Source organism: Gossypium hirsutum, chromosome A03 (assembly GCF_007990345.1).
Source record: "Gossypium hirsutum isolate 1008001.06 chromosome A03, Gossypium_hirsutum_v2.1, whole genome shotgun sequence".
Classification (NCBI taxonomy): Eukaryota; Viridiplantae; Streptophyta; class Magnoliopsida; order Malvales; family Malvaceae; genus Gossypium; species Gossypium hirsutum.
The window spans coordinates 14,858,399-14,930,487 of NC_053426.1; the positions used below are offsets into that span (position 1 = coordinate 14,858,399).

The 72,089-nt window shown below is 33.9% G+C and overlaps 4 protein-coding genes, 1 long non-coding RNA gene and 1 other non-coding gene across 7 annotated transcripts; 3 read left to right on the forward strand and 3 right to left on the reverse strand.

Moving 5' to 3' along the window:
• Window positions 1–4,589: 4,589 nt before the first annotated feature.
• LOC107947691 (F-box protein At5g07670) lies at window positions 4,590–6,570 on the reverse strand. Its single transcript, XM_016882263.2, has 2 exons — window positions 5,400–6,570; window positions 4,590–5,096 (listed from the first exon to the last, which is right to left on the reverse strand). The coding sequence occupies exons 1-2, from the start codon at window positions 6,563–6,565 to the stop codon at window positions 4,829–4,831; spliced, it is 1,434 nt and encodes a 477-aa protein (XP_016737752.1). The 5' UTR covers window positions 6,566–6,570; the 3' UTR covers window positions 4,590–4,828.
• An 11,764-nt stretch (window positions 6,571–18,334) lies between these two features.
• LOC107947345 (8-amino-7-oxononanoate synthase) lies at window positions 18,335–23,100 on the forward strand. The gene is made up of 11 exons (XM_016881983.2): window positions 18,335–18,682; window positions 18,882–19,024; window positions 19,112–19,219; window positions 19,548–19,786; window positions 19,888–19,929; window positions 20,259–20,346; window positions 20,679–20,812; window positions 21,393–21,481; window positions 22,112–22,262; window positions 22,444–22,512; window positions 22,771–23,100. Exons 1-11 carry the CDS (start codon window positions 18,433–18,435, stop codon window positions 22,895–22,897), a joined length of 1,440 nt encoding a protein of 479 aa, XP_016737472.1. The 5' UTR covers window positions 18,335–18,432; the 3' UTR covers window positions 22,898–23,100.
• A 2,006-nt stretch (window positions 23,101–25,106) lies between these two features.
• On the reverse strand, window positions 25,107–26,093 carry LOC107947343 (uncharacterized). Of its 2 annotated transcripts, XR_005922857.1 has the most exons (3): window positions 25,878–26,093; window positions 25,631–25,727; window positions 25,107–25,426 (listed from the first exon to the last, which is right to left on the reverse strand). It is a non-coding gene; the product is annotated as an uncharacterized lncRNA (long non-coding RNA). The 2 variants fall into 2 exon arrangements; XR_001697087.2 differs by having other exon boundaries at window positions 25,107–25,727; window positions 25,878–26,041.
• A 13,447-nt stretch (window positions 26,094–39,540) lies between these two features.
• LOC107947341 (hexose carrier protein HEX6) lies at window positions 39,541–42,504 on the forward strand. The gene is made up of 3 exons (XM_016881982.2): window positions 39,541–39,886; window positions 40,002–40,324; window positions 41,165–42,504. The coding sequence occupies exons 1-3, from the start codon at window positions 39,757–39,759 to the stop codon at window positions 42,239–42,241; spliced, it is 1,530 nt and encodes a 509-aa protein (XP_016737471.1). The 5' UTR covers window positions 39,541–39,756; the 3' UTR covers window positions 42,242–42,504.
• Window positions 42,505–42,731: 227 nt separating this feature from the next.
• Window positions 42,732–44,545, forward strand: LOC107947690 (transcription factor DUO1-like). The gene is made up of 2 exons (XM_016882262.2): window positions 42,732–43,811; window positions 43,895–44,545. Exons 1-2 carry the CDS (start codon window positions 43,584–43,586, stop codon window positions 44,336–44,338), a joined length of 672 nt encoding a protein of 223 aa, XP_016737751.1. The 5' UTR covers window positions 42,732–43,583; the 3' UTR covers window positions 44,339–44,545.
• A 5,791-nt stretch (window positions 44,546–50,336) lies between these two features.
• LOC121225649 (small nucleolar RNA R71) lies at window positions 50,337–50,443 on the reverse strand. Its single transcript, XR_005923510.1, has one exon. It is a non-coding gene; the product is annotated as a small nucleolar RNA R71 (small nucleolar RNA).
• Between the last annotated feature and the right edge of the window lie 21,646 nt (window positions 50,444–72,089).

Below are 72,089 nucleotides of genomic sequence, written 5' to 3' on the forward strand. Positions count from 1 at the left end.
TGGCACAAGCCTAAGCACCATCAACAACATATGTTAGTGCATTTCTACATAATTCAATTAAATATAGCATATGATAATTCATTTCCATGGAAACATACATCATTTGAGTCATTCCCATTTTCATAAACATAAGCACACTTCCATTGAAGCTTATCGTTTCAATCCTTTCCATAAATACATGATATAGTTCATTTGAACATTTACCGTTCCTTTCCTTTTCATGCCCATTGAACCATTTAGAATATCATTAGATACTCGGGAAAGCTTACATGAAGTGTGCTTAACATAAAATCGTAACATTTCCTTTACATCGTTGCTCACACGAGCTGTGAAATTGGTCTGCTCACACGAGCTGTGGGTTGGAATGTAAGCTACACAATGCTGCTCACGTGAGCTGTGGAGTATCCATAAAAAATGGGAGACCTCAGCCATCAGTAGGACATTCAAGACCAGTACCCAAAACATGAAAACCATAATGACATGTCATTTGTATCCTACGAATTCTTAAGTTTTAACCAGGGCTCAATAACCGTCATAGCATTGCCGGATATTTATCATTCAATTACATAGCAACTAACATATTAACATATAATTAAAAATAGCATTAAAAATGATATTTTTTATACAAACTTACCTCGACAATTAGAGCGTAGAAATGAAATCGACTAATCCGAAGCTTTAGCTTTTCCCCTATCTAAATCCGTTCTTGGTCTATCTTGATCTAAATAGACAAATTTAATTCATTTAATAAACATAGCATTCAATTTAGTCCACATTTCATATTTTTACAAAATTACTATTTTTCCCCTAACATTTTAACTTTTTCACAATTTAGTCCTTTAACACATAAATTGAAATCTAAGCATTTTCATCCTTTTCTCAAGCTAGAAGATTTATATAGGAGCCTATATCAATCCATAAAAATCATCATTTCACAAATTTACCATGAACTTTCATCAATTTTACAAATAAGTCCCTAAATGTCGTTTTCATTTAAAATCACCTTTCAAAACTAGTTTATTTATCAACAAGGACTCATAATCTTCCATTAAACATCAAGAATCATGTAAAAAAATTCATGGAAAAAATCGTAAATATTTAATAATTTTGCAAATAAATCCCTAGGCTAGCTAGATTAAGCTATAATGATCTCGAAAACATAAAAATCATTAAAAAGTGGACAAAATTACATACCATGCAAATGAACTAAGCTTGGCCAAACCCTAGCTATGTCTTCAATGTTGAATTCGGTTGAGAAATTGTAAAATGAAGAAGATGGATGCATTTTCTTTTAAGTTGTCTTAACTTTAATTACCATTTTATCCTTTAAAAACATTCATAATTTCTTCAAAACCAAGTCCATAAATATTCACTAACAACTCAATTAGTCTATTTACCATACAAGTGCCTTAGATTAAAATTTCATAGCTAATTGACATCTTTAGATGATAGAACTGTACTTTTGTACCTTTTTACTATTTAGTCCTTTTCACATAATTAATCATGCAAACGTCAAAATTTCTTAACAAAACTTTAACATGGCCCTAAGATAGTCCTGTAAGCATTAAAATAATAATAAAATAAAGATTTACTATTTAGTTTTGTGGTCTCGAAACTACTATTTCAATTTCACTGAAAACGGGCTGTTACAAACCCTGTTTAAGAGTAAATCTTGCGTAATTGAGCGGAGTTGCATGTAATCCTAAAAATAGGACAACATAAGTTTACCGGATTAGAGTCAAATCTAATAGGGGAATCCATAGCATGAGTTAAAGCGATAATAGAGGTTTTCATTAGAAAGAAATTTCAATTAATTAACCTAGAGTCAGTTGCCCTTATGCTTGAAAGAAATATTAGCATATTTTAGGGATTTCTATAGATCAAGATACTAAGTAAAGAAATTGTACAATTTAGCTTGATAGTGGCAAATGAAATCAAGATGGATTCTTTCCTGTGTATTGTTTCGCTTATTGGTTGTTACTCAATTATTTTTATGATTTATTCTTTTTTTGTGTTCGTTAGTTAATTAATTTAGCTAATATTAGGTTTAATCAATCACTCGAATTATTCAGTTAAATAATAGAAAGTTGGTAATTACTAGAACTTTTAATTTTCGTGGAAACGATATCTTTGCTCACTGTAGCTATACTATTAATTGATAGGTGTCTTAGTCAAATTTTTAGCCAGTTTCATGGACATCACTACTCATTTGATTCAACATGCAATTCATTTTTGGTTTCAACGAGCTAGTGGAGGGACTAATTGGACATATGCGGTTGAGGCTCAAATTATTTATAATTAAGTTCTATCTTTTCTCCTATTAATTATAAACTAATTTAGTCAAGAAGTCATTCCACTATAGTATCATGACTGAGCTCTTCCCAACAGCTTACCATTATGAAAGCAACTTGATCAATGCTCGTCCAATGACCTTGTTATAAAGGTGTTACCTTCATTGGATATCCTTAATCTTTTTGGGATAATATTCGTTCTCCTAATATGATCCTATTTTATCTCATGGTAACCATTACATATTTCTTCATGAAAAGTCAATTACTATCAAATAGTAATCAAGTCATTCATCACAAAGACGAACAACTCGTGGCCATGTTTACTTTTCATCAACCATGTAATTCCAATGAGAGGATATCATTTACCCATGTCTTGGGCTATGGATTCCACTGTTGCAAATGACGTTACATATTGCAACACGCCAGCTTTCGGTTCCTTATCTATTTGAACTCAGGTTTTTACTTACATCAAAGTGTACAAGTCACGCATACATAGTCCGCCATCCACTCAGGATTTAAGTGTGCCACACGATGAACGTCACAAATGGATAAATCCATAAATGGATTTAGGATCTATTTTTCTTGGGTTTAGCCCGAGTACTATCAGTCCAGTCACATCTATGTCTCTATCTTTTGGGAGTCATCCGCTCCGATGCCCAAAAGAAAACATCTCCTCAATTGGACTTGATAGACGACATACTAGTTTTTCAATCGGTTTGCTCATTTCCAATTAGACTAAAGATATGTTTAGGTTCATCTATTAATATAAGTTGTCTTTCTGTATTACGATCTGACTATGTAATACTACTTAGTATTAGTTTAAACAGTAGACAATTAATGAGCTAATTTTGCTTCTATGTTGCTTTTCATGCAAAAATCATATGAGGAAGATTATACAAAGTATATTATTATAATCCATGAATTATTTTACTTATCAATCTATTCGAAGAAATTACAAGTGTATATAGATGAAATACTTAGGAAACTAAATCCAACAGTTTTGGACCCTATCTGTATGAGCATCAAAGTCCCGAAACCTCGTCAAGACATTAAGTGGTCAACAGGGTTGCTAGGCTGAACCCAATGTAGGCCCCCAATTTGGCCTAGCAAGAGAGGGTTTTAAGGGCCACTCTTAGGCCTATGAAACTATCAAAGGCGTAAATGGGGCATCATTAGGCTCTTTCAGGACCATTATTTGCACCATATAAGTCCACAATTTGAACATGAAGCCCGCCTATTAAAAAGGCCTCTTTTAGCATATTATAGAAGTGCAAGGGATCACCACTTGCACCCTTAAACAATAAAAGGATGTGTGCATCTAAGTATAGACCTCTCCTCCATCTAATAAGGAAGAGATAGGTGGCCAACAACTTGCACAAATTGACAAGTTGCTTAGCCACAAATTGGAGTATAAATAGTGGGGACTCTCTCATTGGATAACATCATTTCATACATACATCTCATAAGACAATTCATTTAGCATATCCTCTCCTTACATCTCAAAGCTCGTCTTCCACATGTTGAGAGCACTTCTTTTTAAAAACTCTCTTTCTCTATACGATTCTAGGCCTCCATTGGAAAAAGCCACTATCAAATGCTTCAAGCATTATCTAAGGGCCTTATCATACTCACTACACAAGCACATCTTATATTCATTGTTCCATATATTAGTTTTCGTTTGCCTTATTTATTCTTGTCTGATAGACTGACTTAACCAACAAGTGTGCCCCGGAGGATAACCTCCAATGTCCTCTCATGAATGTTTCCTCTTTGCAAATGTTTGAAATTCAATCGACATAAAGGAAGGACATAACCTTTACCAACACTCTTTCAAAGGTCCTTCGGTCCTTCCATGACCATTGTTCACTCCCTTGAAACATTCTCGACGTTTATGCTTGTCTGAAGGTTTCACCGTGGATGTTGTTCATCCCTTAAGGCACTCATGGCATCTACACCCATCTGAGACACCGTCATGGTGAACAAAGGTCTCCCTCTACATCAAACATGGTCCCGAGTCTTCGTCCACTCCATCTCAACAATTACCAAAAATATTTTGCACTACTATTATACTTTTGATGCTATTATTATCAACAAAAAGCAGCACAATTACTCAAAATCATTTCCCTGAATCCGATAGTACTAATATAAAAGCATTCGGTCTGTTACTTTTCAATGTAACTTTGGTCACAGTCTACAAATTTAGCTTCCGTAATTTATGAAAGAATCCTACACATACAAGTAAGCTGATAAGTCTATTAATAATTAATGAAAAAATAATAATGAACGAAAGCCAAACTCTTGGAGTAATGTTAATGCATTGCTCTCTACAGTCCACACATCCAGATATCCATAATAAGGATATATAAAAAATCTTTTACATTATAAATTACATCAAAATTCTAATAATCCTTTCTCTGTTTGCTAACCTAGTTAGTCTTACAGAAAGGGAAGTGACGGATAAAATATTTCCATGTTAGAAGTACATCATTGCATCGGCAGCAAAGAACCGAATCCTTGATACCTGCAAATTCTGCGTCTCATGTCCTTTTGAAAAATTTCCCACCTTTTTTTCCCATGCCAGTTCCCATAAGACTCGACGAAAGCAAAGATTTGGCGTCTGGCCTCCACCGCAACTCTTTAAGATTACAGAATAAGGTTGCAAGTGCGGGAGATATGTCACTTTCCTTTATGTTCTTGCATGATACGACTACCAGAGTTTCGAGGTCCAACCACGAAAGAACCGTGGCTTCCAAACCTTCAGTTGTCAGTAATGAGCATCCTTCTAAAGATAAGAACTTCACTCTCCTGTGAGAAAAATAAATGACTTTTAGTTTCTCAACCAAAAACAATGTCGGTTGTCCAAATCCCGGTTCCCAGATTTCGTATTCTTCCATGTCACTGAATAAATCAATGCTCATCATATTGCTACCTAACAAACAATATGATCATAAATTTCCGCTAACAATCTAATAAAGCACATCTACCTGAGGTACATGACTCGATGGCAATTAACTAACCCTTTTTCTTTCTTTCATTCAGGCAAGCAAGCAAAGGTAATGAAAACAGGCTAAGAGATTCATAAAAGAACAAATAAGAACAATTAATTACCTGCAAACACTAGCAGAGGTGAACATGTCGTTGTCCAATCCCCAGCAGTCCAAAACAACCACCTCTCTCACAGCTTCACATACTCGAAACAAAGCTCTCAGACTCTTCTTACTCCACAATTGACACTTTTGCAAATACAATCGCTCGAGAGACGGACAAAACCCCAAGTACTCATCGGGACCGGGATCCAAGTCGATCCTCTTACAAGACAGCAACCTCAAAGTCTTCAAATTCTCACAATAAGACAATGCAGCCAACCATCCATCTTCCATTCTATGATCACAAATAGTTAATTCTTCTAGCATTAAACAGCATTGCCCAATGGCTTTAATCCCATCAAAACAATCTTCACAACCACTAAGTTCAAGCTTAACTAACCTCTTGCACCCTTGAGCTAAGATAGTTAACCCAACATCGGAAACCAATGAACAATAAAGACCGTCAACATTTCCGACGAGTTTCAGGATTTGCAAATTCTCACACGCCGCAATCCCTCGTAAAATGTTGTCGTTACATTTATGTAACTCAAGCTCTTGTAGTGTCAAACATTCTTCAGCCAAGGTTAACAACCCCAACTCACTGGCGTTAATTACCACAAGTCTTCGAAGATTGGGGCAGCCATTAGCAAGTGCTTGTAGACCTCCATCAACAACTTCAACAGGCAATAGGTTTTCTTCCAAAAGCTCCCAATTTGAACAATTCCCATACCTCATTTGCATCGAAACCATCCGATGAGTTAACAGAATCCCAGAATTACGGGGTGAAAACAAACAGCCATTGAGCAAATCCACGTGTGCTAAGTTAGGGAATCTAGTGATTAACCGACCTGAAACGAGAAAGTTCCAATCTAGGATCTTCAAGGACCGAACCAAACGGCCTTGGAGATTGAGCCACTGTTTGCAGACAAGGGAGTTAGGGTTCCTTTGAGAAAGGGGTAGCTTAGAGAGGATTTTTAGGAGGAGCTCGTCAGATAAGAGAAGAGTTCGGTCGATGTTAGCGAAATGGGGGATAAGGGTTTGGGATTTGGGGTCTTTAGAAGCTAAAGACTGAAGCTGCATAGCGAACACCACATGCTTCAATGGCTTTGTTTTCTTGAGCCAAATGTCTGACCACCGCGGCGGCCTCTTCTTCAACGGGGAATCTGGGTTTTCCTTCAAAACTGACATTGTTTTAATCTATTGGAACCCACCCATTGTTTGAAAAGTCAAAAAGGGTGGGCACCGAAAGTAGAAAGTAAAATTGGTTGGCAAGTTGGGTTAAAAGTTGGCATGGGATAATTGCAATTTTGGTCCCTAATTGTATAGGGACATTGCAAGTTGATCCTTGAACCTCAACTATAAATAGGCCTAACCATTTCTTACTTTCTTCATCCCACACTTGTCATTCTCTACTTAAGGCAATTGTTCTCTCTCCCTATTTGTAAACTTTCACTTGTATTTTTGGAGTGAAATATATTTGGTAGTGCCCGAGGACGTAGGCAAAATTTGCTGAACCTCGTTAAAATTCTAGTGTTCTTTATTTTTTGTTCTGCATATTTTACAAGTGTCATTGTAGTGATTTATTGTGCTATTAAATTACGATAGAGGGATATTCTGGCTAGGAAAGATCTGGTATGTAAGCGATCCTCGTGATCCACCTCTCTTTCCTGGGAATTGAACTTAGTGTGATTTTTCAGTACAATAATTTTACTCTTTCACACGCTTCCGCGCAACAATTGGTACCAGAGCCAGGTTCGTACTTGGGGAATACGACCGTTTACGGTACTATTCACGTATACGGCACTATTCACGTATATAGTACTATTCACGTATACGACACTATTCACGTATACGGTACTGTTCACGTATACAGTAGTTGGGATTGAGGAGAAAAATGGCAGCAGCATCGTCATCAGCAAGGACTACTGTGACAAATGCAAAATTTGAAGTAGAGAAATTTGACGGTACCAATAATTTTGGTATGTGGCAGTGTGAGATCCTGGATGTCTTATGTCAGCAAGAGCTGGATATAGCCCTTGAAGAAAAACCTGACAAGATGGATGACAAGGAGTGGGCCAAGATCAATAGACAGGTGTGTGGTACAATCCGCCTATGTTTGGCCAAAGAGCAGAAGTACTCCGTCATGAGGGAGACATCAGCGAAGAAGCTGTGGGATACATTGGCAGAAAAGTTTCTAACGAAAAGTCTTGAAAATAGGCTTTATATGAAAAAGAAACTTTTTCGGTTCACGTATGCACCCGGTATATCGATGAATGACCATGTGAACTCATTCAATAAAATTTTAGCAGACTTGCTAAATTTGGATGAGAAATTTGAAGATGAAGACAAGGCATTATTGTTGTTGAATTCCCTTCCTGATGAATATGATCATCTTACCACCACATTGCTTCATGGGAAAGATTCAATCACATTTGATGCAGTCTGTAGTGCGTTGTATAGATCTGAGACTCGAAAGAAAGATAAAAGAGATCACAGAGATACAACTGCAGAAGTCTTAACAGTAAGAGGTCGTTCACACAGCAGCAAACCTGGTAGAAGGGGTAAGTCCAAAGGGAGACCCGCCAAAGATGAATGTGCCTTTTGTCGTGAGAAGGGGCATTGGAAAAAGAATTGTCCTAAGTTACAAAAGGGCAAGTCTATTTCTAATGCATGTGTAGTGGAGCATGATGAGGAGTCAGACTTTAGCTTGGTTGGCATGGCAATGGCATGTCAAACGGATGAGTGGATATTGGATTCGAGATGTACTTACCATATGTGTCCTAATAAGGACTGGTTTTCTAGTCTTGAAGAACTAGAAGGTGGAGTTGTTTTTATGGGCAATGATAGTGCCTGTAAGACAATGGGTGTAGGTACAATCAAATTGAAGAACCATGACGGCTCAATCCAAGTTCTGACAGATGTTCGCTATGTACCCAGCTTGAAGAAAAATCTCATCTCATTAGGGGCCCTAGAATCTAAAGGGCTCACAATCACTTTGAGAGATGGATTACTAAAGGTAGTAGCTGGGGTATTGACGGTGATGAAAGGCACTAGAAGAAATAACTTGTACTATTTAAATGGAAGTACAGTTATTGGATCAACATCAACAGCTTCTGCGGAAGATGCAGATTCAGAGGCTACCAGGTTATGGCATAGGCGATTGGGACATGCTGGTGAAAAAGCTTTGCAGACTTTGGCGAAGCAAGGCTTGTTGAAAGGTGCAAATTCTTGCAAATTGGAATTCTGTGAACATTGTGTTCTGGGCAAGCAGACGAGGGTAAAATTTGGTTCAGCAATTCACAATACGAAAGGAATTCTGGACTATGTTCACAGTGATGTGTGGGGACCTACCAAAGTGGCTTCTTTGGGAGGTATGCACTATTTTGTCACTTTTCTTGATGATTATTCAAGAAAAGTATGGGTGTATCTAATGAAAAGAAAAAATGAAGTTTTGGATGCATTTCTGAAGTGGAAGAAGATGGTGGAGACTCAGACAGGTCGAAAGGTCAAACGACTTCGATCAGATAATGGTACTGAGTACAAAAATGATCTATTTCTACAAGTATGTCAAGATGAGGGCATTGTGCGACACTTCACTGTTCGAGATACACCACAGCAGAATGGGGTGGCAGAACGCATGAATCGGACTATACTGGAGAAAGTTCGATGTATGTTGTCCAATGCTGGATTGGGCAAGGAATTTTGGGCTGAGGCAGTTACATATGCGTGCCATCTAATTAACCGATTGCCATCAGCTGCAATAAATGGAAAAACTCCTATGGAGATGTGGACTGGTAAACCTGCTACTGATTATGATTCTTTACATGTTTTTGGTTCCACTGCATATTATCATGTAAAAGAATCTAAGTTAGACCCAAGAGCAAAGAAAGCATTATTCATGGGTATAACTGGTGGTGTAAAAGGATACCGTCTCTGGTGTCCTGATACAAGGAAGATTGTTTTCAGTAGAGATGTAACTTTTGATGAATCAACCATGATGAAGAACGAGGATTCACAAAAGGATGACAAAACCAGTAGTACTTTGCAGCAGGTGGAGTTTGAAAAGGTTAATGATGATCCAGCTAATATTGAAAGAACAAATGATGAAGAAGTTTCGACCCAAGAACTTCTACAGCAACAAGATTCAATTGCATATAGGAGGCCAAGAAGAGAGATTCGTAAGCCTGCTCGCTTTGACGATATGGTGGCCTATGCACTTCCAATTGCAGATGATGATGTTCCTTCCACTTACACAGAAGCAATAAGTAACTCTGATGGTGTAAAGTGGAAGCAAGCTATGAATGAAGAAATGCAGTCTCTTCATAAAAATAGGACTTGGGAGTTGGTGAGACTGCCCAAGGGAAAGAAGGAAATTGGATGCAAATGGGTATATGCAAAGAAGGAAGGATTTCCTGGTAAAAATGAAATTCGATACAAGGCTAGATTGGTAGCAAAGGGTTACGCTCAGAAAGAAGGAATAGACTACAATGAAGTGTTTTCTCCAGTTGTGAAGCATTCGTCTATTCGGATTTTGCTAGCCTTGGTTGCGCAATACGATCTTGAACTAGTTCAGCTTGATGTGAAGACAGCATTTTTACACGGTGATTTGGAAGAGGAAATCTATATGACTCAGCCTGATGGATTCAATGTTGCTGATAAAGAAAATTGGGTTTGCAAACTGACAAAGTCGCTTTATGGATTGAAACAATCTCCGAGGCAGTGGTACAAGCGATTTGATCAGTTCATGAAAGGGCAAAGGTACACAAGAAGTAAATTTGATCATTGCGTATATTTTCAGAAGCTACAAGAAGGAACTTTCATATACTTGCTCTTATATGTTGATGATATGCTGATAGCATCTAAGAGCAAAGTTGAGATTGAGAGATTGAAGACTCAACTCAATCTCGAGTTTGAGATGAAAGATCTAGGTGAAGCTAAGAAGATTCTTGGCATGGAAATATGTAGAGATAGAGCTCATGGCAGAGTTAGCTTGTCTCAGAAGCAGTATTTGAAGAAAGTACTACAGCAGTTTGGCATGAACGAGCAGACCAAACCTGTAAGTACCCCGTTGGCTTCTCATTTCAAGCTTTCTGCACAACTATCTCCTTCGACGAATACGGAACGAGAATACATGTTGCAAGTTCCGTATTCTAATGCAGTGGGTAGCTTGATGTATGCAATGGTGTGTACAAGACCCGACATTTCACAGGCAGTTAGTATAGTGAGCAGGTATATGCATAATCCTGGAAAAGGACATTGGCAAGCTGTGAAATGGATTCTACGGTATATTCAGAAGACCGTGGATGTTGGATTACTGTTCAAGCAGGATAATACACTTGGTAAAGGTGTTATTGGGTACGTTGATTCTGACTATGCCGGTGATTTGGACAAGCGAAGATCAACCACCGGTTATGTGTTTACACTTGCTGGAGGACCAATAAGTTGGAAGTCTACACTACAGTCTACAGTTGCATTGTCAACCACAGAAGCCGAGTACATGGCTGTAACAGAGGCTGTAAAGGAGGCTATTTGGTTACAAGGTATGGCTAAAACCTTGGGGTTGGTTCAGGAGCATATTAACGTGTATTGTGATAGTCAAAGTGCTATTCATTTAGCAAAGAATCAAGTCTATCATGCACGTACAAAACATATCGACGTACGATTCCATTTTGTGCGGGAAATTATTGAAGAGGGGAAAATTTGTCTTCAGAAGATCAAGACTGCAAATAATCCCGCAGATATGATGACCAAGGTGGTAACAGCAACCAAGTTCGAACATTGTTGGAACTTGATTAATATCATGCAAGTTTAACAGTTGAAGAAGGCACTATCAAGTATTGTTGTCAAAGGCAGAAAGAATTGTGTGAAGATAAGATTATCCTAATCAAATCTTCAAGGTGGAGATTATTGGAACCCACCCATTGTTTGAAAAGTCAAAAAGGGTGGGCACCGAAAGTAGAAAGTAAAATTGGTTGGCAAGTTGGGTTAAAAGTTGGCATGGGATAATTGCAATTTTGGTCCCTAATTGTATAGGGACATTGCAAGTTGATCCTTGAACCTCAACTATAAATAGGCCTAACCATTTCTTACTTTCTTCATCCCACACTTGCCATTCTCTACTTAAGGCAATTGTTCTCTCTCCCTATTTGTAAACTTTCACTTGTATTTTTGGAGTGAAATATATTTGGTAGTGCCCGAGGACGTAGGCAAAATTTGCTGAACCTCGTTAAAATTCTAGTGTTCTTTATTTTTTGTTCTGCATATTTTGCAAGTGTCATTGTAGTGATTTATTGTGCTATTAAATTACGATAGAGGGATATTCTGGCTAGGAAAGATCTGGTATGTAAGCGATCCTCGTGATCCACCTCTCTTTCCTGGGAATTGAACTTAGTGTGATTTTTCAGTACAATAATTTTACTCTTTCACACGCTTCCGCGCAACATAATCAATGCCTCCTCTGCTTCTGTCACTCACTCCTTGACCTCTTTCTTTGTTTTGCCACTACAGTAAGTTAGCATCTGTGAATTCCAGCAAAACGAATGGAATTTCGAATTTCTGCGAAATCTTGTGTTTTTGTTTTTAAGAAGAGACGCAGAGATGAGATGGGGAGTTGTTTTTCTTATGCTTCAGTTCAGTGATGCTGCTAACGGATTCCTTGAAGCGGTGGGGTCGGGATTTTGAATCCAAACCTGTTTTTTTTTTAATGACGCTTTTCTACTACTATTGCTTTTTGTTTTTATGTCAGATTTTGAATATTTTAGTTGCTTTTTCTAATTATATATATATTTATATATTTATATATATATATTTACCTAATTTTAAAAAATGATTATTTTAGTAAAAAATTGTCACTAAACTAAATAAAATTATAAAATGTTTATTTGATTTTTTATTTTTTAGTCACTTAATTATTTTAAATTTTTGGTGATTAAATAGTTAGATAATTATTTTTATTTTTTTATTATTGAATGATCTAAATTTATTTTATTAATAATTAAATACTAAAACATTTACTAATGTTTCATATTAGGCTCGAGTTCTTCCTTCAATAGGAATTTGGATTTGAATCAACACCATCGTTTTATATTATAGAGTTATTCAATGACAATAATATAAATTGTAATAAGAGTAAAAAATAACATAAAAAATCTAAAATATTTTGAACTAAGAAAATGAAAATTGAAGAAAAAAAACACTTGCACTATAAAAATAATTGTAAAACTTGGAAGTGAAATGTGTACTAAAATTTGAAAATAATAATTGAACGTGAATGATTAATTACTAAATTTGCTTTAATGATTACTTTAGAAAATACAAAAAAGAAAATAAAAATAATATTTTTAAAGAACGTTTGTTTTGAAAGAAAAATTAAAAGATGTGTATCAAATTGCAAAAGATGATATTTATATGAATTATAAAAGAAAGACTTTGAACCTAACCTCGTCAACTATGGGTGGGGAGGCTAAGGTAACATGAAACCATTATTAATAAATGATATTATGAAATTTTTAATTTGACCTCAAGATTCGTAAGTGTTGAAGTTAAAATAAATTTTTTTATGTAATAAAATTATTAATATTTATGTATTTTAATTGAAAAGAATTTAAACAAACAAAATGTATATTAATATTATTTTAAATTGAAGACTTTTTTTTTAAGAAATTTGTGTAAATACGAGTGATTGAAAGAAAAAATAGTAATGAAATTTGTTGAGGCGAACAAGAAAATTTAGAAAGGAGAGATAGGGGTTTGGTAACGTCTCTTGTAAATTGTAATAATGTGGCATTGCCTTTTGCCTCTTCATAATAGCCGTTGGATAATTTCAATGTCTCTTTTTTCCTTTCGGCCGTTGGGACTTGGGCCACCAACTCGCCAAGTATACCAAAGCTGAAAATACCAACTTCATCCATTTCACAAAAGATAAAAAAAAATGGTTAATCCTATATATCTATCTACCTATACTTAGATATATTATTTTATGTTATGGATTTTACTAATTACATTATTTATAGTTTATTTTTAATTATTTAATGATATTTTGATAATATTTTTCATGTTATTTATACATAATTTAAGGTTTAAAGTTTATGATTCAAGATTCGGGATTTGGAGTTCAAGGTTCATAGTAAAAAAGTCATCAAAATTATATATTAATGACATGAAAAAAATTATTGAAATGTCATTAAATAATTATAAAGAAACCAGTGATGAGAAGCACAGACTGATACAAGGGGCAGGTGTAGGCTACTGCCCTCTAACTTTTTAAAAATTTACATAGCATCCCTTTAAGATGAACTTTATTATATTAACCCCTTAAAAATTTAAATTTTACCCCAAATCCTAAAAAATACCAACTAAATTGATAATACTAATATAAGTTTACCTCCTAAATCGTAGATTCAACAGCTAATAAAAATGATCCATAAATTATACTTTTTTATTTATATATATAGTTTAATTGAAACATAGATTGTGAAAGTACAAATAAGCATTAAATCCTAAACATTTAAATTTTTTTTTAATAAAAGTGTTAAAAGGAAGTTTTCAAATTCGATAATCAATATATATAAGTGTCATCTTCAAATTAATTATTACAACTGAATCACGTAAATACTTTTTAATTTTTAAAATAAAAATTATTTGTATTTAGAATTAAATTAATGAATATTTAAATAGAGTTCACGTAATATTAATAAAACTTAAATATGAAATTTTAATTAATTCATTTAAATTTCAAATTATAAAAAAGTTTTAATTTAATTTAATTGAAACATAGTTCATTAACCTCATTAAATTCTAAACCTTTAAATTGATTTTTTATAAAATTTATCCAGAATTTTTTAAAATTTGGTAATTTATGGATAAAATTATATTAAATAATAAGATTTTTTTTATTTTTAATAACAGTTTTTTTTAAGAAATAAGTATTATTAAACATTTAAGTTTTAAATATAACTTCACCAATTATTAAAAGAAATATTGTACAAGGTAGCATTAAATAATAGTAAACTTCATAATTACGATGGTATAAATTACATATACTATTAATAAAAAATAAATAACTTATATATCAACAAATATTAAATTTTTCATATAACTAAGTTTAAACCTCTTGAATAATTGATTACATGTGTAATTTATTAATAACATTTAATAAACTTTATAACTATAAATATAATTATAAATAATAATATATGATTAATTGTTATATCCCTATCTCAGCTTGGACACGTGGCAGCACGAGAAACGACTTAATAGCGCCCATGAATGGTCCTCTACCTCATACCTCAATGATGACTACCTGCTTTTGGCCACTTGTTTTTTTTTTTGGTGGAATTAGCCACTTGTTTTTATCCCCTAAGGAGGATGTGGCGCCCCAAACTCGACTAGGATTGACAGACCCAAATCCAGAACGTCACATTAGTAACTTGTATGACCTCCTTACCAACCACCAACCACCAATCACACCACAAACCACCATTCATACCACACAAATACATGCATAATAATTGATCCTCAAATAAAAATAAACATACAAATCCTTAGATTCATGCTTCTCTAGTAAAATAATCAATATAACAAGTAGGGGTAAAATCGTCATTTGACCTACATTATATGAAATAATCATAAACATAGATTAAGCATGCATTAAGTATATATAGAATTATTTAAAACAATATTTGAAAGAATCGACTAAATCGATAAGTAAAACTCAAGTAATTTAAAACAAATGTTTAAGGATTAAATTGTAAATTTGGTAAAATATCCGGAAAAATATTTTTGAAAAATTAAAATTAAAATTATGAAATTATACATATACTACTTAATCATGCAAAATTTCAAGGCATTTTATAGTATTTAAAGACTCTAATTGCATTGCATAAAAATCAAGACTCAATTGCAAAAATAACAAAACATGCCAAAAACACTTAGAGAGTTTGTCGTAACAAAATGACTTACCTCATCGCAACATGATTCGGAAAACCTCTCTCATCACGATGATGCAAAAAATGGTGTCCCAACAACAATCCTCGTCGTGACGTCACACGAATATCTTCGCGATGTCACCTGCAATTTCTGCAAAAACATCCTGGAAACCTACATTTGACACTTTGTACCTAAATTAAACATGCCATTTCGTGTTTTCAAGCTAGTTTCTCTATTCTAATTCAAGCTAGTTTCTCTATTCTAACATGTCATATAGCATACAAAGATCATTCACAATATGCTCAATTACCTTAAAACATACAATATCAAAGTTTGACACCCTAAGTAATTAACTAGGCTAGCATCCATTTCCAAGTTAACATATTAAAATACTCAACATGCCAATTAGGCATCTCATGCATTTCCAAGTGCATTTTAGGTTCAGTTTATACCATTTGGTCATTTTAAACTTGTCTCAATGTCCAACTTGCTATTCTAACACTCCTATCAAATTTCAACCATCCACACACCATTCAATCAACTAGACCTCAACCATCTTGTACCATGCATTTCAATCATTGTTCCTAGTCAATCAAACCATCACAAACCAATTATAAAAGTCCTTAAACAGTCCATAAAATGTCCATTTAAAAACCAAAGAAATGTTAAAGTTTAATCCCTTTAGTATGGTCCCACATTGCCATCATTTTCATAGTTGGAAGCCACATCACATATTCAATAAGATAGCCTTATTTGGATCACTTGGCTTGCTCACCTCTCCTCCTTGCTATTACTATTTTTTTTTTTGCAAAATAAACATATAAGAGTGTGGGCTTAAACAAGCTCAGTGAGTGCCCAAAAATTAATAGAAAGCATACTAAGCACAATATCACATATAATCATCAATCCTTAATTTATGATGATACATTGGTGTCTTGTGATTATGAAATATGCACGGAAATACAGCACATCAGATACACAGATCTCCATCACACCAATGACTCATAGAGTCTAACATGTCCCAAATAAGTGTAGTAATAAGCTGACACTCTCCAACAAACCAAACATGTCCCAATGAATGTAGCTTGGCTCAATATTCCCTTATCTCTCCAATATATCCTGAGGCCTCAACGCCCATACACAAAACACATATGCGAGTACTCGAATCTTATGACATGCAACTATATCCAATTATTTCAAGAGATCACAAGGCCAACATATCTATTTTACACATTTATCTTTCTGGTTTATGCATACTTTCACATGTCATGTTCACCATTATTACATCATTATCTTATCCACTTTTTCTTCACTCTCAAGTCTATCACAATGTTCATGGAGCTATATACACTATAATCTCATATGTGTGCAATAAACCAGCAGATCACAAGTCATATTCTGAAATAATCACATCTCATATAATCACATTAGCACATCTTATACACATCACATCATATTTTAGCTTTATTTGCAAAGTATCTTAAGTTTAAATAGAAACACTTACACTTGGAAATTAGGATAGGTGATTATGATACCTAAGCTCCCATTTTAGCACATTGAATTGTGCCTAAAAGCAGCAATTCCAAATCACTCACTGATTTAGCTTTTACTTCAATGTCGAAAGCTCAAACAAACTTTTCTTTCCCCTTCACTTTGCTCGTAGAAGCTCTTGAGGGATCTGACACTTTGCATACACATTAAACATAGTATAAACACATCATGAAAAATTGCAAACACAATCAAATCACATTAAAAATGCAGATCTATGCTCTCCTTTCTCAATACCGAAATCTAGCTAAATTTATCGATATAAGAGACTTGCTCAATTTTCGATCCAAATCCCCAAACATGTTTCTAAACATCCTAATTATTATATTATAATGGATCAAAGCCATCAATTTAACCTAATAGCAAATTTAACCTAATAAGTATCTATATATTTTTTATTCAACACTTTCACATTAAATAAAAATTGAATACGATTATTAAACATATTCAAAATATTAATTGTCTTGACTTGTATAAAGGAGTAATTAAAGCTCTTATTAGACGCACGTTTGGCACAAGTTCAAACTATGTTATCCCGATTCCCTAGTCCTTAGGCTAATATTGTATAAAAAAATAAAACACACTTGTTTATTAACTACTAGAAACTCCCACGGCTAATACTGTATAGAAAAATAAAACAACTTTGTTTATTAACCACTAGAAATTCTATCACACGTATATGCGTATAAAAACCACATATTTAGAACACATATGCTTATTTAAAAAAAACATACAATAAATAATGAGATACGTAATTTGAAATTAATTAATAATAATACATGGAATATGTATAATATTAAAATAGAAAAAATAATAGTACAAATATACAAATGATGAAAGTAATATAGTAAGAATAATAAAATTAAAATGAATAAAAATTATAAAAACAAAATTTTAATTAATTGGTTAATTGATAAATTTAATATTTTATTAATGCAATTGGTATGAATTCAAACTCATCACATATATTTTTTTATTAACTTAAAAAAATAAAACACTAAAGTATTCTTGTATATATTTGTAGTATGTACCTTAAAAAAAATTTTATGCCACAACAAATATTTGTCAAGCGTAAAAATAAAATGCATAATGACTTATTTGGTTTTTTAAAAGTTATTTTAATCTTTTATTTAATTTTTTTATATCTTTTAATCATTGAACTTACATTTTGATAATCCCTTAAAAATAGATAAAAAAATTAATGTGTATTAATTTTACAGACCACATAATAATCTACGTGTATACCACATTAGCAATTAATTAATTTTTTAAAAATAAAAAATATTGAATAATTTTTTTAGAATTTTTAATCATTTTACTTCTTAAAATAAGGTTTATATATATTTTAAAATTTTAAAATTTTAAAAATTAATTATTTGCTGGTATCCATGTAATAATGTATGTGTACCTCGTATTAGTCAAATTATCAAATTGTTAAAATGATTTTTTTTAAAGCAAGTTGATAGCTAAATAAGTTGGCAAAATAAAAAAATTTCGGTAGCTGGTAATTGGACTATTTTACCTACCATTTTATAGCACTCTTATCCCCCGAAAGAGCATTGGTTTCTTCGCTGCGGGAAATGGAGGTTAGCAACTTATGGGACAAATGGGTCGGAGAAGCGCTTTCGAAGCTCGACTCTTTGAAATTGCTTCGATCTTTAAGACCCCTTTACCTTCCCAATGAACAACAGCAAATGAACAATACTGGAGTTTCTGGTAAAGAAGAGTACGAGATGTTCGACGAAGTGCAACCATGGGATCGTTCCTCTGTCAATGTGTCTATTTCTGAACCCACTTACCGTAAATGGCTTCTTGAGATTCCAAGTTCAGGTATTTTTTTGAACAAAAAAAAAAGATTCTCTTTTATTTTGCTTTTATAATTATGGAAATGATAAATGATTACTGAATGAATGTAGATGCAATAACCCTTTTTGTTCTTCTTTGATTGGGAAATGAGTGAACTTTGCTCCCAAAAAAAAGATAAGCTTTTTGAGTTTTTGCTTATTAACTTGGCCCATTGGGCTTATAGGAGATGAGATTGTTCATGGAGAAAGTTTAGCTGATGATACTTTTGGCACGAGCCAACAGCAATTCAAGCGGCTACTTTTGTTCTCTGGAAATGATTATTTGGGCTTGAGTTCACATCCAGCAGTTCGAAGAGCTGCAGCAGAGGTTTGCTTCAAGATTGACTTCTTGGACAAGTATCTGCCATGATTGTTGTTTAAGTAATTTTCTTTTGCTAACTTAATTTCGCAACAGGCAGCTCGAGATTACGGAATGGGCCCTAGGGGCTCTCCGTTAATCTGCGGATACACTTACCACCATAGATTACTGGAGTCAAGCTTGGCAAGCTTAAAGAAGAAGGAGGTATAGAATTAGGATAAGACTTTATACGTGCAGTTGTTTTCATTTGAATTTTTTAATCCATTTGTTGTATGCTCAGTTCATTAGGTGCTTGAATATGTTTGGAAAATGATAGTTAATGATAAAGGTTGAATGATGCTAGTGGTACTTTTGTCTAGATTTTGATTATAAATTCTAAACTAGTTTTTAAACACATGAGCTATTACGTGGATTATATTCAGTATGACATTCTTGTTCTTTCAGTATTTATTCTTTTAACCATAAATATTCTTCTACTCTAAACTTTTCTGAAGACTGATGCTTGTTTTTTGTTTCCGAATTTATACTTTAGGACTGTCTTCTTTGTCCTACAGGGTTTTCAGCCAATATGGCATTGATGGTAGCACTTGGAAACCTTGCATCCCTCCTTGCAGCAGGCAACGTGCCTGTGAAGGATGAAAAAATTGCCATTTTCTCTGATGAACTAAACCATGCATCAATAATTGATGGTATTCGTCTTGCTGAAAGACAAAGAAGTGTAGAATTCTTTGTATATAAACACTGTGACATGTCCCATCTCCGCGCACTGTTGTAGGTTTTTACTTTTCACATAGATTATTCTGATAATCATTCTCTTTCTATGACTTTCTCTAACCATTCTGCATAATGACAATTTTTTTGGATTTTGACAGATCAAATTGCAAAATGAAGAAAAAGGTTGTTGTGACCGATAGGTTAGTCATGTTTCTACAGATGTTCATTACATTCTCATTTCTCTATCCTATAAAAATAAGTAACAGCCAACCTTTCTTCCGCATTTTCATGCTTTTTTTTTTCTGGATGTCCAAGAATATTGTACATTTGCAAATACTATACTTTGCATTTTTTGCATCTTACCAATGAAATACATGTTTATTAATATAACTAGATTTTTGCAACTGCATTCATTTATGAATGATGTACTTTCTACCATATATTGGAACTTACTACTGTATGGCTGAAAACCCAATTTCTTTATCTGTTTGTTTAACTGGTATTATTTGTTCTATATTCTCTTCTACAGCTTGTTTAGCATGGATGGGGACTTTGCACCTATGCTGGAGCTTGTAGAGCTCCGGCGGAAGCATAATCTGTTGTTAGTCATCGATGACGTAAGTTTGCATTTGCATATACAGAACTGCAGGATGATATTACGTGTCTACTTTATAGTACCTTTTTGCAGGATATAATGTAGGCCTTGAATCTATTATGAATTTGTCCTTTTCGAGAGCACAATCCATATAATTCATTCTAGAAAAAGAAAAAATCTAAATTAAGAGAATGAACTTGATCTTGTACTGCATTCTCCACGTATTCTTGGTCACTAGACTGCCCAACATTGAGCTTGTGCATGGTATACAGAAGATGGCTTCTTTCTATTTACATGATTTATCTCTAGTATATGCCATCAATATCTAAGAAGTGCTGCTTGTATGCTTCGCAGGCACATGGAACGTTTGTTTGTGGTAAGAGTGGTGGAGGAGTGGCTGAGGAATTTGAGTGTGAAAGAGATGTTGATATATGCATTGGAACTTTGAGCAAGGCAGCAGGTTGTCATGGTGGATTTATAGCCTGCAGGTAATAGTTTCTTCTTCTTCTTCTTTTAGTGTGGAGAAGAATAGGAAAAGGCCATAGAGCAGCATTGAGGAAACAATAATAGACAACATAGCTATTGTTGACTTAAAATCATCTAGACATGTAAAGGTTTATAGATTTGTCATGTTTGGTCTATGCTGTTTATAGCATTTAAATATCCCATCTGTAGGCTTGCAGAATAATATGATAACTACAAAAATAATAGACTATACACCTTTAAAATTTAGATTCTACTATACACCTTTAAGAATTAGATTCTTTGTCCATTCAGATTTTTTAATGCTAATTTAAAACTTTTATTTTGTGTCCTTTCATGGGGAAATATGCTTTCAAATTATACCCTGGCATAATTCAAAATTACATAGATATGTTCATGATGTTATACCTTAAGATATGTTAGCTCACAATTTATTTTGACTTCAACATTCCTTCACATCTATATCTAAAATACTAACTCACCAAAATACATTTGTATTTTAGCATGTATCTTGATTGAATGTTTCATGTGATTTATGTGAATGTATCATATTTAGTCATGCCAGTCTGAATACCATGTGAACAGCAAAAGGTGGAAACAGCTTATCCAATCAAGGGGCCGTTCTTTCATATTTTCTACTGCCACACCAGTTCCTATAGCTGCTGCTGGGCATGGTAAAACTCAGCATTATTTCAATGTGACCTATTCCTTTTGTTATCCTTTCTATTGTACCAGTAGATTTCAGTGAAATCAGATACATTCTTCTTTATCTTGTGGCCAAATATGCTGCCAATCCCTATACTTTAATGAAGTTTGAGATTTAATCTTTGTACTTTAATCGTTGACACTGTTAGTATTTTCAGTCAAAATTTGCCATCAATACATTCATGCAATCAGTACCAACTTCAAAAGCAAATCATTATGAACTCACCAAACATACTTGATGGTAGGCAAATTTTGAAGAAAAATACTGACAGTGTCTATGATTGGACTGAAATTTTTAAATTTGAAAAAGTGTTTTGAGTATTTAATTTTCAAGTACAGGAATTAAACCTCATACTTTATCAAAGTACAGGGACTGACATCATATTTTGATATTATTAATTATTACACTAACAGGATTTATTTCTGTTCAAGTAATTATCCTTGTAAGAAGTAGTGAGGGAGAATTAACTTCTAGGAAATAAAGAGATGGAGTTGAGTATATAATGTACAGTGTTAGAAATGAATTCTCTTTTTGCCTTATCCGCAGATGTAATTGTAGCATTTGCCTTCTTGCTAACAAAATAAATACGACTTAGCAGCTGCTGTTATTGTGGCAAAAAGAGAGACCTGGCGTCGAAGAGAACTTTGGAACCGAGTGGAGGATTTCCGTGCTTTGACTGGAATTGCCATTTCCAGTCCGATAATATCTCTTATTGTAGGAAGTGAAGAGAAAGCCCTGAAAGCTAGCAGGTTTCTTCTCTCATCCCCATCCATCACCCTTCTTTTTTTGGTACAACAATGATTCGATTCCTGGTGAAGGTGAACACCCGATTAATAGGCAACAATTTGGGGTTCATCCATCACCCTTTATGGCTGTGAGTAACTAATAATTCTTCATATTGCTTCTAACTGTTCCGTCTCTTATGAACAGGAAATTGTTAAAATCTGGTTTCCATGTCACTGCAATGAGACCACCAACAGTGCCCCCCAACTCTTGCAGGTTTGTTGCAGTTTATTATTATCATCCATCTTGTTGGTTTCAGTTTTGTGGAAACATTGCCCATAGTCGTCTACTAATTAGTAGCATAAATTGGGAACTTCTAGTTTAAACCTCCTGTGAAGTCGGGAATGTAGTGTATTAGGTTACCAAACCTTTGGCTTAACTTATTGTGGATGTTCTGAATCATGCCTGGATGATGGAAAACATGTTCATTTCAATGTGGACTGACTTCGTCTTTTCGCTTCAAACTTTGTTTAGGTTGCGAATCGCTTTGAGTGCAGCACACACGACTGATGATTTGAGGAAGCTCACGTCTGCACTCTCCAGTTACATCAACTTTCAAGATACTGGAGGTACCAGTCTCCACATACATTCTAAGCTATAGGATCAAATAGTTTGGTAGGATTGCAAGGTTTCTTTATTTAAGAGAACACAAGTATAAGAATTTGTTCGTTAAAGACAGTCATCTTCTAGATTCGCTATCACATTCATGAAGATAAATTTATATTCGATTAGGATTCAATTCAACAGGTAAAGTTAGCTCGGCGTTGATATGCAGGTTTAATATAAGCATACTATGTTACATCATGAGATACGTGTTATGGGCTATGAATTTTAACGCTACTCGAAAATATCAATTTACTAATTTTGCTAGTAATGTTGCCATCTGACCTATGAAAGCAATACTATGCAAAAAAAAAAGAAAAAGGTAGCAATGTTTCGTATTACAAACAAAGGCTTTCAATTATATCATCTTGTAATGTCCCAAAATTTCCGATAAAAACATCTAGTACGGTCTTGGGATTGGACATTGCGAAAGGGAAAATAAGTTATAAAATTTTTATGAAAGTAAAATTAATATTTGATATGGAAAATTAATGTAGAGAATTGTGTATTTGAATATGTGGAAAAGGGATTAAATTATAATTTTAGAAAAGTTTGAGGGTTAAAATATAAATTTAATCAAAAAGACAATATGAGCTATCAGTAATCTTTTGATTTCAGAATGATTTGGAATATGTATTTGGTGTGATGAAATCACTTTTGAACTAATTTAGAAAAGAGTTTAAAGTATAGGAATTAAATTATAAAATTTCAATATAGGCAAGGTATAATTTTCACCTCCCAAGAATTTATAATAAAAGTTAAATATGAATTGTGAGCTTGGAGTGTGATGAATAGAAGTGTACATTGGACATGTTGGGTTGGGCTTAACTAAAATTTTAAGCTCGTTTGTTAGGCTTGGCCCGAAAAATAAGCTTAAAATTTTGTTCAAGTCGGATTCGGATAAAAATGTTAAAATCTTAACCCAGCCCGTCTATATTAATTTTTATATTATTTTTATATAATTTTAAAATATATATAATACATCAAAAATACTAAAAACATAAAAATAAATATTTTCCAACAAATTCAAAATAAATTTTAAAAAATATGTATACTTCAATAACACTAAGATAGATGCAACTTAACAAGTAAATACCTCTAAAATAATAACAAAATTAACAAATGTCTTTAAAATAATAATAAAATTAACAATAAAATAAGTTTTATACAATATCCAAACAATAACAACAAAATAATAGTAACATAATAGTAAAATGGTAGCAAAATAGGGAGACAATAATAAGAAAAAAATAGATTTTTTTTGTTATTTAGTGAATTCGGGCTAGATCCGGGCCAAAAATGCCTTACTTGAGGCCCAACCCATTTTTTAAACGAGCTTTATTTTTTTGTCCAAACCTATTTTTCGGGTTTATATTTTTGTCCAAACCCTCCCACATTTTGGGTGGGCTTTTGGGCCGGGCCATTGCGAAGAAATCATGTTAAGAGGCAAAAAAGTAATTTTACTTCATAAGAGCATTTTATAATGAGAATATTATTTTGATAAGATATCTTATATATGGAATTAATTGAGACTATTGGATGTGAATAAAATGATGAGATGAATTGTGGATCACAAATTGAAATTAGTCTCAAACTTTGACTTTAGGTTTTTTTATGGAATAAAAGAGGGGAAAAAGTGAAAAAATAATAATCCTCTTCTTCCTTGTTGTCGCGAGTTTCCTAAAAGGAGGAGAAAATTTTCTCTCATTCTATTTTTAATTTATTTTAATATCATAAAAACTCAACACTCAAACCTTGAGTTCTTGTTAAAATCCGGGAAACTAATCCACCTTCAATCTCTCCATTTTCAGCTAAGGTTTCATTAGTTTTTAAAAGAGAATTGAAACTAGAGAGAGAAAGCTTGTATAATGTTAGTAATGGTGGTTTCACCTCTCCTAACTTTATTTGAGCTTGTTGTATAAGAAAGCTTGGAAAGCTTATATACTGATATTTCGCTAAATTTATGAGGAAATATTGAGAAATGAAATTTGAAGCTAGTAAAGGATAGATTCAAATTATTGGAAGCTTGATTTTTAAGAATGAGTGCATCCAAGGTAAGTACTCTCGGGTTCTCTTACTTTTCTTACTCTAATATGTTTAAAGAAATAATAAATTTATGTTATAATTATGAAAATGATTTTGTAAGGAATATGTTTAGTCAACCAATTTTGCCCGGGCTCATTTAATTGCAAATAAATAAACCCAAATAAATAAATAAAGTCCAAGATTAAATAGTCCAAAAAGTTCATTTACAATTTTCAAAATACTAAAATAAACCCACAACCCTAGAACCAATTCCAATAGCCCAAAGTTGAGACCAAAAATAACCCGGAAAAGGTTCAATCTAAGACTAATTAATCCATGCTGCAGCAGTAGCCCTTCTTCTTGGCTATTTGAGGTAAACAGATAGAGCCCAGGCCAGAAGTTTCTGGAATATACGAGAGTAGCAGCAGAACGGGGTTCCCACGAGCGGTTCCCACGTACGGCTTCCATGGCCTTCTCCCCGTACAGCTCTGCATCCGTAGAACTTGCAAAGGAATATACGAGAAGAAAAATGGGCTAACAGAATACAGCAAAATGACAGCGAGAAAATATAATTTTATTTTTTTGTAAATTCAGGCTATAAAAAGCCTTGCTTGTACCCCATGTATTTTTACTTATGCACAGTAGACGCATACTAGGCATACAGTATAGAAGAAAAGCAATAAAATTAACAAAGGTGATTTCATACCTTTTCTTTTCTCTTTCGACTTTTTTTTAATTTATTTTCTTCTTAGTTTGCTCATTTTTTTTATGCAACTTGAGGCCGATGAGAGCCCTAAATTTTTCTGCAATGCGGATATATGGGGGAGAGGTCAAGTAACAGTGAAAGTTCATTTACTCTACGAACCTATTCTTGTTTTTTTTTTCTTTAAAAAATAACATGAGATTTGAGTACTCCATTCAAACAAAGAAGAAGAGGAGAAAGATATACTTACTAAATCCTTTTAAAGCATGTTTGAATGCCTTCAATGGGGAGGATGGGTACCGTTTGCATGCTGTTGATCACCAAAACAATGGTGATTTGGCTGCTAGCGAAGGAAACCCTATTAATTTAATTTTGAAGCTGTGATTTTCAGCCAAATTGTGGGCAGCGTTTTTGGGAAGGAATAAGGAAAGAAAGGTCTTAAATGACCTGTTATTGAAACGGCGTCGGTTCAGACAAGGGGGTTAGCGTGTCAACCCATTTGGAGACCCGGATCCACCTTTTGCGCCTAATATTGGTTTATTTATGCATTAGGTCCTTCCTTTTTTGTGCCACATTCCGATTATCCCCTGATTGCAACTCACCAGTTTTTTAAAATTTCCCCAAACATTTGCGCATTTTTGCAATCGAATCTGCACTGCAACATTATGCTTTGAGGCCTGGACAATTCTCCATTCTAGTCCCTATATGTTCGCACGCATTGCACATTAATCCCATTTATGATTACTTTATTCGTAAATTGACCCTCTTGTTTTAATTTTGTTTTAATTAAGTTTGTAAAACACTGTATATTCACGTTCTATTATTTTGATAATTTGTATATTATTTGCAATAAAGTTCATTCTAATTTATGTATGCTATTAATTTTATGTCGTTTTGTATTTTTTTTTTGAATTTATTTACACATTTTTAATATTTATATTCGTTTATTTTATGTGTCATTTAAGTTATCATTAGGCATATATTTTAGCATTTATATATTTAATTTACATACATTATATGAGCCATGTTATTCTTATACATATATTTTTTTTAATAAACTTGTATATAATGGTGTTTTTAAAATTATTATGCATATAATCTATAATAAAATTAAGTTAATTTTATAATCCAAATTTTAATTCTATGTTATTTAAATATACAATTATTTCTAAAGTGTCTTCACATGTATAACACATATTAAATTATTTTTAATATGGTGCATGTTATTATCCTCATATAACTTCATGTAAATATTTTTCTATGTATATATCCTATTTTAAAGTTATTTATGTGTATAATATATTTCTTTTGAGAACCATATTTTAAATCGTACCACTTATATATTGTATACACTCTCATATTTTATTATCCTTATACATGTATTATTTATGTATGTTTCATCAATCCAAATTAATTTGTTACATGTAAAATTATGTTATATATTATTTGTTTTAAATTTCCCTTTATAAATATAGTTTTATGAATATACATCACTAAATTTATGTATTTTGTAAATATAGTTTTTTTACCTTTTTTACACGACGAATCAGGAAGAAAGGAAAATGCAATATATTACCTCAGTAAGAAATTCACTAAGTGTGAGTTGAGATATTCGCCAATTGAAAAATTATGTTGAGCTTTGGTTTGGACAGCACGAAGATTGAGGCAATATATGTTGTATCATACAACCTGACTAATCTCAAATTTGGATCCTTTAAAGTATATGATGGAGTCAAATGCCTTGAATGGAAGGATGGCTATGTGGCAAATTTTGCTTTCTAAATTTGACATAATCTACATGAGTCAAAAAGCTGTAAAGGGGAGCGCAATAGCAGATTTTCTGGCTAGCCGAGCTCTAGAAGATTATGAGCCCTTGAATTTTGATTCCCCCAGTGAAGAGATAATGTATGTGGCAGGTGCTGAAGAGGACAATACAAAAGGTCACTGTTGGAAATTGAATTTTGACGGAGACTCAAATGCTGTGGGTAATGGAGTTGGGGCAGTCCTAGTATCCCCAGGTGGAAATCATTATCCATTCACATGTAAATTGGATTTTGATTGTACGGATAATATGGCAGAATATGAAGCATGTATCATGGGGCTCAGAGCAGCTATAGAGCGCAAGATCAAATCATTAGAAGTAATGGAGATTCTGTATTGGTAATTTACCAACTTCGAGGTGAATGGGAGACAAAAGATTCCAAGCTAATCAATTATAGAAGGCTAGTGTTGAGGTTAGTTGAAGAGTTTGATGATATTACTTTCAATTATCTTCCTCGCGATGAAAACCAGATGGCAGATGCTTTGGCTACTTTGGCTTGCATGATCAAAATAAGCAGACAAGAAGATGTGAAGCCCATTCAAATGAGTATCTATGAGGCCCCGTCTTATTGTTATAATATAGAGGAAGAAGAAAGAGATGATCATCCTTGGTATCAGAATATATTGCGATATGTGAGAAATCGTGAATATCCAGATCAAGCCATGGAGAATGACAAAAGAACGATGAGAAGGCTCGCCTGTGACTATGTTTTAGATGGAGAGATCCTATACAAAAGAAGGAAGGATCAGGTATTGTTGAGATGTGTGGACGCCGTAGAATCCAAGAAAATTTTAGAAGAGGTGTATGAAGGAGTTTGTGGAACACATGCTAATGGGTTCACAATGGCCAGACAAATTATAAGGTTTAGGTATTATTAGTCCACCATGGAAGGAGACTGCATCAATTATGCTAAGAAATGTCACAAATGTCAAATTTATAGTGATAAGATTCACGTACCTCCCTCGCCTTTGCATGTTATGACTTCCCCATGGCCATTTTCCATATGGGGCATGGATGTCATAAGGCCAATTTCACCAAAGGCTTCAAATGGATATCGTTTCATTTTTGTGGTCATTGATTATTTTACCAAGTGAGTGGAAGCTGCTTCGTACTCCAATGTGACTAAATCGACAGTCAGTAGATTCTTAAAGAAAGAAATTATATGTCGATATGGAACGCCTGAGAAGATCATATCTGATAATGCACTGAATTTGAACAATAGTACAATAGAAGAGGTCTGCAGACAGTTTAAAATCAGATATCATAACTCGTCACCATATTGTCTGAAGATGAATAGGGCAGTGGAAGCAGCCAACAAAAATATCAAGAAGATTGTGGGGAAAATGACTGAAACTTACAAAGATTGGCATGAGAAGTTGCCATTTGCTCTTTATGCTTATCGAACATCTGTCAGAACTTCTACTGGGGCAACACATTTTTCATTGGTCTATGGAATGGAAGCAGTTCTACCTATTGAAGTGGAGATACCTTCTCTTCGAGTTTTGTCAGAATTGAAATTAGATGAAGTAAATGGATACTGTCTCGATATGATCAGTTGAATTTGATTGAAGAAAAGAGGCTAAAGGCTATTCAGCATGGACAAATGTATCAAAAAAGAATGATGCGGGCTTATGACAAAAAGATTCGCCCAAGAGAGTTTCATGAGGGAGATTTGGTTTTGAAGAAAATTCTTCCCATACAAAAGGATTTCAAAGGAAAATGGATGCCGAATTGAGAGGGGCCTTATGTGGTGAAGAAAACTTTCTCTGGTGGTGCATTAATCTTGGCCGAAATGGATGGAAGAAATTTGTCTAATCCAGTGAACTTGGATTCAGTCAAAAAGTACTACACTTAACAAGGGAGGGAAGCCAAAGTGAAAACCCGCAAAGGGCGCTTTGAGACTCAATAATAAAAAAAAAGAGAAAAATGAGAGGCCAAGGTGAAAACCCGCAAAGGGCGCCTTGTGATCAAAAGGGATTTGAGTTGAAAACCCGAAAAAGGCGGCTCAAATATGAATCCAAAGTGAGAAGACTGTGATCTTGTTATACTTGAATTAATCATGAAGGGGATATGTTACATCTTGGGGCATTGACAAAGTGTTTCTGATCTCTTAAACACATGTCAAGTTTGAATTGGTCTTCAAGAAATTTGTACAGAGAAGCTCAGGTTGCGATAATAAGGGTACCTAGTCTTCATTTTCAGTAAATTGGTTATCTTTGAATTATCATTTCTTTTCCAAGATATACATTCCCAAATTAATGGCCATTGTTGTTCTTACTTTTAAATTTAAGATTAATTATATTCTTATTCATTATCACGATTTGATTGCAAGCATGTTGCATTGACATAATGATGAATGAACTAGTGATGTTTTCACAATAAAAGTTTTGCATATTACTCTAGGAGTTTCTAAATAATACAAGAATTTGAAGTGGAATAATTGTTTAGAATACGCTCAAGTTCAAGGATATATTTGGGTAAATCGCCTTTTTGAGATCTCTGTCCAAATGATGATGGAGCAAACAGGCAGGATATAGTATTGATGATGCAATTTTATTCTCGAGAAAAAGGAAATGACGTTTTGTATTATACAAAGAGCAAAAATACACACTTGGGCTATAACACCTGAGGAGTGAAGTAGCAAATTGGCCAAAGGAAAATTCAACTATGAGTTGTAATGTTTTGTCTCAAAAAGAGTGTAAAAGGGATGTTGAAATTACAGTGGGGCAAGCTCGCCAAACATGATAGGTTTTCCTTTAGGATACTCCGTCAAGATGATGGTTGAACAAACGCGTCAGTAACAACATATTAATGAACAATGAGTGACGATACCCTAAATTGTTAAAATGGAATCATCCTCATTTCTGCATATATCATTCATAACACATTTAGTTAGGAACATTTGGTTCATTTTGATTATGGCATCCAAATTATTTGACATAAGCATCACATTTAGTTAGGAGCATTTGGTTCATTTTGATCATGGCATCCTAATTATTTGACATAAGCATCACATCTAGTTAGGAGCATTTGATTCATTTTGATCATAACATCCAATTATTTGGCATAAGCATATAAAATGAAGTCTACATGATAGGTTTCCCAGAGGACAATATAGCAACATGAGTAAAAATTGAAGATCTTATCCCCCTGAAGTTGCAGCGGAGTAGATCTTCGCAGATGGTGAATCTTATCTCCATGTATCGGTAATGGAGCAGATTTTACCACTAACCTCATCTCTCTGAGGTAGCAAGAGAGCAGGTTGAAGAGTGAGTCTTATCTTCTTGAGGTAGCAAGGAAGCAGACTGAGAATTGAAGATTTTATCTCTCTAAACAGTAGCGGAGCAAATCGAAAATGGTGAATCTTATTTCCATGTATCGGCAATGGAGTAGATTTTACCACTAACCTTATTTCTCTGAGGTAGCAAGAGAGCAGGTTGAGGAATGAGTCTTATCTTCTTGAGGTAGCAAGGAAACAGACTGAGAATTAAAGATCTTATCTCCCTAAAGTTACAGCGGAGCAGATCTTTACAGATGGTGAATCTTATCTCCATGTATCAGCAATGGAGCAGATTTTACCACCAAGCCTTATCTCTCTGAGGTAGCAAGAGAGCAGGTTGAAGAATAAGTCTTATCTTCCTGAAGTAGCAAGGAAACAGACTGAAGATTGAAAATTTTATCTCCCTGAGATTGCAGCGGAGCAGATCTTCGCTGATGGTGAATCTTATCTCCATGTATCGACAATGAAGCAGATTTTACCACCAAGCCTTATCTCACTGAGGGAGTAAGAGAACAGGTTGAAGAATGAGTCTTATCTTCCTAAGGTAGCAAGGAAGCAGACTGAGAATTAAAGATCTTATCTCCCTGAAGTTGCAGCGGAGTAGATCTTCACAGATGGTGAATCTTATCTCCATGTATCGGCAATGGAGAAGATTTTACCATCAAGCCTTATCTCTCTGAGGTAGCAAGAGAGCAGATTGAAGAATAAGTCTTATCTTCCTGAGGTAGCAAGGAAACAGACTGAGAATTGAAGATTTTATATCCCTGAGATTGCAGAGGAACAGATCTTCGCAGATTGTGAATCTTATTTCCATGTATCAGCAATGGAGCAGATTTTACCTCCAGCCTCATCTCTCTGAAGTAGCAAGAGAGCAGGTTGAAGAATAAGTATTGTCTTCCTGAGGTAGCAAGGAAGCAGACTGATGGTTGAGGATCTTATCTCCCTGAAGTGGCAATGGAGCAGATTGAAAATGGTGAATCTTATCTCCATGTATCAGCAATAGAGCAGATTTAACCTATCAACCTCATCTTCCTAAAGGTGTTTGGAAAGGAGAAGCGCCAAAAAGCTAAAATTCAACAAGACCGAGCAAAATCGGTTCTTTTGAAGTCTTTGATCTATTCCTGTTACACGTCAATAAGCAAAGAAGGGCAGCTGTAGTCAACAATTTTGCCCGGGCCCATTTAATTGCAAATAAATAAACCCAAATAAATAAATAAAGTCCAAGACTAAATAGTCCAAAAAGTTCATTTACAATTTTCAAAATACTAAAATAAACCCACAACCCTAGAACCAATTCCAATAGCCCAAAGTTGAGGCCAAAAATAACCTGAAAAAGGTTCAATCTAAGACTAATTAATCCATGCCGCGGCAGTAGCCCTTCTTCTTGGCTATTTGAGGTAAACGGATAGAGCCCAGGCCAGAAGTTTCTAGAATATACGAGAGTAGCAGCAGAACGGGGTTCCCACGAGCGGTTCCCACGTACGGCTTCCATGGCCTTCTCCCCGTACAGCTCTGCGTCCGTAGAACCTGCAAAGGAATATACGAAAAGAAAAATGGGCTAACAGAATACAGCAAAATGATAGCGAGAAAATATAATTTTATTTTTTTTTTGTAAATTCAGGCTATAAAAAGCCTTGCTTGTACCCCATGTATTTTTACTTATGCACAGTAGACGCATACTAGGCATACAGTATAGAAGAAAAGCAATAAAATTAACAGAGGTGATTTCATACTTTTTCTTTTCTCTTCCGACTTTTTTTTAAATTTATTTTCTTCTTAGTTTGCTCATTTTTTTATGTGACTTGAGGCCGATGAGAGCCCTAAATTTTCTACAATGCGGATTTATGGGCGAGAGGTCAAGTAACAGTGAAAGTTCATTTACTCTACGAACCTATTCCTGTTTTTTTTCTTTAAAAAATAACATGAGATTTGAGTACTCCATTCAAACAAAGAAGAAGAGGAGAAAGATATACTTACTAAATCCTTTTAAAGCATGTTTGAATGCCTTCAATGGGGAGGATGGGTACGTTTGCATGCTGTTGATCACCAAAACAATGGTGATTTGGCTGCTAGCGAAGGAAACCCTATTAATTTAATTTTGAAGCTGTGATTTTCAGCCAAATTGTGGGCAGCGTTTTTGGGAAGGAATAAGGAAAGAAAGGTCTTAAATGACCTGTTATTGAAACGGCGTCGGTTCAGACAAGGGGGGTCAGCGTGTCAACCCATTTGGAGACCCGGATCCACCTTTTGCGCCTAATATTGGTTTATTTATGCATTAGGTCCTTCCTTTTTTGTGCCACATTCCGATTATCCCCTGATTGCAACTCACCAGTTTTTTAAAATTTCCCCAAACATTTGCGCATTTTTGCAATCGAATCTGCACTGCAACATTATGCTTTGAGGCCTGGACAATTCTCCATTCTAGTCCCTATATGTTCGCACGCATTGCACATTAATCCCATTTATGATTACTTTATTCGTAAATTGACCCTCTTGTTTTAATTTTGTTTTAATTAAGTTTGTAAAACACTGTATATTCACGTTCTATTACATGTTGGATTATATGTGTGGATATTTTTAATGATTTTGGCACTTTTATTCTATTATTTTGATAATTTGTATATTATTTGCAATAAAGTTCATTCTAATTTATGTATGCTATTAATTTTATGTCGTTTTGTATTTTTTTTTTTGAATTTATTTACACATTTTTAATATTTATATTCGTTTATTTTATGTGTCATTTAAGTTATCATTAGGCATATATTTTAGCATTTATATATTTAATTTACATACATTATATGAGCCATGTTATTCTTATACATATATTTTTTTTAATAAACTTGTATATAATGGTGTTTTTAAAATTATTATGCATATAATCTATAATAAAATTAAGTTAATTTTATAATCCAAATTTTAATTCTATGTTATTTAAATATACAATTATTTCTAAAGTGTCTTCACATGTATAACACATATTAAATTATTTTTAATATGGTACATGTTATTATCCTCATATAACTTCATGTAAATATTTTTCTATGTATATATCCTATTTTAAAGTTATTTATGTGTATAATATATTTCTTTTGAGAACCATATTTTAAATCGTACCACTTATATATTGTATACACTCTCATATTTTATTATCCTTATACATGTATTATTTATGTATGTTTCATCAATCCAAATTAATTTGTTACATGTAAAATTATGTTATATATTATTTGTTTTAAATTTCCCTTTAAAATATAGTTTTATGAATATACATCACTAAATTTATGTATTTTGTAAATATAGTTTTTTTACCTTTTTGTGTGTATGATTAGATTTATTTAAAAAAAAAAGGATTCGTTATATGTATAATTTATATATTTAACTATTTTTTTATATACATTATTAATTTCATGCTTTCTTTTACAAATAATTATTTCCAAATTTATATATATATACATGTTTTATAAATTTGCTATATCTTATCATGTGTTTTATTTGTCTTTTATATTCTATATATTATTTAAGTTATCATGCACATTGTAATCTCTAAATGAAATTGTGTTTAAAGTATTTTGCATATTATTCGATTCAAATGTTTTATTATATAATATTATTTTAAATAAATCTCTAGTTTTTATACAAGTTTGTCAACTTATAGTATGTGTTAATTAATTCGTCAATTTTAAAAATGTCCTATGCTATACTAAGTTCTAATTCCATTGCATTTTGTACATATTTTATGGATAATTTTATATTATGTCATGTGAATTATTGTTGTATATCATTTTTATTGATTGTTCATCATATATGATTAAAAATTTGTCACATTTTACTTAGAGTAGTTGTACATAATTGTGGATTTGTTAATTGTGACTCGTTGTGTCCTATTATTTCATGTTCATAAATTTTTTCCCATGCAAACGTTTTGATACAATTTATTAAGCATTCTATTTTAAAATGGATAAACACGTTTTGAGCAAGTCTCCAATTTTCTTTATCATTCAAAAATTCTGAAATAAGGCAATATTCAATATGTGGGAAATTTGAAAAATTGTGCTCAATCGTACTGGGTATGATTTTTCGGTGAACCAAATATTTGGATAACCTTTTTATAATTTTAGTGTACGAGTTTTCAAAAGTCAAAAATCAATCGTATTTTTAAAGGTATAAAGGATCGTCTCCAATCGTACTGGGTATGATACTGTATATCTTTGAAACGAGAGATTTTTCATCGCTAATTTGATCTATTCAAACATTTTTAAAAAAAAATCATACTTCGGAAAATCTTTTCTTTAAAAAAACTTTTGATATAAGGACAACATCAAATTAATTTGGTACCAATTTTTGGACGTAATGAGGGTGCTAACCCTTCCTCATGCGTAACCGACTCCCGAACCCCTTTTTTTGATTTTACATGAACCAAATTTATTTTTCATTGAATAAAGTGTTTTAGTAGGTGGTCCAATCACACCTAAATCAAGAGATTGGTGGCGACTCCACATTTATGTTTTCAAAAGTCGATCCCCATTGTGTGTCAGTTCCATAGTTTAAAAGTATTGAAATAAGTCATTGATAAGTTGTAAAAATGTTTAGTTATGAAATGTCATATTAACTAATAATGTGTTATGGAAATTTAGTTGTATATTAATATGGGAAATGTGTAATGTCACTATGGTAAATTTGATAATTAACTTGTTAATTTGACAAGTTGTTGATAAAAAAAATGTGGACTTAATAAGTAGAAATATGTGTGTGGTCATAAAAATAGGAATTGTATATATATACATTTGAGGTCATACGTACTCTTTTTGGATTTGGCTATATGCAAGCTAATTAATAAACGATTTGTTGCTTGAATCCATAATGAAACCAAAGAATATGTTCATATGGCCTACATTAAAACGTGGAGTTTATGTGGATGTGGATGTGGTGATATGTATAACTAAATGAGGAATTGTCTAAACATATTTTGAAATCTATACACTCTAAACATATCTCTTGTGTTAATGATGAATATATTATATTATTAGAATATTTATGATTATAATGTATCCTAGTAGGTTTATGCTATCTTTGGTAGGAATATTATTCCTTATATATGTTTTAGTATATGAGTTAACAATAAATTAATTTAATTGGTAATATTTAACTGCTCTCCTGACTTATTTTAGCAAAGAGAAGGAAAATTTTTCTCTTATTTTAAAAATATCTTTTTTTTACAAGAATTATTACTCATCTTTCTAATTTCAAATTTAAATTTGTACAAACTATTATAATACATATGTAATAAATAAGTTTTTTCCTCATGTTATGAAACTAGTGACCAAACGAGACATTAGTGGAATGATTAGGATACGATTAACATGCCAATAGAAATTATATATACATTTGGGAGATGTGATGTATATTTGTGGCACTTACATACATTCTCCATTGTCTTTAGGCTTAGCAGTTACATAATAATTTGGATTTTTTTAAAAAAATATTTTAAATATAAATATTGTATACATCTCATATTTTTGTTTATATATTTGAAACTGTGTAATTTGGAAATGGTATGCGCCTAGTTGGTTTGGGTGGCGTAGTACATGACAAGGAAGGGATGCAGTAGAGGAGTGATTGAATGTGGGCATGCGTAATCTTGCTAAGATTGGCGCTATCTCATGACATGGGGCTTACAAAGATTTTAGTAGAAAATGATAATCATAATGTAATTTTATGGAGGCAGCCATGTGATTTATGAAGATCATACATTTTCAAAGTGATCCACAAACTTTTGAACCCATGCATTTGAATTAAAAATAAATAAATGAAGCAACCCCAGAGTTGCAGAGGAAGTCATAGTCGTGGCAGCTTCTTACATTCATAATCTTCAATTCGAGCCTGATGCATCCTGCTTCTTCATCTCTCTTTCTTTATTCCGCAATGCAACTCAACTCCTGCCTTCTCAAGCCACCGTCGTGTGGCAATGGGTGTTCCCTTTTCATCGTTTGACTCATGTTACCACCTCTTTCTGTTGGTGGACAAGTGTCTTCTCTCCTCTATTTGCAAATTAACCCCAGATAATTGCACCAATTACTCCTTATCAAATCAATATACTTCAATTTTTGATCACCTCATTTTTTATGCCATTTGTTTTCCCTCCCTTTATGTTCAATGTTGTGTATAAATCCATTCTTTATGTTTTATTTCTATCTTCATAACATCAACCATACACTATTTATTAAATTAATTCTTTATAAAAGTTTTATCTTAAATTTTAGTAAATTAACTTTATTCCCAACTGAAATAAAAATAATAAATTTTAGTTAAGATATTATTTCAATAAAATGTTTGAATTTTATTAAATAAAAATATTTTTTAATAAATGAAATTGTATTTATAAATTTTATTAAAAATGTTGTTACAAGTATCTCGTATATTGTTATAAATATATAACAATAATTTTTTTATAATATTTAAAATTTTGTCAAACAATGGTGAGTACAGAATTAAATTTATTATTTCTATTATTATTTATTTTAAAGGGAAATTGAAAAGAAAGAAAAAGGTAGAGCAACTAGAAGGAAAAGTGATAAACATAAAAAGGGAAAATGACGCTGGAAGACCTTTTTTTGAAAGCGAAACGCTTGAAGACTGTCAATTCCCCAGAGGTCTTTTTTTTTTTGGGGGGGGGGGGGGAGGGGAATTATTGAACTCCTGCCTTTTGGGATATTTTGTATGAAGTCTATTAGGTTTAAAACATGATTCAGTTTGATCCTTAATTTGTAGTCTTAAAATTTTCAATTTAGCCTTTGTCTTTAATTTATGTTCGAGGTGAATTTTCGGAGTTGAAAAGCTTTTGGTCAACCGTGGCCGGCGGCCATACATGGCACCTCTTTCACCGAAAATCATGTTGTTGCTTCTGAAAATACAAAAGTTTTAAATATGAAGTAGAGGAAAGACGAAACGTATACGGAGGGAGGGAAGATGAATATAAAAAGGGTAAACTGCTAAACTAGTCACTTTTGTTTACCTCAGTTTACATTTTAGTTACTTATGTTTGAAACATTATATTTTAGTTATCTACATTATCGGGTTGTAACATCTTAGTTACTGAGCCGTTAATTTCTGTTAACAGTGTAACAGTAAGCTGACATAGTATGTTAAATAATCATTTCAAACAAAATTTATTGATTAACTTATACAATCAGTCCCCATATTTTATTTTTTTATTTATTAAAACTAATCCCAATATTTTTTATTTTTTGAACAATTTTAAATTTTTTGAGTGAAGTGAGCTTGTGGACTAATTTTAACAAGTGGAATACATAGAAAAACTACATTAAGAGAAATGGAGAAGGGAGGAAAATAAATAGAGAAGCAGAAAAGAATGAAAAATAAGGAAAAAAAAAGAAGTTAAAAGGACATAAAAAAATTAAATAACTCAAAGCGAAAAAATATGGGGATCATTGAATAAATTAACGTAAAATTTTTGTTTGAAATGATTATTTAACGTGTCATGTCAGCTAACCGTTACACCGTTAACGGCAATTAATAACTCAGTGACCAAAATGTCACAATATGATAACATATGTGACTAAAACATAACATTTTAAACATAAATGACTAAAATGTAACTTGAGGCAAACAAAGTAACTATTTTAATAGTTTACCTTATAAAAAATAAAAGATGATAGAAAAGGAAAGGATTAATCAGATGCAGAAATTAATTATGATTAGGATTAGTTGGAGTGAAATTAAATTCTAGCAAACTATGTTAAAAACTATAAGTACTTTATTATAATAATTTTATTTTATTAATGAATTTAAAAATATTAATACATAAATAAATTTTATTTTTAATGTAAGGGAAAAATGGTAATATTCAATCTATTTCTTATCTACCCTCACTATTATTGTAATTAACCAAACAATAAAATATTGCTATTTATATATTTTATTCAATAAATTAAACTATATAATATTTATTACTTATCTATTTGATTCCCATCGAATAACTATTACATTCCTACAACATCTCATTTATACATATGCTTGACCATTCTTCATCTTAAAATTGGTCAGTGACAATTTTAAGTAGATAGATTCCATGTTTAGCTTGTGCCACATCATGACGAACACTTCATCTAGGTATGTGTTAATATTGCACCTCGAATCCACTGATCCTCGTCAGATTATAACCCCTCTTTGTACTGGTTATGGATTGGTTCATATCATATAGACTAGGTTGGATTATTTAGGAATGGAAATATATATATACATATATATATATTGCTATACTTTTTTTTTTGGGTCATAAGAGATCAGTTTACACACAAGGAGAATGACGTTAAACTGATACGAAATCATCCATGAATGACGCATATGATAACGGCTTGGAAAGAAGAGCAGTATGAACAAGGAGCAAGCTGGTGGCCTCGTGCTTGATAACTTTCTTAAAGTCCAATGTGAAGACATTCAAAACTGTTCATAAGATAGTCAACAATTAGTTAAAAGTATAACATAAAGCTACATTGCAAAGAAAAGAAAAAAGCAACCAATTGAAGACGCCACTAGTTCAGTTGTACCGGGCTTTAATTTGTCAACTCCTCCCGTGGAGGTATCGACTTTCGCCTAGCAAATTTGACCTTAAGCTTTAATATTAAACAAGTGTTGGCCCCATAAGACTTAACCAGTTTCAAAGTACATGTGATTGCATAATCTCTAATAAGATTGTTTTTAAGGTAAAAATCAACGCATATTAAAACCATACCTAATGTGTTTTTCCCTGGTTATATAGCATGAACCATTGTTTTAGAAACACATCTCTATGTCCTTTAATGTTGTTCAACCCCACTCGACGGTAAAAAAACTCCACAACTCCTTTTGGTCCACACGAAAATGGAGATATTGCGGTACAAAGTCTTCCACTAGTGATAGTAAACGAATAAGACTTTTTTTAATAAGTAGGGTCTACCACTGTTGTTCATACACTTATAATATCCCCCCCTTGTATGGTGATCAGCTTAGAGGTTACTTTTAGGTATGGCGTTTGCGGGGGGGATACCAGGTGAAAGAGGGCAATACAATGGCAAGGTTACCCTGCTTGTTGTCCTCTCATGTGTGGTGGCTGCCTCGGGTGGACTTATCTTTGGTTATGATCTTGGAGTTTCAGGTCAGTCTGGTTTTGGGCTATGGGTTAACTTACTATTTCAGTCAATTTAAGTTTCAGATGCTCTCATGTATAAATTCCCGCCATTAACACTATTTATCTGACCTTGATTTTGAAGGGGGAGTAACCTCTATGGACCCTTTCCTCAAAAAATTCTTCCCGAATGTGTATCGAAGGATGAAAGAAGGTATCAAGATTAGCAATTACTGCAAATTTGATAGCCAACTGTTGACCTTGTTTACATCTTCACTCTACCTATCTGGCCTTGTTTCTTCTTTATTTGCATCTACTGTGACTCGAGTCTTTGGACGAAAGGCGTCGATGCTTGTAGCAGGGGTTGCTGTCCTTATTGGTTCAGCCCTTGGTGGCGCTGCTTCTAATCTCTACATGCTTGTATTTGGTCGTCTTTTTCTTGGAATTGGACTTGGATTTGGCAACCAGGTACTATAATCTTCTTTGTCACAGATATATATATATATTGAAGTTTTTGCTCAGCACCTTGTTATTTCTTCTTATTATGCAAAATCTTGTCGAAATGGACTGAAACAACAAGTTTGACAGCAAATTTACTTTCTGAATTCAAAGAAAATGCTGCAATAAGGAGGGTAGAAACGAGTAAAATATGGGTAAGAATATCATGAAGGCATGTACTATAAGTTAGATTGTATCTTGCCCTTTCCATTAAAATTTTGGGCAAATTAGTTCCTATATATTAGGTCAAAAAGTAAATTGGTCTTTTCTATTAAAATTTTATCCACTTATATTGTTATAATTATATTGTTATAAATTATTAGACAATGACATATGGCGTGTCATATGTATCTCATACTCATGTATAGAGACCAATTTTTAATAGTAGAAATGAATGAAATTTTTAACAGAAGGACTCTTTTATCTAATGTATAGGGATTAATTTACTCATATTTTGAGTAAATGAGACAAAATACAATCCGACTCCTATTATAATGCCTCTATGGTAGTTTTACCGTAAAATATGTAGTAACTAGTAACAGCAGTTAAGAATTGTCTTTCATTGACGTGGTGAAAAAAGAAAGCTTTACTGATGACAATGAATCTTGTAATCAATGGTCTATGTTGGCCTTTTCTATTTTTCCCTTAAGTATAGAGATATGATCTTTTTTAAGCAAACCAGATGATCAACTCCTGTTAATTCAAGATTGTGACAGAATATAGTGTTAAAACATGTTCAATGATAAGTTACGTACATGACTCTAAATATTTATCTGCTGGTTATTTATGCTCCATTTGCTTGCTTTGCAGTCAATCCCACTCTATATCTCTGAAATGGCGTTACCTAAACACAGAGGAGCTATGAATATTATCTTTGACACTGGAGTTGGCATTGGAGTACTAATAGCTAATATCATCAACTTTTGCACTGAAAAGATTGACGGAGGTTGGGGCTGGCGTATCTCCCTATCCATGGCTGCGGTTCCAGCATCAATCCTGACTATAGGTGCAATTATTCTTCCTGACACACCAAACAGCTTGATTCAGAAAGACAATAACCTGGAAAAGGCCAAACGTGTGCTTCAGCGTATAAGAGGCACCAATGATGTTCGACAAGAACTCGATGATCTCCTCAAAGCAAGCTCTATTTCAAAAACAACCAAAGACCCATTCAAGAAAATCCTACAAAGAAAGTATAGGCCTCAGCTGGTAATGGCGGCAGCAATACCATTTTTTGCACAAATGACAGGGATTAATGTCATTACATTCTATGCTCCAATACTATTCAGGACAATTGGTCTTCGTGAAAGTTCTTCACTCTTGTCTGCAGTTGTGATTCGTTGTTTCAACGTTGGCTGTACATTCATATCTATGTTTGTAGTCGATAAGCAAGGTCGAAGAGTACTGTTTATGCTTGGTGGAATTCAAATGCTTGCAACACAAGTAACAATAGGAGGGTTTATGACAGCTTTATTAGGTGATCATGGTGGATTGAGCAAGGCGAGTGCTTATGTGGTTTTAGTTTTGATATGTATATACATTTCTGGGTTTGGGTTATCTTGGGGTCCCTTGGGATGGTTAGTCCCTAGTGAGATTTATCCGTTAGAGATTCGATCAGCAGGCCAAAGTATTACAGTAGCAGTCAGCTTTTTCTTCTGTTTTCTTATTGGACAAACTTTTCTAGCTATGCTTTGCCACATGAAGGCAGGGATTTTCTTCTTTTTCGGAGGATGGGTGGCTCTGATGACCCTATTTATATACTTCTTCTTGCCGGAGACCAAGAACGTACCAATCGAGAAAGTGGAACAATTGTGGAAAGAACACTGGTTTTGGAAAAGATTTGTGGGAGATGAAGTTGATGACAGTATTTACAAGCTAGACAAATGATAATTAAGGTTTCATTTACAACATATTTTACTCTTCTTCCTTTTTTTTTCTTTTGCCCAAAAAAGGGTTATTTAAATTACCAAAACATTGACGATTAGTGAGACAGGATCAAGTGATTAGATGTGTCTATGTTTATCAAGTCAAGCTTGTTGAACATGTATTAAACATAAAACCATTAAAATTCAGTCTTAGCTTTGATATCTTACGGAGTTGTTGGTTTTATGTTGAAACAGTGAATTTGAAGCCATTTGTCTTCTTTGAAAGAGAGCTTACTGAATAAAACTTCAATTTAAGAAATAATTAATGTGAAAAATTTTCAATTATTTTTATTTTATTTCTTTTAACATTATCAAAAAAAAAGTGTCTAAATAAGATGGACTTTAAAATTCCATCAAAATTCCCATATCTTGAGTATTTGACTTTGTTAAGACTTGTGGTTTCACAACATGATTACATTACATGATAAAAATAATTAAGCACAACAAGAAAAGATAATTCTAATACATGAACATAACAACCCATTTTGGTCCTCCTGCTGTCTTGAACAACTTTGATACTTTTCACTGGATCTATCTGGATTGATTCTGTATCTTTGATGGCGTGGAATCAGAATAAAGGGAATCAAGCATAGAAACTTTGGAAGCTCTTCAGTGACGTTGATTGTTGCCAGCAGGTTTCATTCGTGCATACCCTTAGAGAAGCCAATTCCATTGCCAAAATGGTGTGGGATCAGTTTTTGGTTGCTTCCTTGTAACTTTTCTGCTGTGCTGATTAGTTGGGTGGAGTATGAAGAGAAGATTAGAGAGGGTAGCGTCCCATGACGACGTGAGGGTGACACGGGTTACATGTAATTTTGAGGATAAAGGCAGGGGTGTTTTGTGATTTTCATAACATGATTTGAAATGTGGGGAAAACAGGCGGGCTTTAGTTAGTGGATAATGGAAGATCGGAGAGTGCCATTAACCGTCTAAACCGTCACTAGAAAACAACAACAACAACAGATAATTTATGAGAATTAGTGACCTGGGTTTTGAATTTCTTGAAATATGGAAAGACAAAGCGATGGGACATACATAAAGAAAGGGCCATGGACTGGTGAGGAAGATGAAATCTTAATGAACTACGTGAAAAAATATGGTCCAAAAGGATGGAGCTCCATTCGATCCATGGGACTTTTACCCAGAACTGAAAATCTTGTCGTCTTAGATGGGTTAACAAGCTTAGACCCAACTTGAAAACGTAAATTTGTCATCTTTTTTTTTTTTATCTCTTTACTTCTTCGGATTCCTTCACCAAATATATTAATCATTTTTCGTTTTTCTTGCCAAAAACAAAACGGGAAATGCCTAGTGGATGCAAATTTTCAGCAGAGGAAGAGAGGGTGGTGATAGAATTGCAAGCAGAATTTGGCAACAAGTGGGCCAAGATTGCTAGGCATTTACCAGGAAGAACAGATAATGATGTGAAGAATTTCTGGAGTGCTAGACGAAAGCGGCTGGAGAGAATTTCACACACACCGAAAAGTAAAGGGAAAGATCATGATGTTCTCCATGAAATGCCAATGGTGGAGGTAAATTAATAATTCAACACACAAAATCAAAGCTAGCTTTTTTGCTTCTGTGATAAACGGAATACATGGTTATATGTTTTCAGGTTGTTCCGAGCAATGGTGTCCCGTTAGAGCAAGGATCATCATCTCATCAACATCCTTTCTTTCCAGGAAACACGGAAGAATTCAAAATGGTGCCATTACCTGATCTAATTAAGCCAGATTTCCTGAACATGGAAACAGGTCTTTCCGCACTAGACATTGAGCCGATTAGGATGATACCGCAACTGCAGCTGGACCTTCCCATCTTGCCAGACTCCTTTGACTTCAACTTTGCCGCCATGTTCAATAATCAGGAGGCTTCTGAATCTGAAAGTAAACCAATATCATTGACCAAGATTCCATCAGCTGGAACAAAGGGCAGCGATGCTGAACTTGGAAAGAAGGAAAATATAGGAAACTCTGCAACTCCTGACAGCTTCGTTGATGAATTTCCGACCGACATGTTTGATTGCCTGGAGCAGCTTGTGAGTTCATCCGAGTGGTAAAACACACTAGTGCCGATATCTTTAGTTCTAACTTGGGGAACTTTCCTACTGGCGCACTGCTAAGTTATATGTTAATGTTATAACTACTACCGAATCTATGTCAATTGGTACTGACGAAGGAAAATTAATCTGGAAAGCTCGAGTACTTAGAGAATGAGATTACAATTTTCAATCCCTGAACCATTGCATATTCCTATATTTCGTGTCACCGTGTTTAAGATATTTAATATTTGATTAAATTTTATATATTAATAATTCCTATTATATAGATTTTGAGGTTTATTTATTTGTGTTATGTTATTATTTTGTGCTGTGTTTCATATAATGTTTTAATTATTTTCTTTTAAATTGGTGTCTTGTAATTGTATTATCTTCAATACCTAAGTATAATAAAATCTTAGGTTATGATCTCCAAAGCTTTATATGACCGTAACAACAATGCCCTATATAGAGGAAGGCCATTAAAGGCCAATCCGGTGGATTAATACATAGTATATAACACTCCTTACATGTATTCGACGTCAGAACGGGGTACGAGATATTACCGGACTTATACACAAGCAATCATACAAAACTGAGACATAAATTTCTATCCAAATTTAAAACTTTTCACATACATTCATATGCATATATACTTAAACCAATATTAACCAATTTCAATGGCCATTTACAAAATGAATTATCAATCAACATAAGCCAACACATATTTGGCCAAATCAATTATGACACATAACAAAATGACCAAGTCCCTATACATGCCATAACTCAAAATTTTGAATAGGGAAAAGAAAAAGGAGTAAGCTATATAGCTTAGTAAGTTCCTATGCAAATAATAAGCATCATATCCAAACATTTAACATACAATTAACATGATGATAATTGGCATAAATATTATTAAGATCTTATAATCATAACTCAATCATAACCTTTCCGAGGGTTCATCACATAACGAGCTCATTGCGTATAAGTTTTATGTACATACCTGAGTCATATTGAATTGGATTTACATACAATTCATCTTTGACATACTCGTTAAATTACCCATTCAACCACTTGGAATACTAAAGGATACTAGGGAGTTCGTGCACACGGTACCAACAGCTTAACTATGGTCTTACACGAACTCTCATATTGATTCTATATCCTAGATACTGTCTTACACATAGTCTCATATTGATTCCATATCCCAGATATGGTCTTACACATAGTCTCAGTAACCCAAATATCATGACATTTGTATCCTATCTATTCCTAAGGTTCAACTGGGATTTCATGCTTGTCGTAACTTTGTCGAATACGTCCAAGGGTCAATCACAATTCATACAATAATAAATCATTTAAAACATAATTAAAACAATGCATTATTTACATACGAACTTACCTCGGTACAAAAATAGTAGAAATGGGACCTAATCATCAAACACTTTGTTTTCCCCCGATCTAGGTTCGAACCTCGTTTCTCTTGATGTATAATAGCAAATTTAACCATTTAATATTCACATTGTTCAATTCAGCCCAAAATTACACCATGAAAAAATTATATTTTTCCCCTAAACTTTGACATTTTTACATTTTGGTCCCTAGGCTCGTAAAATGAAATAGATTCAATTTCTTCGATTCTCAAGCCTAGCCAAACCTATTTCATGCTTATAATAGCCCACATTTTTCATTTAATCACACTTTTACACACATTTTATAACCTTTTTACAAATAGGTCCTTTTGACATTTTCATTAAAAATCATCTAGAAAAAGTTATTAATCATATTCCAAACATACATTTTCTACCATTAGACATCAAAATACACACATATCCAACATGGTTCAAATTGAGCTTGAAAAGTGGAAAAACCCTAGCTATCTCTTCTCCCTTCAAGTTTCGACCAAGCAAGAAGAAGATAGACTAAAATTTACTTTTATTTTACTTATTTTGTCTTTAATTGATAAATTACCAAAATGCCCTTTTTATCAAACATGAAATTTCACCTAATCCATGTCCATTTTTGTCCACTAACTTAACAAATAGTCTACTTACCATCTAAGGACCTTTAATTTAAAATTTCATAACAATTAGACATCTCTAGCATGTAGAACTCAACTTTTGCACTTTTATAATTTAGTCATTTTTGCTAAATTGAGTGCTCAAACGTCAAAATTTTCGAACGAAATTTTCACAAAATCATTCCATAAAATTGTAGACCATAAAAACATAATAAAAATAAGTTTTGCTCCGTCGAATTCGTGGTCCCGAAACCACTGTTCCGACTAGACCTAAAATTGAGCTGTTACATAGTAGGTATACTCATTCATTGAATGACCAATAGATGTTGACCCATATACAATGTGCATAAAAAACAAACAAATTTATAAAAAATATTTAAAGAACGGGTTTTGAGTGCAAATGTACAGTGTCGATTGTAATATTTATAGTTTTGATGGAACACGAGGTATTCCAAGGGGTTGTACCCAAAGAAGGAGGCGATTGAGCAATTCCTAGCCAAGAGCATGCAAAGTATAAACAACTAATCGCTAAAAATTATATTATGGAAAATCATAAATTGAATAGTGATTAAACTAAACTATTGGGTACTACCTAAAGGACTAAACTATAAGGGATGAAATGTTATGAAATTCATAAATAACTAACAAACGCTGGTTGGTTGACTTTGATGTAATTCATTAATCATTTAATTAAGGTTCTAAATTGGTTAAACTCCTTAAGTGGCTTTGTTTTACTCCTCAGTCTTAACTTTATCAAGTTAGACAAATTAGTTCGGTTTATCTCTTGATTTTACCAACTAACCCGGAGTTAAAAGAATCAGTGATCAACAAGATCTCTTCTCAGTCTCACTTGCCTAAATCTTCCCTTAGGGTCTTCAATCATATGTTTTTATATTCATTCAATTTAGTTCAATTTATTGCAATTTATTCTCTTAATAAAAAATTAGCTTACCCACATATCTATTAATCAACCCCTTAGGAGTTTAGTTACTCATAATAAAAACTAAATGCATAATTGCATAAAAAAAAACCCGCAACGTTTGGGGGCTTTTGGTTTTGTAGCCTTAACCTTTTTATTTTTTGATTGGCACCCTCAACATTACGATTTTGTAAGAAATTAGCCTAGTTTTAATGGTCAACTCACGTTGACCGTTAATCAAACTGTAGGTCAACATGATAGCCCATGTGGCATGCCACATAAACGCACGACGTCATCTATTTAACAAAGTTTTTCTCTCATTTTCTCTCTTGCCAAACACCATTTTTCTTCTTCAAAACATATGGTTGGCTCATTTCATTTACAAGAATCAATTCTTTCATCGACCCATAACTATCCACACCCCATTCTTCCTTGCCCATATCACCCAAAACCTCCCTCGATGGTGAAAATATTAGCGTAGGAAGAACGGTGAGCGTCACAGGACATGGTGACACTAAAGATGTTATTCCACCTAACTTTTTCGCTCGGATTATAAACGAAGTCGTATTCCGTGGAGTGTAAGGAGGAAACCAATTGTAGCTACTATTGAATTTCTTCTTATTACCGTAGAATTTTATGACTTTTAACCGATTCTGATTTTGAAGCTCGTTAAGAGTTGGAGGTTTGTATCCTTGAGTATTACTACTGGAAGCAGCGAAAACAGAAGAAATAGCAGAAATAGAACCCATGGGTAAAGGCTTATTCTCAAACTTCTAAGAATCTTTACTGAATACAACTTTTTTTCCCTTCTAATTGTTATTACGATTGAAAGAAAAGAATTTCTTGTTAGGGTTAGGGTTTTGGTTTGGGTCCTGAGATTGCCAAGGCTTGTAGCTTCGATTCAACATCATCGGAGGTGGTGGTTGAGTCATCATCTGAGGATCGGTGTTTATAGGTTGCGACTGAGGCGCCGCCAATTGATTCATCGCCTGAGAGTGAGCCACCGACGCCATCAACTGATGAGACTAATTCATTATCTATGGCTAAACTGGAACTTGGACCTGAACCATTGATAAACCATAAAAGTAACACATTTTAATCCCATACTTAGCATATTTTTGGATAATTTATTATATAATTAGTAAATTAGATGCTCCTAATCCTTTAATTTCATGTTTTATACTTAGGAGAGCATAGGGGAACAAAAAGAGCTGAAAATGGGCTAAAAACGGATGAAATGGGCTGATTTAAAGATCCACACGGCCAATACTAATGCCACACAGCCTAAGCACACGCCCGTGTAAGCCACACGGGCTAGCTACATGTCCATGTGGCAGCCGTGTCTATATCACTCCCCGTTTCCCAAATACTCAGAAAAAAGCCAAATTTTAGGGTTTCTGAGCACTCTAAAGTCTATATAAACACACTAGAAGTAGACCTAAGGGGAGACGTAGAGCAGAAAGCAGAAATTACTCAAAGGAAGCTGTTGGAATTGTCTCAGAAGTAGATCCACGTCAAGATTGAAGATCTCCATTCAAATTTCTCTTGAAGTTTATTTGGGTTTTTCATGTCTTGTTGTTTTTCTAAATTTAAGATGTCTTCCTTTTATATTATGAACTAAATTCCCTAGATACCAAGGGAAAATGAAACCTAAGACGGATCTTATTGTTTAATGTTCTGAATTTAATGATAAATACTTGTTCTTGTTCCTAATTATGTGTTCTTAATTATTGTTTTAATATTTTCAGGATATTATTCCAAGTTGATGTGCTTATTCAGAGGAGAAAAAGTCTCTATCTAAGAGTAGATCTACCATAATTAAACGGAGTTGCATGCAACCCTAGAAATAGGGCAACATAAATATACCGGATTAGAGTCAAATCTAATAAGGGAATCCATAGATCGAGTTAATGCGATAATAGGGGTTTTAATTAGAAAGAGATTTCAATTAATTAACCTAGAGTCAGTTGTTATTAGTCTCGAAATAGATATTAACATAATTTAGGGATTTCTATGGATCAAGACAAGTGAATAAATCGTTTGATTCAGAGTTAGAATAATAAGTGAAGTCTAGGTGAATTATTCCTTGGGTATTGTCTTTATTATTGGTTTATTCGATTATTTTCTTCACTCTCTGTCGTGTTTATTAGTTAATTAGTTTAGTTAAATTTAGATTAAAATAAAATCCCTTCTATTCTAGGCTAAATAATAGAAAGATAGTTAATACTAGTACTTTTAGTCCTTGTGGATACGATATTCTGGACTCACCATAGCTATACTACCATTCGATAGGTGCGCTTGCCTTTGTCGTGATCGTAGTTTAGTTTAGTGAACCATAAAACGATCATCAAGTTTTTGGCGCCGTTGCCGGGGACTAAGATATTATGAACGCTTAATTTTTATTACTTTAGCTATTTTTTATTTTTAATACAATTTATTTTTATTTTTATTATAATTTACTAACTTATCTTCTATTTGCTTCTGGTAGGTTTCTTTAGTTTATGACTAGAAGAAATCCGTCAGGACTTCTACTTTTTGACAGTAAAATTGAAAGCACAGCTCGCAGAAATCTTAAAGAAATAAGGCGAAGTCTACAGTATATAGAGGAAGAGCACGGGGACTATACCAATACTACCAAGGAGATGGTTGAAAATCAGAATAATCCGCTACCTCCTGTGGTTGCTATAAATCCTGTAAATCAGAATCCTGCTCCTCGTACTATGTACAACTTTGCTAAGCCTATTTTAGTGAGGGCTAAATCGAGTATTGTTAAACTTGCAATTGTTGCAAATAAATTTGAACTGAAACCTAACACTATACAAATGATTCAACAGTTTGTTCAGTTTGATGGTTTGCAGGATGAAGACCCGAATACTCATTTGGCTAACTTCTTAGAGTTCTGTGATACTTTCAAAGTAAATGGCGTTTCTGACGATGCCATTCGCCTTTGGTTATTTCTATTTTCATTAAGGAACAAAGCTAAATAGTGGTTGAACTCGTTACCATTAGGTTCCATCACTACTTGGGAACAAATGACTGAAAAGTTTTTACTAAAGTATTTTTCACTGGCTAAAACGGAAAAGTTGAGGAATGATATCTCTTCTTTTGTGTAGATGGATTTTGAAACTCTTTACGATGCATAGGAGAGGTATAAGGACTTATTGAGAAGGTGCCCTCACCATAGGTTACTTTTATGGCTACAAGTTCAAACTTTTTACAATGGTTTGAACCCCTCAACTAGGCGGTTAATTGATGCAGCTACCGGTAGGACCCTAAACAAAAAAATACCTGAGGAGGCTTATGAGTTTATTGAAGAAATGTCACTGAATAATTATCAGTAGCAAGTCATGAGGACAAAGCCGACAAAAGCCGCTGGTGTTTTCAACCTCAACACGGTCACCATGTTATCAAACCAAGTAGAGCTTTTACATAAAAGGATGGATGGTTTATGTGTCTCTACACAGGTACATCCAGTGATGCAATGTGACATAAGTAGAGGAGGAATGAATAATCCAGAATGCCTAGCCTATGACCCTAGCAATACGAACGAACAAGTCAACTATATGGGTAACAATTCTAGACCTCAGAATAACCCTTATAGTAATACTTACAATGCAGGTTAGAGGAACCATCCCAATTACTCTTGGGGCGGTCAAGGCAATCAAAGACCACAACCTCCTCCAGGCTTTCAACGACCTTACCAGCAGGAAAAGAAGCTGAGCCTTGAGGAGATGCTAACGAAATTCATCTCAGTGTCAGAAACACGTTTCCAAAACACCGAAACAGTGCTTAAAAATTAACAAGTGTCGATTCAAAGGCTCGAGAACCAAATAGGTTAGCTTGCTAAGCTGATCTTTGAAAGACCATAAGGTAGCCTGCCTAGCAACACCGAGACTAACCCAAAAGAGCAACTCCATGCGATTACTGTTAGAGATGAGGAAGGGTTAGTTGATTCTAACCCAGAACCAATGCAAGAAGGCGTGGTAAGTAAAGATAAAGTGGATGAAAGCCAAAATAAACAAAAACGGGTAAGCAAAGAATATACACCTCGCATGCCATACCCTAAAGCGACAAAGAAAGACCGCACAGATGAACAATTCGGTAAATTTCTTAACCTTTTAAAAAAATTACATATTAACTTACCGTTTATTGAAGCTCCTTCGCAGATGCCCAATTCAATTAAATTTTTAAAGGAGCTTCTGGCAAACAAGCGGAAGTTAGATGATTCGTCGCATGTGGAATTAAATGCAGTTTGCTCAGCAATTCTACAAAATAAACTACCCAACAAGTTAAAAGATCCACAGAGTTTTACTATTCCTTGTTTAATTCATAGTTTAGCTGTTAATAATGCTTTGGCTGACTTAGGGGCAAGTATTAACGTCATGCCCTATAAAATGTTTAAGCAACTAGGTCTTGGGAAGCCCAAACAAACCAGGATGAGTATTCAACTAGCAGATAAAACTATTAGATTTCCTAGAGGTATCATTAAAGATGTACTAGTAAAAATTGATAAATTCATATTCCCAGTAGACTTTGTTGTTTTAGACATGGAAGAGAACGGTGACGTTCCTTTAATCTTAGGGCGACCCTTTTTAGCGACTTCCAGGACTATTATTAATGTTGGTACAGGTGAACTCACACTTTGTGCAGGTGACGAAACGGTTACTCTTCAGGCTCGTGATTCGATTGAGATATCAAGTAATGAAGATGATCTAATAAATCTGGTTAATAATACTAATCATGTGGTCTAATCCCCATTACAGGAAACACTTTCGAGAAGCATAAATGAGCCACGTTCTAGTTCATGCACTAACAATGGAACCATCCATGAAAGACGAATGTTACAGATATATGAACTAGATGAATGGCGGACTTATGGAGAGGAGGAGTAGAAGCAACACCATGTCAAGTTTAACGAGAGAACCAATCAATTCAAGGTTGGGGACCAAGTCTGGTTAGATAAAAATGACCCTCGAATTATCACTACAGGGCTCAACACAAACGGAGCGACTTCTTTTAAGGTACTCAAAGGCTTTCCATACGGTACAGTCGAGGTAACCCATTCGCATTTCGACATTTTTAAGGTAAATAGTCCTCAACTTAAACCTTATTTAAATAAAGGAATTGACAGCGAGAAAGAGGAGTTTCGACTCTGTGATCCACTGTGACCATGTGAATACGAGGTAAGTCGAGCTTAGACTCTAAATAAGCGCTTCTCGGGAGGTAACCCGAGCACTAACACCACTAACTAGTTTATTTTTATTTAATTTTCTTATTTAAAATGTAAATTTTGACCCACAGAACCTAGACACACGGGCGTGTCCTAGGTCGTGTGACTTCACATGGGGGCAATAATGAAATACACGACCGTGTGATGTGGCCGTGTGACACACGGGCTTGTCCTTAGTCGTGTTGACCCTGGAGCTAAATTTTTCCAAATATCGACAGAGACACGGGCTAAAAGAGGCTACACGGGCTTGCGACACGGCTGTGTAGCCCACATGGCCTGGACACACGGGCGTGTCCTAGGCCGTGTGAAAATAGAAGCTTAATTTTTCAAATTTAAAACAAGTCAGAGGGCTACACGACGATACACACGGCCGTGTGTTCGGACACACTAGCGTGTGGGATACCACACGGGCGTGTGGTATACCACACGGGCGTGAGAGAAACAAACAACGTAGCACACGGCCTAGACACACGAGCGTGTCCTAGGCCGTGTGAAGAGTGGGCCATTATTTTCCTCGATGAACACGGGCTAGGTTTCGAGCCACACGGGTACGTGGCCCAACACGGACCGTTACACTACCGTGTCACCCATAAAACCCCTAATCCCTAATTTTCTTTTACTTTTGTCTTTTTCCCCAACTTACGCATCCCTAGCTGCCACAACACCCCCGCCCCTACCGTCTGGCCACCAGCCTCTCCGACCTCTCTCTTTCTCCGTCTTTATCGACCAGCCACCTAAGCCTTACCCTTCCCTCTCCTTCACACACAATCCCGACTCCCATTCGAACCCCCTCCCTCACTCTCATCCTTGTCCCTCCCCAACACCCAAACACCAGCTCGCTCCTATCTCCACCGCAGCCTCCTCGTCGCACGAACCCCGGCCCCGATCCACCACCGCCGCACCCCAGCCTTGAACCTCCCATCACCAAAAAACCCCCTTCCCCTCTTCTTTCTTCCCCCTTTTTTTTGTCTTTTCCCTTCATCTTTCCTTTTCCTCTCCTTACTGTTCGACCTTCGCCCGTTGACACCACCATCTATCCAAACTCCGGCCAACACCTACTCCGTCGGTTTCCTCTTTTAAGATACTTTAGATTTTTATTTTTATTTTATTATTATATTTTTTTCTTTTCATTCTTAATTATTTCTTTGGTTATTTTCTCTCTTTATTTGTTTGTGCTAACTCATTTTTTTGATATTTCCATTATTTCTAACGAACTCTTTAGCACTATTGACGATTTATTTTAGTTAGTTTTCCATTTCAGTAATTTTGTTCTTATTTGATGATATTTTCTTCTATTTGTTATAGTTAGTTAGATAGCTATTTTTCTTATGATTATTTTTGTTATTGGCTGAATTATATTATTTCTATTGGATTCTTATTGCTAGTTTTTAGTTAACTTTTCTTGTTAATATGTTTCTTTCTAGTCTTATTGTTCATTATTAGTACTGCTTAGGTTTCAGCATATTGTTTCTTAGTTTGCTTATTGTCTTCATTCAATTATTATTATTATTATTATTATTTTCTATTTATTCTACTTGGTTTATTTATTATTTTTGTTCTCTTTTTGTTAGGTACATTATGACGAACACTTGAGGTAAATCCAAAGTAACCGTCCTCGCTTCGAAAAAGCGAAAGAGTTCAGGCGCGACCTCCTCGAGCGCCTCTACTGAGGTTCGTCATCCTTACCTCCGATTCTCTGCAGACCCACTTGAGGACTTATTTCAGCTCCTGCGCGTGCGACCACTAGGTTTGGGCCAATGCATTGACTGGGCCGCATTGGAGCAGGTAGGACTAGCTGATGAGGTTCGCGCTTTCATGACTACAGCACCATGAGACCGTTTCTTTGATATCATCGAGCCCATATATATGGAGATTACTTTGGAGTTTTGCTCGATGTTTTACCTTCAGCGCATGATGTCGACGCGTGATGAGCACGGTACCATTACATTCCGACTTGGTGGCTTGGTGCGACATATGAGCATCCTTGAGTTTGGTGCAGCTTTGGGTATCTACACTGATGAGTTTATGGGTGCCGATAACTTTCTTTACCTCTACTGTCACATCCATTACTCACCTTCGTGCTATTTGGACTGATCTCACAGCCTGTCAGATCCTTTATGAAGCGAGGAGCTCGAAGGCGACATCTCTTTCTCCAGCTTTACGATACATCCATGCCTTATTAGCTCACACTTTGACTGGCAGAAGAGAGAGCACAGGAGTTATAAGCAGTACTGATGCATACTATCTTTGGAGCATAGCGACCGGTTACATATTCGACTTAGCTTATTTTATCGCTCTTGCTTTTCGCCATCAGATAGATCGCCACAGGAAGGGTCCCATATGTCTAGGCCCTTACGTAACTCGCCTTGCTCGACACTTCTATTTACTCGAGACACCGGAGCAGTCTTCGACACTTACCCTAGTCGGTCAGATGTCCCCTCAGGACATCTCGAGCATGATCCACATGAGGATGATTGAACGACGACGTGGAGTAGAGCCCCCTCAGTACAGACTAGTTTAGTCTGACATTCAGCATGACCCAGAGGACTTCACTGATGATGTTCCTCCCTATCATGAGGACCTACTATAGCCTCTACTATCGAGTCACCGACATGCTCCCTCTGCTGCTAGCTCCCTAAGAGTATCTTCCGAGGAGTTCGCTAGTTTCCGTCAGTACTGTGCTCAGAGGTTCGATAGTATTGATGCGACTTTACAGCAGATCTGTCAGTATCTTCATATCGCTCCTCCAGCTCCACCGGCTCATGACACTGATCAGTCTGATGATGAGAACCATTGAGTCTGATTATTTTTATGTTTATGTTTATTTTTATTTTTATCTTTTATCTTTTATTTTTATTTATACTTTTACTTTTTTTTATTTTTCTTTTTATGTTTAGTTTGTTTTCCTATTTTAAACTTTATTTTAATTTTTATGGTTGTTTCTTAACGAGTAACCCTTTAATCTTCTTCAACATTGTGTTTATTCTCTTACCAGTTGCTCAAATTTTTGTACTACCCCTACATTTATCTACAATTCCGCTTTTCACTATTCTGTGAAATTCATCCACCATTCAAGGTAGTTTCAATTATCTCCCTATCTTATGATATTTTGTTTCTATTATGATTTATATTTGTTTGTACATTGAGGATAATGTACATCTTAAGTGTGGGGAGGTTATTTATATGATTATCAGAAAATCCCTGAATTATGTCTTGTGCTTAAGTAATTTTCTCATATTACTATTAGAATGAATTTTTCTTTAGTTTGTGATTTTTATTGATATGTTTTCGATTAAATTCATAGGTATTTGTGCATTGATGGTTTAAACTTTAAGACATTAGAGAATCAAGCATAACAAGTCTATTTTTCAGAATTAAAATTTTTTAGGCTGTTTCCCTAAATTGAGGTATTACCTTGAAGTTTGAAATTTGTAAGGTTGACATAAAAAACAATAATTTTTTTGAGACTTTGAGCCTTTAGAGCATACACTTTTCTTACTCATTTTATTATTGGTTATGAGTGTGTTAATATTGAATTGTTATTCTAGAACTTGCTTCGATTATACATGTTGAGAACACACTTTTGATTTGATATACTGAGATGATAAAGGCACTTAGGTTTTAACCCACTTACCTCACAAAAATCCTACCTTCACAATTAACCCTTAGCGAACCCTTTTGAGCCTAACAAACCTTTTCTTAATTTATCCTTAATATTAACCCATACATCATACTTTTTTATTCACTAAGAAATTTTCCTATTTTATTAACTCTCTTTTTGTCGAGATTTGATTTGGTTATTATCCTAAGTATGTTCTTTTACTTTAGTTGTATAATTTTCTGTTATTATTCATTCATTCATTCATTTAAAAAAAAGAGAAAAATAAAAAAATAATAATACATATATGTTGATTATTATTAGTTATTTGTTTTGAGCTTAAGTATTTAATTCCATATTCTGAGAAGAAACTCAAGTTTCTCTTTAATAAATTCGATTGATGTAATTATTTAGTGTTAGTTTATTTTTCTAGTTAGGTAATTTATCAATTCGATCTCGATTCTAACCTTCTTTTTTAGTCTTTATCCACACCTTTAACCCAAGCCCGATACAACCCTGCAATGACCTTTTGGTTTGTGGATCATCTCAATTATAGTGGTGGCGATTTGATTTTCATGCAAGCCTATGGTAATAACTTTTCATGTTTGACTATTGAGTGCTTAATTTTTGAACCTTAAACACTTTGAGTGATTTGAGTGAACCTTTAGTGAGGATGTCAATTCTTGTCAGTTTTGGATTAAAGGTAATTATTTAGATAAGGGCTTAGGTTGCTTGTGCATTTAGTGCTCTTTTAGTTGAATTATCAATGTATCATTATTTGTAAAATTATGATAAAATATTATTGATGAGAATTATGAATTGAAAGAGTTTAATTTCAATTGTGAGTTGAGGATTTTGCTTGAGGATAAGCAAATGCTTAAGTGTGGGGATATTTGATAAACTATAAAAGTAACACATTTTAATCCCATACTTAGCATATTTTTGGATAATTTATTAAATAATTTAGTAAATTAGATGCTCCTAATCCTTTAATTTCATGTTTTATACTTAGGAGAGCATAGGAGAACAAAAGGAGCTAAAAACGGGCCAAAAACAGATGAAATGGGCTAACTTAAAGATCCACACGGCCAAGACTAATGCCACACAGACTGAGCATACGCCCTTGTAAGCCACAAGGGCTGGCCACATGCCCATATGGCAGCCCGTGTCGATATCGCTCCCCGTTTCCTAAGTACTCAGAAAAAGCTAAATTTTAGGGTTTCTGAGCACTCTAAAGTCTATATAAACACACTAGAAGCAGACCTAAGGGGAGACGTAAAGCAGAAAGCAGAAATTACTCAAAGGAAGCCGTTGGAATTGTCTCAGAAGCAGATCCATGTCAAGATTGAAGATCTCCATTCAAATTTCTCTCGAAGTTTATTTGGGTTTTTCGTGTCTTGTTGTTTTTCTAAATTTGAGATGTCTTCCTTTTATATTATGAACTAAATTTCCTAAATACCTAGGGAAGATAAAACCTAAGACGGATCTTAGTGTTTAATGTTCTGAATTTAATGATAAATACTTGTTCTTGTTTTTAATTATGTGTTGTTAATTATTGTTTTAATATTTTCAGGATATTATTCCAAGTTGATATGCTTATTCAAAGGAGCAAAAGTCCTTGTCTAAGAGTAGATCTACCATAATTAAGCGGAGTTGCATGCAACCCTAGAAATAGGGCAACATAAATCTGTCGGATTAGAGTCAAATCTAATAAGGGAATCTATAGATCGAGTTAATGCGATAATAGGGGTTTTAATTGGAAAGAGATTCCAATTAATCAACCTAGAGTCAGTTGTTTTTAGTCTGGAAATAGATATTAACATAATTTAGGGATTTCTATGGATCAAGACATGTGAATAAATTGTTTGATTCAGAGTCAGAATAATAAGTGAAGTCTAGGTGAATTATTCCTTGGGTATTGTCTTTATTATTGGTTTATTCGATTATTTTCTTCACTCTCTGTCGTGTTTATTAGTTAATTAGTTTAGTTAAATTTAGATTAAAACAAAATCCCTTCTATTCTAGGCTAAATAATAGAAAGTTAGTTAATACTAGTACTTTTAGTCCTTGTGGATACGATATTCTGGACTCACCATAGCTATACTACCATTCGATAGGTGCGTTTGCCTTTGTCGTGATCGTAGTCTAGTTTAGTGAACCATAAAATGATCATCAACCGTGGTCATCATCATTTGTGGTGGCTGATTCATCATTTGAGCCTAATCGTTCATTTTCTTTTGCAAAATAAAATGAAAAACGAAATCAAAGAAATCTGAAGAGAAAAAGGAAACCCTAATTTTTTAGTTTTAGAATTGAAATTTATAGCTAGATCAAACTATTTACTACTGATCCGTTAATTTTCTTTTGGTTCTTTTAGTTTTCCTCAATCTAAAATTGAAAATTAAGAGAGAAAATGAGAAAAAATTTGTTAAATAGATGACATCATCTATGACATCGTGCGCTTATGTGGCATGTCACATGGGCTATTATGTTGACCTAGAGTTTGATTAACGGTCAACTCATGTTGACTGCTAAAATTGGGCTAATTTCTTAAAAAAATGTATTGTTGAAGGTGTCAATCAAAAAATAAAAAGGTCAAGGGCATAAAACCAAAAGCCCCCAAACGTTAAGGGTTTTTTTGCAATTATGCCAAAACTAAACTAATAAGCATAAAAGTAATAAACATGGTAGCCATTTAAGGAAAGCTCAAGAAAAATAAAAAAGTTGAGATTTTTAATGAAGAAAACTTAAAAGCAAAGTAAAGACGAGCATCTAACAGTAAAATAAGAAGCAGAGAACATTAAAGGTGAAAGCTTTAACAACTAAACTAAAGAAAACTGAAAATACATTAAACAAAGATGAAAGTGTCAATGCAAGCAAAGTAAATGGACTGAAAGTGTAAATAACCTCTAGCTATAGTAGTAACTAACTTAACTAACAAGAAGAATAATAAGAAAACTGTAGAAATCTTAAATCTACAGCTAAGGAAGAAGATAGTAAATATGAAACCCTAAAAAAGAAGGAGAGAAACTAAGAGAAAATGTAACAACCCATTTTTTAGTGGTATCGAAAATAATGGTTTTGGGACCATAATTCTAACGAGAGAGTTCATAGATGTATTTAATTAATATTTGTAAGTTAAATATATTATAATAGTGAATCGTGATTTAATAAATTTTATTAATTGGTCATGATTTTGGAAAATGAGGTATCAAGAGCTCGTTTTCTAAACAGAGCTTGTAAATATTATATTAAATATTTACGGAGTTATTATATAGATATATTGAAGTTTGGTCTAAAAATTTTAATGTTTGAGTTAATTAAGGAAAAAGGATTAAATCGTAAAATATACAAAACTTCATCACCATTGACTTTATTAAATAAAATGCATAATCATTGAGGTTTTAAGTATAAAAAAGGTAATTATACTCTTTTTGAATGTTGGTGGACTGTTTATGCCATTAATTTAGTTAAAATAAAATAAAAGTTAAATAATTAAAATATTATATAATATTTAAAACATGGAAGAATCATAATCTTCCTTATTTTTTTTCTTTGTTCCACCGAAACCACCATGGTTGTGAACCTTAGCTTTGGCCAAAGCTAAATGCTATTGCATGGTGAGTATTTTTAATCCGATTTTAGAAATTTTTATATTTTTGAGATCGTTGTTGTGTAATCTAGCTAACTTGGGGACTAATTCGTAAAACTGTTAAAGATTTTAAAACTTTTCATTGATGATTATTTGATGTTCTTGGTGTTAAATGATGAGTTTTTAAACTTAATTGTTAAATAAGACTATTGTGTAAAAGAATTTTTGATAGTTTTGAACTTACAGACTAATATGAAAATATATATAATTCAGCATGTAATTTGTAAAATTTTCAAATGTGTAAAGGTTTATTTAAGGTGTTTTAGAATCAATTTTGGATATTTGAGGTTAAATGTGAAAATTTAAATAATTTCGGTTTTATGGACTAAATTGAACAAAGTGTAAGAGTTCAGGGGAAATTTGTAAAATGGAAATTTATTGGTCATATGCATAAAAATGATTTTGATAATGTATTTTAAATTGATCAATTGAATTGAATTATTGAATAGAGTTGGTTGTTTGTTATCTTGACCAGGTAAGTTCATACGGTATGTTTGTGTAAAATTATTATTTATTTAGAATTATAATTTTAATTATGTGTAATTGAAATTTTAATTGTTTGTGATTCGGTACAATAAGGTGAGATAACAGATTAAATTGAATATGATGAATTGCAAATTGAAATAATTATGAAATTGATATTAAATTGGACTGAAATAGTATATGTTATGTGATTATATGAAGAAAAGAGCTGAATTGATTCAATTTAGACTAGTTGTTAGTGATAAAGACTGAATTGCATATGTGTGAAAGTATAATATGATATTATAATGTGAAATAGAATTACTATTGCTATTGATAATTGATTGAGGAAAGTAAGTAATGAACTTGAGTTGGCATGCCATAGGATAGGAAGAGTTTAGGGTTATACGACTACTATGTTGGGGTGTAACGCCCCTAACCCGTATCTATCGCCGAAGTAAGGTTACGAGGTATTACCGATCAATACAAAACGTATAGCATACATTTATCAACCATAAAGCATTCAAACTCATAATTCATTCAATACAATCACATTGTCGCTTATAAGGGCCTACGAGGCCTGAAACATGCTTTAGAAGTGGTTCGGGACTAAACCGATATCATACAAAAATTTTGGAAACTTAGAAAAATTTCAAACATACAGGGGAACATACTACCTTCATTTTAATAACAACACCGGGGAACACAAGGTCATGTAACATGACCGTTTTTCACACACAGCTGAGACACACGCTTGTGTTTCTGCCCGTGTGGACAAAAATAGACCATTTGTAGGGCCAATTTTCCACCCTTATTCATGTACATCTAAACAATCAAAATGGTACCATTTCATCACACAGTTAGGCAGTCAAAAATCAACCAAATGCACAATTCATACAATATCCATTTCAACCAATTTCAATACTCAATTCAAAGCCATTTACCTAATCAAATACTTATCAATTCAACTTCTAAAATCATATTTCATCAAAGCATTTCTTAAGCATTTAAACTCCACAATTCAAATATCCATGCTCATTCCATACATGTCAAAATAAACCATTTCTATTAGCCAAAAACACATCAACATTAACATCCTTTACAAGCCAACTCTCATGGCTAAAAACACAACCAAAATACCACACCTAGCCTATACATGCCATATACCATATATACACAACTCAAAAGTATCAAATAGATGTCTGTAGTGCGATGATGTTCCCGATGACTTCCAGATCTGAACTAGCCTTAATTCACTATAAAACATAGAAAAATAACACGAAGTAAGCTTGATAGCTTAGCGAGCTCATATGTAAATAATTTAATTCATCGAATAAATGTAAATCAACCAATTATACATTAACTACAAACCTTTCTCATGTTTTAAACATGATTAAATACCATCTCATTGAACTTTCTCTATTTAATACTCGAATAGGTTCTGTACATACCTATATCGCTTCGTACTAACCTTTTCCTCAACCACATCATTTGTTTACGTATTGAACCATTTGGAATAGAAATTGGATACTCAATAGTCTCATTCAATAAGTACCTATACCATGGCCCGTAGCCAAATGAAGGTAACTTATCCGAAGAACTATTTTTATGGCCCGAAGCGAAAACATCCGATATGCATAGCTCGAAGCCAAATCAGTATAACTCGCGCCTGAAATGATAATATCATGGCTCGAATCCAATTCATCTGATATGCATGGCCCAAAGCCAAATCGGTATATCATCTTATAACATGCCACAAATATCCAAATCTATTCCTAAGGTTCAATCGAGATTTCTAGCTTGTCGATTCCATCTTTGAATAATTCCGTAGAGTCGTATTTACAATTCATACATTAATGAAAATCTCATAATCACAGTTTAGGCAATATCAAAGTATTTAATATACATTTATAATAAAATCGTCATATACGAACTTACCTCGTATATGAAAACGGCGAAATGAGTCAATTACTCGATAATCTTGCCTTTCCCCCGATCTAATTCCGGATTCCTCTTTTCTCTTGATCTAAATATATTCAAATTTAACTTATTTAATCAACCAATCATTCAATTTAGTCCAAAACATACATTTAGGCCTATTTGCACTTTAGCCCCTAAACTTTTACACCTTTAATAATTTAGTCTTTATTTCACAAATACACAAATTCACATATTTTCAATAAACCCAAGCTTGCCCGAATTACATATAAGTCCCTATCAGCCCAAAACTTTCATTTATTTCACATTTTATCCACACAGTTTACACATTTCACAAATTAATCCCTATTATGCGTTTTCATCAAAAAATCACTTAACAAAACATGTAAAACTATCATCAAACTTTCATATTTCAACATTAAACATCAAAGAACTCATAGATTCAATAATGAAAACTCTCAAAATTTTTAACAGTTTCGATATCTAAGGTACGGGCTAGCTAGAATACGAAGCAACGATCTCAAAAACATAAAAAACATAAAAAATGGATTAAAAACCATACCTTAATTGCTTGAATTTGCCAGCTGAATGAAAATCCCTATATTAGTTTCTTATTATTTTAATTTTTGGTGCATGAAGATGAGAATAAAGCTTTAATTAGTTTTGTTTTATTTATTTTAACCTTTAATAACCAAATTACTAAACTAACATTATTATAAATCATTTAATAACATCCATCTAATGTCCATATAAGTCCACTAACATTTAAAATGGTCTAATTAACATTTAAGGCCATCATATTTAAAAGCCAAAGCTATTTGACACCTTTATCAAGTAGAACGAAACTTTTGTATTTTACGCGATTTAGTCTTTTTTCTCAAATTGAGCAATTAAACGATAAAATTAGCTCACAAAATTTTCACACATACAAAATAACATGTTTTAAACATAAAAAATAATATTAAAATAATTTTCCAACATCGAATTTGTGGTTTTGAAATCACTGTTCCGATTTAGCTAAAATTGGGCTGTTATATGGGGAGTGCTGGGCACCCCATTTGTCGGTTATACCGACCAGTGCTGGGCACATTTATTTTTTGGTTTTACCAGCCAGTGCAAGGTGCACTTCATTATTACATATTTATCCATTAGGCACTAAATTCCAAATTAGTGTGTTGGTTGAATATGTGTATCCGTTCGAGTCCGAATTAGGTTAATGGAGACATGTATAATGTAATTGAAATAAATGATCTTCAGATTGATTTGATACAATGATTAGATGATGCATATACATATTGAGAATCAGTTATATAAACTTATGGGTCTAATATGGAAACGTGGCAAAATGTTGAATGTTAATCGAAATTCGTATTATGAAACGAAGTAGTAATTGACATTAAAATTGGCAATTGATGTTTATTTGGTATAAAGATAAATTGATAGGATATGAAAATGAAGTTTATGTGAATTAATATGAATTTGATTGAGAATTCAAATTATGAAATATGAATAATGTTCGACACTAATTTGAAATGAGATGTATTGCTAGTAAATAGATTGGATGGTATGATTCAGATAATAAATTGATTAAATGGTTATTTATTTTGGGAATGATAATAGAATGTTGAAATAGGTGAATTGAAATACGATATGGCTGAGTTATTATATGGTATGATAAATGTTGAACTCACATTGTTGATATTTGATTTGTCATGATAGGCAAACTTTATCAAGCTAAGTAGCGTGTATTGTATAATTATAACCTGAGGTAAGTTATTTGGTTTTATACCTATGACCTTACTAAGCATTGTATATGCTTATCCCTTTTGTTTTCTCTTTCCTTGTAGATTGTCAACTTACGGAACATGTCAAGTGGATCATACAAGCTCACACTATCTTGGTATTGATTCCGTAGTCTTTTGACCATATTAAGGCAGTTATATGTTTTATGTACTTAGGAGCTGTTTTGGTTTACTTATATAGTGGTAAGGCTTGAAATCCTTGTTGGTGTGATTATATCAAAGAATATGCTTGTTGAAAACATATGCATTAGTAAATGGTTTGAATTGTGTATTTGGTATTTGAGATGACATTTTGAGTATGTAATTATATAGGTAATATGGTGTCGTAATATAGATTAGTTGTTTTGAAAGAGAGTTATGTGGTTGCATATGTTAAGCTTTGAATGAATTTAATATTTTAAATGTTATGTGAATGTGTATATAACTATAAGATTGGTAATAATCTTGGTATTTGGTAATCTTTGTTGATTTTTTAGGTATGTATGTTATAATGCTTAGGTGGTGATAAGGTAACCTGTTGAAATATGGTTAGTAAATGAATGGTATGTATATAATATGTTGGAATGAATTCGGTAAGGTATTGTGCATGCTTGAATGATTGATGTTGAATCATTATTATAAGGTGTTATAAATAGTTAAATGAGGTATGCTATGTTAATTGTTTTGAGGTTTTTTTGGAGGGAATATTGGATTGTTTTGAATATGGTATTATGTTTGAATTTGAATTGTTAGATTGAGGTGTCAATTGTGACATATTGGTGGTATGTTAGTAATGGATTGAATGAATTACTTGGAGGTTATGTGTACCTATATGTATCTATGAGCTAAGATACAGATTCGGGCATGAAATAAACTTCTAAATTTGTGATTTTGACCATCTAGGTAAAAGTATTGATACCAGGGACATGTATCAATACTTGACCAAATGAACAGTGTTTTGAAAATGAAAGAATGCTAAAATCGTATCGATACTGATTATAATATTGATGCCTACTATAAAAGTATCACTATTTGTTACTTTGGTATCAATACCTAGTTCCAAACATTTAAAAATTTTTAGATTGGTCCTTAATCATGCTCAAATCTGTTAAACTATGTTTGTATGCTCGATTTAGTCCCTGTTTTACTAATAACTTCTATTATGCATGAATATTGGATTAATTTGATGATTTTATTTGAATTCAATATTATAATTTGTGTGTCAATATTTTTGTGTTTGTTGTAGTATTCCGTAACTCAGGTCTGACAATTGGGTCGGGTGAGGGGTGTTACAGGAAAAATTATCCTAGTATAACCTCATTTCTTCTCAACCAATTTTCGCTGATTTAGCAGCAATTTCTAACCCATTATGTTGACCAAAATGCTCTTGAACAGGCCTCTCTTGATTGGTGCTTCGGTTGGACAAGCATTACCCATGGACCAATGATGTCACTTTTTGTCCCCTGACGACAGTGATATTGTGATACTCAAGGTTGGATATCGTGATATCGTCTTCACTCTTGAAATATGGGTCTTCTTGTCACCTAGATATTGCAATACCCAAGGGAGATATTGTGATACCACTGTAGCTTACTTTAATCCCGAGATTAATGGAGGTATCGTGATTCTAATGCCTTGATGTCGTGATACCCATACTATGGTGAATTTTTACACAATTTTAAGCCCTCAACAAGTACCTACAACACTCAACCGAATGTTAAGGTCCCCAATGACACCATTGACAAATTTGGGTAAAAAAAACGAGTAAAATGATGCAATTCTCACTTATTCAATTGAAACCTAAAAACTACATAAAAGACACGAAATTACTCAAAAATAAGCTCCTTAAGTATAAAATCAGATTACGACAAATCAAACGTTTCCCTATTATGCTTGAAAATGTTGGACATAGACACAAACAAGACATGAAATAAAAGTATATAATAATTTGTTGAATTTTCCTATCAGTTGCAACTAGAGAAATAATTGGAAGATTAAAAATAGATGTGAACACAAAAATTGATTATAAAAGTATTTCTAATTTTCTATCAACTCTAATTATTTCTTTTACTAACACTTTGAAAATCCTATTTACCCGCTTTGTAACATCTCGAATTTAGGGCTTAGTCAAAATTTTGGTTTTGAGACCATAAATTTGAAGTATAAATAAATATTTTATGATTATTTTAGGTCTATGATATGATTGCATGCTTGTGTGAAAATTTCATGAAGAAATTCTATTAATAAAGTGTCAAATTTGACATTTGTGACTAAATTGCAAAAGTTGCAAAATATGAGTTCTAGAAGCTTTAAGTATGAAATTTTCATGGATTATTAATTAGAGGTCCTTAAATAGCAATTTTTATAATTTCTATAATTACGGATAAAAATGGGCATGAATAGAAAAAATTTGAAAGAAAGGCCTTAAGGGCATTTTGGTCATTTGGTTAATAAAAGAATAAAAAGGGAAAAATGAAGCAAATTTGCTCATCTTCTTCAAGCTAGGGCCGAAACTTTGAAGCTTTCCATAGCTAAGGTTTCTTCACTTTCCAAGCTTGATTGTAAGTCAATCCTAGCCCCATTTTTTTAATGTTCTTTATATTTTTGAAGTTGTCATCAACCGATCTAGCTATTTCTACCATTATTTTGAGCTAGGGTTCATGTTCAAAAACTTAACTTATCCATGTGTCTCATGCTTGTATTTTGATGTTTAATGGAGGAATATGAAAGTTTGATGTGTGTTTAACATCTTTTATTAAGTGATTTTTTATGGAAATGCATGAAAAGGACCTATTTCTAAAATATGCAAAATGAGTAGTAAGATATATGTTTTAATGAGAAATGTGCGTTGCTATGAGCATGTTATAAGTTTGGCTAGGCTTGGGTAACAAATAAAATGAACAAATTTCATTTTACGAGCCTAAGGGCTAATTTGTAATTATGTAAAAGTTTAGGAGAAAAATTATAATTTTGCCAAAGTATGATTTATGGACTGATTTGAACAATGTGATAATTAAATAAGGGAAATTTGCTATTATAGATCAAGAAAGACAGAGTTCGGACCTAAACCAAGGAAAGAATAAGGTTATGAACTAAATCGAATAGTTAGCCATATTTTGGTACCGATGTAAGTTCATTTGTAAATAATGTGACATTACATTATCATGTCTTTAATGCTTTAATATTTCATGAATTCTGTAATTGTCTTTGTCGATTTAATTAATGATGACTCGATGGCGATTCGACGAAGTTTGATATCTCAAAACCCCAGGTTGAACCTCAAGAATAGTTACGATATAAATGTCATGACATTAGGGTTATGTGCGATCCCATGTAAGACCATGTCTGGGACATGGCTTTGGCGTTGATATGTAATTTCGTATAAGACCATAGCTGGGCTATTGGCATCGATCTACGATTCTATGTAAGACCATGGGACATGGCATTGACATCGATCTACAATTCCATGTAAGACAGACCATGTCTGGGACATGGCATTGGCATCGATATGTGATCCCATGTGAGACCATATCCGAGATATGGCATTGGCATCCTACCATGTGTATGAGAGTTCCCGACTATCCTTTATTATTCCAAGTGGTTCAACTGGTAATCCAATGAATATGTCAAAGAGATGACAAGGTATGATCATGTTGAAAGGGTACAGGTACGTATACAAAGCTCCTAAACATTGAGATTATGAACTGATGAGACTCTGAAAGAAGTGAAGGAATGAATTGTGATCATAAGTTTTATTTTACATTATGTAAATGGCACGACTTAAAATATACCTATGATACTTGATGACATTGTGGTAAATATTGTTGTGCTATGTGTATAATAATGCATGGTCAGTGTTGTTAATTATTTACATAAAAACTTACTAAGCTTTATGCTTACTCCCCTTTCTTTTCCATTTTCTTATAGTATCGCCAAGCTAGCTTGGGGACCGAAGGACGTCGAAGCTCGATTCACACTATCAAACTAATCTTTTGGGTATAGTGAATTCAAGTATTTTGAGTATGACATGTATAGGGACTTAGTTTTTTTGCTATATGTCATATTGGTTTAGCCAAATGTGTTGGCTTATAATGATTTGGATGATTCATTTTGTACATGACCATGAGATATGGCCCATATTAATTATGGGAATGTAATCCTATTCATATATGCATGCATGTGCTAAGATCACTCATGATGTGGTTAAATTCATTTGGCATGGATGAATTGTAGATATGATCATGGATGTTTGATGATGAAAATGTGAGAAATGGCATAATAACATAAGGCATGAATGCATGAAATAGAAGTAGATTGATGTCTCATATTACATGTGACTGGTAAGCTTGGTCTAAATAAAATATGAAGTCTTAAGCATGTATAAATTGATAAGAAGTTAAAATGCATGAGCCATGTTTATGAATGTATAGGTCCTCATTTATGCCATGTAAGATGTCATTGAGATGTGTAAGTATGCATGTGTTATTGAGGGTGACAAAAGGCTTGGAAAATAGCCTCAAAGTTGTCCACACGGGTAGACACACGAACGTGTGTCTAGACCATGTGTGACACGCGATTTGCCTCATGGACGTGTGATTCGGTCGTGTGTCCCCTGCACCCTAATTAGGTAAAACAGAATGCCCAGTAGTAAATATATGGGCAGAGACACGGACATTTGTCTCAGCCATGTGAGGGACATGGCCTCAGAACATGGGTGTGTGCCCAGGCCGTTTGAAGTCTACACCTGATTTTTGGAATTTAAGTCGCCACACGACCTAAGCACACGGACGTATGACTTGGCCGTGTGACCCTATTTAGTTGATGATTTCATAAACAGAGAGTTACATGGGTTGAGGACACGGGTGTGTGTAACCACACGGCCTACCCATACGGGCGTGTGACCTTCCAAAATAAGAAATTTTTCTAAGTGTCGTAAAAATTTTGAAAGTTCTTGGTTTAGTCCCGAACCACACCCAGTGCATGTTTTGGGCCTCGAGGTCCTATAGAAGGTACGTTATTCATGTGAATGAAAAGTTTTAAATTAGACAGATATTCATGTCTCGATTTTTTATGATTGTGTGAGTTTATGTCTGGTAATGCCTCGTACCCTGTTCTAGCGTCGGATACGGGCAAGGGGTGTTACATTTATGGTATCAAAGCTACGATTTAGTTGATTCTCGGACTAACGTAGCCTGTGTACCAATCTAGCTATACATGCCATAAATGAATTATAATAGCGTGATGACTCTTGATGTTTTAAATTGTGTTTCCATATAGTAATGAATCCCAATCGAGTTGAAGCTAATGATGTAGAAAGTAATGCACCGGCTCCCGCTCAAAGGGCAGTGCCAGTTGAGAGTAGACCCTTGACCGTGAGTCAAGGAGGAGGAGACGAGGCTAGGGAAGCCTTTCTCCATATGATGAATGCCTGGTATACGAAGTTTGTTTGAACGAACCAGAACGCTCAATCCCCTCCACCCCCACCTATTCCTCAGCCTGTTTCTGTAGCACCCCAAGGTATGGATTTTGTGAGACTAAATAGACCTCTAGTGGATAAAATTCGATAGTAAAGGGTCGAGGAGTTCCGAGCTAGTATATATGATGACCCTGAGAGGGCAGAGCTCCGGTTCGAGCATACTATCAGGGTATTTGATGAGTTATCATGCACACCTGAGGAATGCATGAAATGTGTTGTGTCACTCCTGAGAAACTTGGCTTATCAGTGGTGGAACACCATTGTGTCGGTTGCATCAAGGGAGAGAGTTAATTGGGAATTTTTCCAAGAAGTACATTAGTTTGAGATTTATCGATCAGAAGTGTAAAAAATTTCTTGGGTTAAAACAGGGCAGAATGACTGTAACAGAATATGAGTATTGGTTCGTAAGACTTAGTAAATACGCTCAGGAATGTGTATCGACTTAGGCCATCATATGTAAGAGGTTTGAAGATAGGTTAAATAAGGACATTCAATTGCTGGTTGGCATTCTAGAGTTAAAAGAGTTTGTTGTACTGGTTGAGAGAGCTTGCAAGGTCGAGAAATTGGTTAAAGAGAAAAGAAAGGCTGAGTTTGAGTCTCGAGATTTGAAGAAGAGACAGATGAGTAAGTCAATGCAGTCCTCAACTAAGAAACCGAGAGAGTTTAACACTCGATCGAGTGCTTCAGTTGGGTACTCAAATAGAAATAAAGGTAAGCAGTACTCGGTTTCAAAAGCTCAGACTACTTCAATTGCTAGTGTTGGTAATGCTCAACCGAGCAGACCGGAGTGTTCATATTGTGGTAGACGTCACCTTGGCGAGTGCCGAGCTAATGATGGAACTTGTTTTAAGTGTGGTTCCTAAGATCATTTCATTAGAGACTGCCCGGAGATGGTTAAAAAGGAAAAATTTCAGAGTGCAAGATTAGGCAATGCTATTTCTAGAGGGAGACCACAGACCCAAGAAATTGAGCGAGTAGTAAGAGTGCACCTAGAGATCCAGCGTGACACCCGAGGGTAGGGCACCTACGAGGACTTATGTCATTCGCGCTCACGAAGAGGCTTCATCTCTTGATGTGATTACAGGTACTTTTTCTCTCTATGATACTCATGTTATTACTTTGATTGATCCAGGATCTACTTATTCGTATATTTGTGTGTAATTAGTGTCTAACATGAATATGCCTATTGAGTCTATAGACTTTGTGATAAAAGTGTCAAACCCTCTAGGCAAGCATGTGTTAGTTGGAAAAGTATATAGGAATTGCCTTTTAATGATTAAAGGTCATTGTTTCCCTGCCAATCTTATGCTTTTTCTATTTGATGAATTTGATATAATACTTGGTATGGATTGGTTGACCATACATGATGTAGTGGTAAACTGTGGAAGGAAAATCATTGAATTAAAATGTGAAAGTGGTGATATTCTTCGAGTTGACCTAGATGAATTGGATAGCTTATCTATAGTGATTTCTTCTATGACTGCTCAGAAATATATAAGAACGGGTTGTAAATCTTATCTTTCCTTTGTGTTGAATACAAAAGAGTCTGAGTTAAAAATTGAATCAATGCCGGTAGTATGTGAGTATCTGGATATGTTTCCAGAAGAGTTGCCCAGATTACCTTCTATTAGGGAAGTTAAGTTTGGTATTGAATTAATTCCTGGTACTATACTTATTTCAATTGATCCATATAGGATGACTCCAACGGATTAAAGAATTGAAAGTTCAGTTACAAGAATTAACGGATAAAGGTTTTGCGAGACCTAGTTATTCTCCGTAGGGCGCACCGGTGATATTTGTGAAAAATAAAGAAGGTTCAATGAGATTGTGCATTGACTACAGACAGCTCAATAAGGTAACCATAAAGAACAAGTATCTCTTTCCAAGAATCGATGACTTGTTTGACCAATTGAAATGAGCCACAGTATTTTCTAAGATTGACTTGAGGTTCGGTTACTACCAGTTGAAAGTTAAGGAGTCTGATATGTCGAAAACTGCATTCCTGATGAGGTATGGTCACTATGAATTTTTGGTTATGCCTTTTGGTTTAACGAATGCTCCTGCGGTATTTATAGACTTAATGAATCGTATCTTTCGATCATACTTGGATAAATTTGTGGTTGTTTTTATCGATGATATTTTGATTTATTTTCATGATGAATCCGAGCATGCCGAGCACTTGAGAACAATTTTGTAAAATTTGAGAGATAAACAATTATATGTTAAGTTTAACAAAAGCGAATTTTGGCTTCGAGAAGTCAGATTTTTGGGGCACATTATTTTGGGTGATGGTATTAGAGTTGACCCGAGTAAGATATCAACTATTGTTGAATGGAAACCACCAAGGAATGTTTCATAGGTTAGAAGCTTTCTAGGCTTAGCCGGTTATTACAGACAATTTGTTAAAGGATTTTCCATGATTACTACCCCGATGACAAAATTTTTACAGAAAGATGTCAAGTTCGAATGGATGGAAAAATGCCAACAGAGTTTTGAGAAACTAAAGGCATTGTTGACCGAGGCACCGATTTTAGTACAAACTGAAGCGGGAAAAGAATTTGTAGTTTATAGTGACGCATCCTTGAATGGATTGGGTTGTGTACTTATGCAAGAAGGCAATGTAATACCTTATGCCTCGAGGAAACTTAAACCGCATGAGAAGAACTATTTGACCCATGATTTGGAGTTGGCCGCCA

Bases quoted from the DNA above. Each gene is read 5' to 3' on its own strand.
- LOC107947691 (XM_016882263.2), bottom strand. From the start codon at position 6,565: ATGTCAGTTTTGAAGGAAAACCCAGATTCCCCGTTGAAGAAGAGGCCG. The intron at 5,097-5,399 runs GTAATTAATTGT...TTTTTCTCACAG, and splicing joins ACCTCTGCTAGTGTTTGCAG to GAGAGTGAAGTTCTTATCTT.
- LOC107947345 (XM_016881983.2), top strand. From the start codon at position 18,433: ATGGAGGTTAGCAACTTATGGGACAAATGGGTCGGAGAAGCGCTTTCG. The intron at 19,025-19,111 runs GTTTGCTTCAAG...ATTTCGCAACAG, and splicing joins TTCGAAGAGCTGCAGCAGAG to GCAGCTCGAGATTACGGAAT. The intron at 19,220-19,547 runs GTATAGAATTAG...TTTATACTTTAG, and splicing joins CAAGCTTAAAGAAGAAGGAG to GACTGTCTTCTTTGTCCTAC.
- LOC107947341 (XM_016881982.2), top strand. From the start codon at position 39,757: ATGGCGTTTGCGGGGGGGATACCAGGTGAAAGAGGGCAATACAATGGC. The intron at 39,887-40,001 runs GTCAGTCTGGTT...TTGATTTTGAAG, and splicing joins TTATGATCTTGGAGTTTCAG to GGGGAGTAACCTCTATGGAC. The intron at 40,325-41,164 runs GTACTATAATCT...CTTGCTTTGCAG, and splicing joins GACTTGGATTTGGCAACCAG to TCAATCCCACTCTATATCTC.
- LOC107947690 (XM_016882262.2), top strand. From the start codon at position 43,584: ATGCCTAGTGGATGCAAATTTTCAGCAGAGGAAGAGAGGGTGGTGATA. The intron at 43,812-43,894 runs GTAAATTAATAA...ATATGTTTTCAG, and splicing joins ATGAAATGCCAATGGTGGAG to GTTGTTCCGAGCAATGGTGT.